Genomic DNA, 69,712 nt, shown 5'->3' with positions numbered 1-69,712 from the left:
TGTGTTAAACACTTGGGATTCAGATATTAATGTCTCCCCAAAGGGACTGAAGCTCATGAGAGAAAGAACACAAACATAGCATTTTAAGAAAATATGGAAGTTCCCCCACATGGGGTGTTGCGGCAACCCAGAGAATGGGAGTTTAGGTGCAGACATTGCTCCTAATGACAGGGGGAACCATAAGAGGACTTCTTCAGATCAGACTCATTTTCCTCCAATGTCCCAGAGAGAGGGATCCTGGAGCATGAATGGTGTAAGGCAATGGCCAGTCTAAGGAAAGGGATTTGCTGCATCCTGGGAGAAATCTCAGCACCCCCAACAGGACATTTGGGACAGGAATGCAGGTGAGAGGAGGTTTGCAATCACTTTCATTCAATAACTGATGAACACTCTCCTGAGAACTCCCTCAGTGCCAGACCCTGAGCTGGGCACCACGAACACAGAGATCAGTAAGACATGATCTCAGCTGTCACAGAACTCTCAGTCTAGTGACCAGCGATTCCTGAGAAGTATAGTGATGGTGGATTCATTGGAACCAGTGGCCCATGCTGCATGGAGATGACCGCAGTGGATGACCTGGTCTCTTTTCTGCTTTTTTTTTTTTTTTCAAACAGCTGAATGACCTGTCCTGGGCCAGTGACCCTGGACTTCAGCCAGATGTCAGCATCTCAAGGCACAACCAACAACTTGGCTCCATGTTGGGTCAAAACAGTTAACACAGCCAAGGTATTCAAGGTATCAGTAGATACTGACTATGTCCTGGCTAGCTGTGAAAAGAAAGAGGTGAGTTTAACAAGTATTCTAAAATTGTCCTTGACATAGTAATCACAGATGATCTATCTTCTGTCTGGCTTTATTTATATATATATATGTATATGGTGATGGAGTTTCACTCTTTTTGCCAGGCTGGAGTGCAATGGAATGATCTCGGCTCACTGTAACCTCTGCCTCCAGGTTCAAGTGATTCTCTTGCCTCAGCCTCCTGAGTAGCTGGGATTATAGGCGTGTGCCACCACGCCTGGCTAACTTTCTATATTTTCAGTAGAGACGGGCTTCCACCATGTTGGCCAGGCTGGTTTCGAACTCCTGACCTCAGGTAATCCACCCACCTCGGCCTCCCAAAGTGCTGGGATTACAGGTGTTAGCCACCACGCCCAGCCTCTGTCTGGTAATTTAAATGCTTTTCAGACTTCAAGAGTCACCTGTGTCCAAAATAAATTCTGTATCAGTTATAGTACTAGCATTTAGAAATTGTGTATTTTATTTTCTAGTTATAGATTAAATAACTAACGTGGAAAGGAGTAAAGCAGCTTCCATGAATGTAGTGAGAATGTAGGGGGGGTCAGGGACTAGAGTCCTGCCTTAGGATTCCTCGGCAGTTGCCAGTCACAATTTTTGTACTATTAGAAACAACAACAATAACAACAAAATGACAACCTGATTTGTTCCTCTGCTTACCCTATCCAGTTCTCTACACTATAACATCTCTGCTTATCGAGACAACTTGGATTCTCAATTTGTTGAGCTCAACAAATGCATCTGCTGAGCCCCTGTGGGTAAAGCATTATGCTAGTTACGGTGGGTGATACAGAGGAAGCCCAGAAGAGTCCTTAGTGACAAGAGCTTGAGATTTCTGCTCCCAGCTCAGCATGAGGTGCCTGGAGATGAGAAAATCAGTAGCCGACACCCACAGGTGTATTCTGGTGAAAGGGTCGATGAATTGAGTGTCACCAAGTCTCAGCCTGGATCCCCTCCCTTTGTTTCATTTCACAGATTACATGTTGACAGTGGGAAAATCAACAGAAAGACCATGAAGCTAGACTAGAAAAGACTTAGTAATGCTGCTGGGTGGGCCATGAATTTTTAAAAACACGTGAAGGGCCTTCTCAGAAGTGAAGTTTTAGGAAATATAAAATGCATAGCTGGGATACATTACAGTGTAATGATAGAAAAAATATTGTATATAGCAGCATCTAATAAGTTCTGGAGGAAAAAATATTTTTCACATTACTCCAATTATGGCCTTATATGTCAAAAAAACACAAAAACCAAAAAAACCCTAAGAGAACCACTAACATCCATTGGTTTTGCAGAAACAGGATACCCTTAGTGCACTTAAAGTTGGAAACATGGCTCTGCCTTTAGGGCCATGCAATGAAACAGACTGTGGTAGTTGACATAGGAGGAGCAGAGTGGAGTTTATAACAATGGCCACAAGACGGTGAAGAAAATGCTTTGGGATTTTTAAGCAGCAGACGAGGTGACTCAGAGGAATGTTAGACAATAGCACAAAAGCAACTTTAGCAAAGTTTTTCATTCAGTGGGCACTACATAGTTAGTCCACGCTCTGCATCCATTCTTTCACAGTCTGTCCCTTCATCGACTTGGGCCCACAATGACATTTCTGAGACAGGAGAGGGATCAACACAACAGCACGCACACACCTGAAATAAAGAATGAATTTCTAATTTTCAGATTTAAGTCTCTGACCTAACCAAAGAAGTGACTACCATAGATGTTAACTATTAATAACATAAATGATGCTCACAAATATGCAGATCTTATAATAACAAGGTAAAACAGCTTAAAAAGTAGATGGTAGAACTGTAGTCCAGGGACGCTAATAGAAGTGACCCATAATATTACATCATCTCCACTTCCAACAAAAATCAGGTAAAAGAAGGAAGGAGACTGGCAACCCAATGCACAGAACTATATATAATAGGCATACTATTTATTGGTTGGTTATAAAGGAATGGAAATAAATCTTTTTATATACTGACTCTTGGTTTATGTCACGGAGGCACAGCATGGAACAATAGACAACCAGACTGTCAGATAAATTCATTTGAATAACTGGACTTTTGTAAACCCTTAGACATTTGAGAAACCAAATTTAAAGCTGTTTGTGAGCCATGTTGCCTATCAAGGTGGAAATTCAGGAGAGATACATAATGACAAATAAATGCTTTTGTGTGTGTGTGTGTGTGACACAGTGATCCGATGCATTGGGAATGTGATCTTGTGAATCTCTCAGGTGAGCAAGCCTGACATGATTGGGCATAAAGGTCAGTAACTGAAGAGGTACCAAATGTGCTCCATGTGTCAGCTGTGACCTAAGGAACTGAAGGCTTTCACCCTCCCCTGAAGTAATGAAGCTGACACAGCAGGGGGCTGCAAATTCCACTGCAGATCAGGGTCTTGATGCTGACATACTGAACAGTGGACTCCCACTTGAGTTACAGAGTAGGAACTACTGTTTCCTATGGCTACTGAATATCCCACAAACTAACCGCCTCAGCTTGGCATTATTAATTATTTTAAAGCTCTCAGTGGTCTCATTTTATAGTAGATCACATCAGAAGTAAGACTAATAAGGATCAGGTACAAACTCATATTTGCTGGACATATCATTGCATATCATCCCAAAGTTTCTGGCACTACATAATGCTGGAGTAGATTCTTCAATATTACATTTTAAACTAAGGGAGAACGTTGGCTTCTAAATTTTACAACTATAGTATTGCAGCTAAACACAAGTGCAAGTGGCAGCCTTATCAACTGCATGAACAATCTTAAGGAAAACTTATTGGTGAACATACAGAACATTTCACATGCATTTGTCTGTAAAGTGCAAACTCTTCCCAACCTCAGAACTTGATATGGGTTAGGACTTTCCTCTCCCTTGGGCTGGTGATAAAGCTCCAATTGAAATGAGAAAGATTATTCATACCTGGTAAATATGCAAGTTTCCTAAGATATTGCCATTGGCCAATCAAACCTGAATCCGAAAAGCATTTGTTTCTAGCAGGATATAAGATCAATATGCAAAAATAAGTGGTATTTATGCAATTGCATGGCAGAATTTAAATGTAAAAGGAATACCATTTACGATAATGTCAAGTGTATAAAATCCATAAATATGAATATGACTGAAAATTAGAGCATATTTCACACAGAACATAGTGCAGGTCTAATAACTAGAAAAATATTGCTTGTTCATGTGTAAGAATATTGTTGAGATGTTCGTTTCCCCTAATTTGATCTATGAATTCAATGCAATCCAACTCAAAATTTCAGCATGCATCATTGGTAGAAAATGGTCAGCTGATTCTAAAATTAAGATGAACTGGCATAACCAAAATGCCTGTATAACGAAGAACAAAATTGGACTGCTAGCTCCAACTGATTTAAAGAACAATCATAGAGTTGTAATGGCCACAACAGAATGCTTTGGCATGTGATCAATTAAATAGATCAAAAGAAAATAGAGTCCAAATATAAACCAATACATATATTGAGAACAGATTTTTGAAAATATTGGAAAAGCAATGTATTTAAAAATGATGCATAATATTTCAACAAATGATTGAGAATTTTCTTTTTAAGCAATGGATGTGACATATTTGTAACCATATAAAAATAAACAAGTAGAAAAAACTGAATTCATGTGTCATTTCACATAGAAAAATTAGTGGTTACCAGAGGCTGTGAAGGAGATAGGGGAGAAGGAAGAAAAGATACTGGTTAATGCATATAAAATATAGTTAAATAGAAGGAATAAGTTCTAGTATTTGATAGTATATTAGGGAGACTATAATTCAAAATAAGTTACTGAATATTTTTAAATAACTAGAAGAGAAGAATTGGGATATTCCTAACATAAAGAAAAGATAAAGTTTTCAGGTGACAGATATACTACTCACACTGATTTGATCATTACAAATTGTATACATTTACCAAAATATCATGTGTATCCCCAAAATGTGAACAACTATTATACATCAATTAAAATAATGAAAAGTACATCTTAGATAAATTAACAATGATTCCAATCTGATCAGTTATCTTTTCTGACCACAATGGTATGAAACTAAAAATTAACTACACAAGGAAAACTGGAAAATTCAACAATACATGGAAATTAAACAACATGCCTCTGAACAACTGATTGATCAAAGAACAAATCAAAAGGGAAATTTGAAAATATATTGAGGCAAACAACAGTGAAAGCAAACATAACAAAATCTTTGGAACAGCAAAAATAGCTCTAAGAGTCAAGTTTACAACCATAAATGCATACATTAAAAAAGAAGAAAGACTTCAAATATACATTACACCATTACACCTCAAGAAACCAGGAAAAAACAACAACAAAACAAATTCAAAATTCACTAAAGAAAGGAAACAAAATCAATGCAGAAGTTAATCAACTGAAGAATAGAAATACTATAGAAAAATAAACCTGAGTTGTTGGTTTTTTGTTTTTTGTTTCCTTTTCCTTTTTCTTTTTCTTTCTCTTTCTCTTTCTCTTTCTCTTTCTCTTTCTCTTTCTCTTTTTAGGAGAGACAACGTCTTACTATTCTTCCCAGGCTGATTGGGAACTACTGGCCTCCAGTGATCCAATGTAGGCCTCTCACACCCAAGTTGTTTTTCTGGAAAAAGTAAAATTAACAAACACTTGGCTAAAATAACTAAGAAAAAAAATACAGAAGACTCAAATAAATAACATCTGAAATGAAAGTGGAGGCATTACAACAGAGGCCTCACAAGTAAAAAGGATCATAAGAAACTATTATTAACAGCTCTATACCGTCAAACTGGATAACCTAGAGTAAATGGATAAATTCTTAGAAACATACAACCTACTAGGATCGAATCAAGAAGAAACCGAAAGCCTGAACGACCAACAACAAATAAAAGGACTGAAGAACCTCCCAACAAAGAGAAGCCCAGGACCAAATGGCCTCACAGCTGAACTCTTCCAAACATTTAAAAAAGAACCGGGCGTGGTGACTCACGCTTGTAATCCCAGCACTTCGAAGGCCAAGGCAGACAGATTACCTGAGGTCAGGAGTTTGAGACCACCCTGGCCAACATGGTGAAACTCCATCTCTACTAAAAAAACTACAAAAATTAACTGGAGGGGGCGGTGCGTCTGTGTAATCCCAGCTACTTGGGAGGCTGAGGCAGGAGAATTGCATTGCAGTGAGCTGAGATGGCGCCACTGCACTCCAGCCTGGGCGACAGAGCGAGATTCGGTCTTGGAAAAAAAAAGAAAAAGAAAACCACTGCAAATCACAATGCATTTAGTCCACTTTCTGGGAGTGTGATTTCCTCTTCCTGTGGAAATAGCGATAATTTTTATGAGGGATGCTGCCCGGACCCCACTGGAGGAGCGGGTAAGATGAGGACTGTGCTTGGTGTTATCTCCCTACAGAACCACACACGCTGATCGGTGATACCTGTGGCCCCTAAGTGTCCGTGAGGGGACTGGTCCCTCTACAACATTGCTTATGGCTGCGGACACCCACCTATATGGCAACAAGATGTATATGTGTGGGTAGGTGGTAAAACCATTATAGGCAATGGAAATTCAAAATGTTCCAGCACCCTACAAAGTTCGCCTCATGTAGTATTTGATCTATTGCAGGGGGCCCCAAGCTCCTGGGGCTGTGGTCAGCTACCTGTCCTGGGCCTGTTAGGCACCAGGCCGCACAGCAGGATATAAGCGGCCAGCAAGTGAGCATTCCAGCCTGAGCCCCGCCTCCTGTCAGATCAACGGAGGCATTAGATTCTCATAGAAGCACAAACCCTATTGTGAACTGTGCATGAAAGGGATCTAGGTTGTGTGCTCCTTATGAGAATTTAATTAATGTCTGATGATCTGAGGTGGAACAGTTTCATTCAGAAATGATCCTTCCCTCTTTTCACATCCCCCACCCCTGGACCAAGGAAACATTGTCTTCCATGAAACCAGTCCCTGGGGCACAAAAGTTTGGAGACTGCTGGTCTGCAGTGTCCCAAAACCCTTTTCTATGGTTCCATCCCAAAACCTAGAGGCTCTGAGTCCTGCCTGTTCTTATACTCCTGTGTGTTGAGAAAAACAGCATTTTCTATGCTCTGAAGGCTCTCCAGAACATTCTTTCTAGGCTGCAGGATGGAGATTAATAATAACAGAATAATCGGCATGGCCTTGTTAGCCAATCCAAAGCCCTCTAGGCTGAAGTGGGGGATTTTCACTTCAGTGACATCCAGCCTGGGTACCTTCCATCTCAGCATCCCCAGGCACAGACAGGAAGTGACATCACCCATTTACATGATGTCTGTCTTTGTGGCCTGGGCCACTGGGTGGCTCACCTCAGAGGCAGGGACACCAGAGATGGCTGTTCTGGGCATGATTAACAAAGGGAAAAGTGAGAGCGTTCCTACTGAAGCCCCTTCTCCTTTCAGCTCACACCCAGGTGGCCTGTCCCCACAGACCTTGGAGCGGAGACTTGAGCCACCACCTGTCAGAGGTACAGGCTTCACAGGCACAGCTAGGGCTGAGAACCCTGGTGCCCAATTGTCTGCGACTGCAGCTGGATCAAGGGTTTGACTGTGGCTATGGCTTAGCCAGGCCGAGCGTTTCCTCCACCACCTGCAGCTTCACAGCCAACGCTGGTCCTGGGAAGCAATGGCCCTTCCAAGGTAGGGAAGGAAAGGGGACCACGAAGCTCTAATCCAGATGTTGGTGGTCATGGTGCTGTGAGGGGAGGAGGCAGTGGGGTCTCTTCATGCTCCCTCAGAGTCAAGTAGAAATCCACAATGTTGCAGCCCAGTGAGGTGAGCAAGAGCCTGGGGTTTAGGATCAAATCTGCTCTCAGGTCCTGGGTTTAACCCTTACTCATTATTCCCCTCGGCAAGTCATTTGTGGTGTTGGCATTTACATCTCAGTTCTGTCATCTGAGAGACCTGAAAAATAATATCTACATTCAATCATTGTTGATAGCATTAATTATGATAATTTCCAAATGGCTAATTCAATAAAAATTACTCAATCTATGAATACATGTTATCTAATTCTGTTACCTTTCTGGTAAATTAGCACTTAGGAAGTGACTTCACATGCAGTTTCATCTGAGGAGGAGTAACTGTTAGGATCTCTACTTTCTAGGGACCCCCTTCCTGTGTTTTCTTAGAAAGTCTCTTTTGCCAGTTTTCTTTCTCTCCGTCAGCGTCCCTTTTTAAGTCAATTTTCCCCTATCGAGCATTTTCAGTAACAACCTATTAGGCACATTCAGTAAAAGTGCAAATCCTGGGCCCATAAGTGAGTCTCCTGCTTCTTGCTATGTTTTCTCCCCTTGTTTTGAAATAAAAGAATAAAAGGGCAACCTTCTCATTGAAAGTGTATAAATCTGTCTCTTTTATGAAACTCCATTTAGTTCATCATCTCCACTCATGTCCACGGCCATGTACTCCATTTTCTTCTCACAGGGATCCACTTCTGCTCAGATTTCCTTAAAACCCTGGGTCGTGTTCATCCTACTCTCTGTCCCACTCAATATCTCCTCCTGGAGCCCCTGGGGCTGCCTGGTGCTCATCTGTCAAGTGATGCCCCCAGCTGAGGAATAAGGAGACCCACGTCCTCAGGAGGGAGGGTCACGTGATGTAACGAGCACCATCTGGATCCCTGGAGAGGACACACGGAAGACGCTCAGTGAGTGTCGGGGGATGCGTAGTCCCTGACACATGCCCTCATAACTTCGAGTATTTAAACTGATTTCTTCCCACTGATGTCTCTTTTGCTTCTTCATGGATTCCCACACCCCCAGTCAGGACTCACCCACCTGGCTCCAACACTCTTACCTGCTGGCTTCTCCAGGAGTCCAGAGCACTAACCAGGCTCCAGGCAAGAGGACAGAGTGAATGCCTTTTGTTTCATTCTCCTTTACCTGGTGACTTCTCCCTGCTAATAGGGCATTTGTTTTTCACCATGTCTTCCCTCTCTCATTCATCTTATTTTTCTAAATTTTTTTCCAATTTCAATGGACCAGATTATAATGGTAGTGACTATAATGTTAATTCAACATCTTCCACATCCCTATGTAATTTCTTCCAATAGATTTTTATATATATGTATTTATGTCATTTGTCATATACATTATGCATATTTGGCATATGTTTTTAATAAAATGTAGATATATGCATTATACCTATCTGTATGATCTTTTCATCAATATCCCATGTTTAGTGCATCCAATTCTCCTCTCTCACATGTTCATTTAATGTTGATTTTTAGAATCTCCTCCCTCCCAGAACACAGCCTGTATCCAGTGTGATTTCCTTGCCTTTGCCTTGTCTACCTGGAAGTTATTTGTGTTTATTAATCCTAAGTTTTTAAAATATGTTTGTCAGTTGGGATCACCTTTTCCTCCTGGCAATCTTATCATTAATGGGTGATGCATGAAAAATCAACAATACAGAAAATACCAAAATGTCTTTCTTGGTTTCCCTTTACCCCTTGGACTTTCTTGTTCAAGGCCACTTTCCTTCTCTGATGATCCTCTTGGGTGGAAGAGAAAGTCACAGTAAGATCATGGATAACAGTGAACGCTGTTGGGTGTGGTTTCATTTTCAGAGCTGGGTTTAGAGCCTTCCCTCGGAATGAAGAACCCTCCCCAGCTGGAAGGTGAGGATCTTGAAGACTCAGCTGACAACACACATGGGCATCAAGTCATTGGCCACATTCATGCTTCAAGTGTCCTAAAACCAAAGATGATCAAAAGAAAACTGCTGTTCAGCAAGTGGAGACTGGCATGCAGATTCCCTGGCCTGCAAGCTTAGGCTACGAAGGTAATCACATCTATGGCTGTTAGCTGCACTCGCTCCTTATTTCTGTCTATGATGACAGCTCCTTCCCTCACTGCTTTTCTCTTTCCTATCTGTTCTCTTCAGAAGCCGCTGTCACCTTTTTCTGGTCTTACCTCTGTGTCCCATGGGCTGCCACCCTGTCAGGCCCTTCTGGTCCCCATCGCCTGTTTGCTCTCTGAACTCTGCTCTGTTCCCACTACTTCTGTCCTGAGAGTCCCTTTCAAGGCCTCAGGAGAACCCAGCCTCCTTATCCCCCTCCAAGTGCATGGTGTGAGCTGTTAAACACAGGATTCTGTGCATGGAATCACACAGTTTGAATAATTTGCCTTTCCTTCCTCCATCCCAAACTCCATTGCCCCTTTCTGCCGGAAGCATTGCTTTAATACGCCACTTATACACAGAATTTTCTCTTGGGACAGTATTTGAGCAACCCAAAAAATCAAACTTTAACCCTCACCTTGTACATGGGAATGAGAAATGTTAAAACTGAACACTAAGAACCCCAAATCAGGGGAACCGAGTCTGCGAGCAAGCCGGGCAGTGGGCGCGAACAGGGCCTAGGGCGCCCGGGAGCCCAGTCAGGCGGCGGCGAGGAGCGGGCGCGCCCGGCGCGGGGAGCAGTCGGCGGCCGCTCGCTGCGGGGACATCCCAATGGATGAGCTCTCGCCGCCAGGCACACGGCGTAGGGGAGCCTCGCTGGCGGCGGCGGCGGCGGCTAGTGGGGCGAGGCTGGCCGCCAGTTCCCGGGGAAAGAGGCGAGGGCGTCTGAGCGAGGCCGATAGCGGCGGCCTTCTCTCACGCGCCCCCGCCCGCCGAACCAGCGCCTGCCTCCCGCGCCCGCCTCGCTTCTCCCGTCGGCCCAGGCCATCCGCTCCCGCCGCGCCCACTGCCCACCTGGTGGCCCCGGCCGTGGCCGCCGCCCCCGCGGCGGTTCCCGGAGCTCGTCCCGGATGCGCGCCCGGGCAGCTGGGCTCGGTGGCCACCGCTGCTACGGGGGAGCGAGGGCGGGAGGGTGTGTGTGCGCGATGTGAGCAGGGGGTCCCGGCAGGGCTGCAGTGGAGGCACGTTGGAAGAATGACTCTGGAGTCCATCAAGGCGTGCTGCCTGAGCGAGGAGGCCAAGGAAGCCCGGCGGATCAACGACCAGATCGAGCGGCAGCTCCGCAGGGACAAGCGGGTCGCCAGCCGGGAGCTCAAGCTGCTGCTGCTCAGGACAGGAGAGAGTGGCAAGAGTACATTTATCAAGCAGACGAGAATCATCCATGGGTCAGGATACTCTAATGAAGATAAAAGGGGCTTCACCAAGCTGGTTTATCAGAACATCTTCACGGCCACGCAGGCCATGATCAGAGCCATGGACACACTCAAGATCCAGTACAAGTATGAGCACGATAAGGCTCATGCACAATTAGTTCGAGAAGTTGATGTGGAGAAAGTGTCTGCTTTTGAGAATCCATATGTAGATGCGATAGTTTATGTAATTATCCTGGAATCCAGGAATGCTGTGATAGACGAGAATATCAATTATCTGACTCTACCAAATACTATCTCAATGACTTGGACGCGTAGCTGACCCTGCCTACCTGCCTACGCGAGAAGATGTGCTTAGAGTTCGAGTCCCCACCGCAGGGATCATCGAATAACCCTTTGATTTACAAAGTGTCATTTTCAGAATGGTTGATGTAGAGGACCCAAAGTCAGAGAGAAGATAATGGATATACTGCTTTGAGAATGTCACCTCTATCATGTTTCTAGTAGCGCTTAGTGAATATGATCGAGTTCTCGTGGAGTCAGACAATGACAACAGAATGGAGGAAAGGAAGGCTGTCTTTAGAACAATTACCACATATCCCTGGTTCCAGAACTCCTCGGTTATTCTGTTCTTAAACACGAAAGATCTTCTAGAGGAGGAAATCATGTATTCCCATCTAGTCGACTACTTCCCAGAATATGATGGACCCCAGAGAGATGCCCAGGCAGCCCTGGAATTCCTTCTGAAGATGTTCATGGACCTGAACCCAGACAGTGACAAAATTATCTACTCTCACTTCACATGCGCCACAGACACCGAGAATATCCGCTTTGTCTTTGCTGCCATCAAGGACACCATCCTCCAGTTGAACCTGAAGTAGTACAATCTGGTCTAATTGTGCCTCCTAGACACACGCCCTGCCCTTCCCTGGTGGGCTATTGAAGATATAGAAGGACTGTGTTTCTGTGGAAAACAATTTGCATAATACTAACTTATTGCTTTCCTGGACTCTGTGTGAGCATGTCCACAGAGTTTATGGTAAATATTATGATTTTTTTTAAAGTATTCAGAGGAAATACAGAGGATGCTGAAGTACAGTCCCAGCACATTTCCTCTCTATCTTTTTTTTTAGGCAAAACCTTGTGACTCAATGTATTTTAAATTCTCAGTCATGCACTCACAATGATAAGGCTTTCTCTCTCTCTCTCTCTCTTTCTCTCTTTTTCTTTTCTATAGAGCAAAACAAAGCTGATTTCCCTTTTTCCCCATCCCCCAATTCATACCTGCCTCCTGATTTATTCCCCAGGTTACAATGGGCTTTCTCCTAGATCCATTCTTGGTCAAGTTTTTCTCCCCACTGATACAGTCAGGACACATCGTTCGATTTAAGCCATCATCAGCTTAAGCTAAGTTTGTAGTTTTTGCTGAAGGATTATATGTATTAATACTATGGTTTTAAATGTGTTGCTTTGGATACACACATAGTTTCTTTTTTAATAGAGTATACTGTCTTGTCTCACTTTGGACTGGGACAATGGATGTCTGTCTAGCCGTTAAGTGTCATTTCTTTTAGATGTTTACATTCAGCCATAGCTTGATTGCTCAGAGAAGTGTGCAGAAGGCAGGATCAAAGACACACAGGAGTCCTTTCTTTTGAAATGCCATGTGCCATTGTCTTTCCTCCCTTCTTTGCTTCTCTTTCTTTTTTTCACCCTCTCTTTCAATTGCAGATGCCAAAAAAGATGCCAACAGACACTACATTACCCTAATGGCTGCTACCCAGAAACTTTTTATAGGTTGTTCTTAATATTTTTGTTGTTGTTGTTTAAGCTTTTCTTTTCTTTTTTTTCCTTGGTGTTTGTGCCACAATTTTAAAATGACTTTTATTATGGGTATGTGTTGCCAAAGCTGGCATGAATAAGAACTTAAAAAATAAAAGCTGGTATCTTAAAATTTAAGAGAGTAAGACTGTGGAGCCTAAAATGACTGGCTGAGAATGAACCAGAAATGCCAATTGCCAAACAGTTGGTAACTGTAAATTTGATTCTCATGGTCCATTCTTTTCTTTGTCCTTAAGATGACATGGTTAGTGTCCCTGTCCCATGTTCAGTGTCCAAACCGGCAATGTAAAAAGTATCCTGTGTGGTTTAACAGGAAATCTGTTTGTGTCTCTTTATTTGAAACCAGTTTTACTCTCAATGGTTCTTTAAATTCAATTAAGTCTGCCAGGAACATTGGTTGATAGTATTATTCTGACACCTTTAATTTCCAAAATCTGAAGTCCCTGCTAGTTTACTACCTTCAAGATCTTCTTGAACTGGTAACTGATTAGGTTGAACTTACGGAAGATTTGTGGACTTAACTCAAAGGTAACTTCTCGGTGTTCTATAGAACATGTATTTGTGTAACTGAACTTACTAGGAGAAATGTTTGGAATTCTATATGTGCAATTTTTCAACAAATGCAAAGAAATACAGCACATGTATTGACGAGCTTCTGTCAAGCAGCTTGAGTTGAAATTTGATTTAAGAAAATAAATCATGGTTGTTTAAAGCTGCTGGGACATTAGATTTAGGCCATGATAACTGGTCTCATTTTAACTATAGTGGTATTTGGCACTAGTCTAAACTTCCATATAAATCACTTTTTTGGGATAATAAAGGGGGAGGGAGAATATTAATGGCCTGTTAGATGAGTACCAAGCCACCAAACAGTAATGAAATGTTCTCATTCTTGATTCTCTCAGCCTCAAACAACACAGGTTACTTTTTTTTTTCCGTTGCTCAGAAAACACCTGTAATTTAACAAACTGTAGGTTTGCCTGTAGGTATAGTGCATTACAAATGTTCTAATCATTGTACATACATCTCTCTTGGTATTGCAGCATCCATACTGGCTTTGTAATCATTAATTTTTTGACAGATTGAATGTGCTGTATTGATATGTATCTATGTAATTATATTGTATGTCTATAGCTAATTCACATTTTGAATAATGTTATTTTATTTACTTTTTTAAGAGAGGAGAATGTGAATTTGTCAGTTTATTTCTGACTAGGGAAAATCATTTGCACATTCCTGAGTAGAGGTATACTGATTATAAGACCCAAAGGTAATTTCATAGCAAAATACATAAAATCAGTCGGAGCTTTTATACAAACATGGAAACCAACTTTGTAGAACTTTCGCCATTTGATCTAGAAATGGAATATGAGCTTTTATACAATTCATATTCTTATTTGGCAAATGCACAGTTTAGTATTACCTCTCTGATGGCCTTTACTAGAAAGGCAGTTTTAGAACTATTGTGATCCACTAAGGACGTGTTTCAACAGCTAGAGACCACTGCTTGCCTGAAAAGGAGTTCTTAAATTTGCTGCAGGAAAAAAAGAAAAAAATAAACAACAACATCTGAAGGCCTACAGTGTGTATAGAGAAAACCTCATCACAAGATCATAAGTGTCACAGTTTTAGGGAATCAAGATATTCTATTTAATAGAGCCATAGTAGATATAGTCAATTAAACCTGATCTCAAAGTTTGAAGAAGCTGAGCAAAACAGGGAAAGATTGTTATATTTGTCTTTATGAGATTGGGATGGAATTTGCTATGTAGAATTGAGGTTTGTGGCTTCACTGTTCCTATAGGGTGCATGACAAGATCCCTTCTCTTGAGAAAGGAAAAAATTGATCACCCTAGCAGCAGTAATGCATAGAAACCTAATTTTAGCCACACTAGTCAATCGAAACTAAAGGATTTTCTTTTTTGTTTCTTTGGGGTTTTATTGAAGGGGCTAGGGGTGGGATGGGATTCTTTTCAGTTTTGTATAAAAACAAAGTTTACTCACGCTTTAGATTATATTGTGATTGCAAGCGTTATAAGCGTTATAAGGAGTGCCACTGGCCTCCTATTGTTGATGCTTAAGTAATGGAGGCCTGTGGTGAGTTTTATGGTGACTTGGGCATGTCTTATTCAAAAACAAAAACATAAAACACAGAAACCTTTCTTCAGCACACCAAGGCAAGCAGCCATTTCATGACTCACTTAACACATTGCAGTGTACCAGTTTACAGATGATTTTTCCCTTTTTGCATGACATGGCAGTTCCAAACCCCAGATAATTCCTTATTTATAAATTGGAAGTTTCTACTATGCCTTACAGAGCTTAAATTCAGCAGTTTGTGCCTCATATCTGAAACAAAGGGAAACAACACACCCATTCAAAAGTAAATAAATGTAGAAGTTTTTGTTTTTAATATTTCCATATAAAGAGCTCTGTTGAATGTCATGAATAGACGGGAAAAAAAATCTTAGGAACCTGCATATGTTGTTTACTAGCAGATGACAACTACAAAAGGAATTTGAAGAACACGTGAAATTTGTTTTTTTGTTTTTTTTTTTTTTGATAGATTAACTAGCAGGCCTATTTTAAAAAGGTAATTCAGCTAAAGGGCAATTTACTTTTTTGTGCTTCACACTGTCTTGATTGTCAAAGTGTACGAACTGTAATTTTAAAATTTATACTGCCACATGATTGTAAATTTTAGTTGTCTTAAGTTAGGAATTGGTGAAAAGCTATGCTGGATTTGGGTCAAAATGACTTATTTGCAAAAATAAATAAATAAATGAATAAATAAATAATGGGAAGAAAGGGCTGTATAATGAAATACTGCAAGACTCACATATTGGTTGGAAATTTCCCTCAAATCACCTACCGATTACCCTTGATTTCCCTTTGTTTTAAGTTTCTCAAAATGAATGAAATGAAATATAGCAGAATGTTAACCCATACAAAAATAAAGTGTACCCAAATATTGTAATGTATATTACTGCTCTTCTTCAAATTAAATAAGGGTTTAAAACCACTTAATTAGTAATCAACATCTCAGTGGATACAAATAAGGTGTGTTTGGTATACATTAATATTTTCTTCCAAAGATATATCTCTGGTTAGAAACACACACAAAAATAAAACTAGTAATATTGAATGTTTATCTAGCTCTACATATTTCCAGCATATGTAGCATTAATAGATCTGTCCTGGTAACTGTGTCTTTGGGATTTCATTTTGGTTCCATCAAATTAGCAAAAGAAATGGCTTAGTTGTATATGATTAGCTAGACATTTTTGGAGCCAGACACCTGCTGTTTAGTAGATAACTTAGTACACAGTCTAAACTTGTCATTTGTTTTTCTCACAGAATAGCCATTTCCTGCTGTCTTCCGAACGATCACTATCCTTTCAATAACACTCTCACCTCTAGAATCATACGTTCAAAGTGTGAATACACACCTAGCACATAGTAGGTGCTCAAATATTAATTTCCTCCTTGCCTTCCTTATCTATCCTGTGTTCTCCATTTCCCCATATGATTCCAACCCAATAGCAAATGACATTTATATGTTATGAAAACATCTATTGGGTAAAATCAGATGTTGGATGAAGAAATTCTGACTTTTATATAAGCTTTTGGTAGACAGGAAAAACAGGAAGGTATTGGTCAGTAGAACATTTTTAAGTTCAGGAAAGAATGCTGGAATAATACTATGTAACTTTGTCCAGGTTAATTTGACTGAAACACATTTTTGGTGGATTTCTTTTCCTCAAAGAACTCTCTAAATGCAACTCCTTGCTGGATTCCTCACCCATCATCCTATTGGAAACCCTTACTAGACCTATGTATTTAGGGAGTTTTGTCAGAAAAAAATTTTTAACTTGTAGTATTTAAAAGAATATTTTCTGTTCCTAAAATGTCATTCAAATGCATGTAGTATCTATTGTTTGGCGATGGGAACTAGTTTTGTGAAAAACACCTGATGTTGTATAATAATGCACCAATGATCTTGCTGGTTAAAAATACAGTATTTTTGGCCATAATCTTCTACTATAGTATTATTCATTGTTGAGTTTTGCTTCTGTTGAAGTTGCCCAAGTCCCTCTCAGAATGTTTTGGATTTGCAGGAGTATTGAAATACATCCTGTTGGGAACAGGCCCCCCAAAATCTGGCCATAAACTGGCCCCAAAACTGGCCATAAACAAAATCTCTGCAGCACTGTGACATGTTCATGATGGCCATGACACCCACACTGGAAGACTGTGGGTTTACCAGAATGAGGGCAAGGAACACCTGGCCCACCCAGGGCGGAAAACTGCTTAAAAGCGTTCTTAAACCACAAACAATAGCATGAGCGATCTGTGCCTTAAGGACATGCTCCTGATGCAGATAACTAGCCAAACCCATCCCTTTATTTTGGCCCATCCCTTTATTTCCCATAAGGAATACTTTTAGTTAATCTATAATCTATAGAAGCAATGCTTATTACTGGCTTGCTATTAATAAATACGTGGGTAAATCTCTGTTCGAGGCTCTCAGCTCTGAAGACTGTGAGACCCCTGATTTCCCACTCCACATTCTATATTTCTGCATGTGTGTCTTTAATTCCTGTAGCGCCGCTAGGTTAGGGTATCCCTGACAGAGCTGGTTTTGGCAAGAGGTGCCCAATTTGGGGCTCGAATCCAGGTCAAAGGGTCACCGGAGCGATGGTTGGAGAATGTGGAAAACTAAGCTGGAGGACACCTGAGTACTGTTAAAGCAATCCCCGTGGTGAGTAAGAAGGGGAGTTCAGAAGCATCAGGGTAACAATGGGACAAGTGTGGGCTCTGGTTCATTCCACCTTGGAACCTTTTCACACTAATGATGAGGAGGAAGGAGAGTATAATGAAGTAACAGAAGAGGTTACCGTTCAGGTTTGTTTGCCAGCTAAAGCTAAAGCAGCAAAGGAGGGAGAGGTTGATCCCTACCCTTCTGCACCCCCTCATTATTATTTTGAAGAAAAAGAGTGGCCTGACCCTCCAGATCTTTCTTTTACAGAGGACAACGGGAGAAAAGCAGTTGCCCCAGTGACTGTTTGCAGTACCTCAAGCGACTGCTCTCAGTTCTATTCGGGCAGGAATTCAGCAAGCTAGAAGAGAGGGTGATTTAGCGGCTTGTCAGTTCCCTGTTAGAATATATTGCCCCAGATCAACAGGGAAATATTATAGCTACACTTGAGCCTTTTCCTTTTAAATTACTCAAAGAATTTAAACAAGTTATTAATCAGTACGGACCAGGTTCTCCTTTTGTAATGGGACTGCTAAAGAATATGGCTGTTTCCAGTCGGATGATTCCTACTGACTGGGATGCTCTTACTCGAGCTTGTCTAACTCCTGCTCAGTTTTTACAATTTAAAACTTGGTAGGTAGATGAAGCTTCCATTCAGGCTACTTGCAACGCCCAGGCCCAACCTCAAATTAATATAACTGCAGGCCAACTTTTGGGGGTTGGCGGCTGGGCTCGTTTAGAGGCACAAGTGGTCATGCAGGATGCTGCCATAGAACAGCTTAGAGGAGTGTGCATTAGAACTTGGGAAAAAATCACTTCAGGTGGAGAACAATACCCTTCCTTTAGTGCTGTAAAACAGGGACCAAAAGAACCATACGTGGACTTTATAGCTTGGTTACAGGAGTCTTTTAAAAAGGTGATTGCAGTTTCGGTTGCTCAAGAAATAGTGTTGCAGTTATTAGCTTTCGACAATGCTAATCCTGATTGCCAGGCTGCTCTGCAACCTATTAGAGGGAAAGCACATTTAGTTGGTTATATCAAGGCCTGTGATGGTACTGGAGGTAATCTGCATAAAGCTACTTTGTTGGCACAGGCAATGGCAGGACTGAGAGTAGATAAAGGAAATACTCCATTTCCTGGAGCTTGTTTTAACTGTGAGAAGCATGATCATACTAAAAAAGAATATAGAAAAAAATTAGCAAGTCAGGTCACCAGACAGGGGAAAAAAGAAAACTGCTGAGCCTGAAATAAGTCCAAATTGTAAAAAAGGAAAACATTGGACTAATCAGTGTCACTCTAAGTTTGATAAAGATGGGAACCTGATTTCGGGAAATGCCATGAGGGGCCTGTCACAGGCCCTATTCCAAACCGGGGCATTTCCGGCTCAGACCATTCCCTCACCCCTGTATAATGTCTGTCCCCTGCCACAGCTGGTAGTGCTGCAGTAGATTTATGTTGCCCCAAAGCTGTGAGCCTTCTGCCTGGGGAACCCCCACAAAAGGTCCCAACAGGAGTCTGTGGATCCTTGCCAGCAGGGAAGACAGGATTAATTATAGGAAGGTCTAGTTAAAATTTAAAAGGGGTACAAATACATACAGGAGTCATTGATTCGGATTACAATGGGTAAATCCAAATTGTTATATCTACTTCTGTTCCTGGAAAGCAGAGCTAGGAGAGTGCATAGCACAGCTCCTGGTTGTGTCGTATGTGGAAATGGGGAAAAGTGAAATTAAACAAACAGGAGGATTTGGAGCACAAATAAACAAGGCAAAGCAGCTTATTGGGTAAATCAAATTACTGATAAATGTCCTACCTGTGAAATAACTATTCAGGGAAAGAAATTTAAAGGTTTGGTAGATACAGGAGCAGACATTTCAATCATTTCTCTACAGCACTGGCAGTCCACGTGGCCAATTCAACCCACTCAATTTAACATAGTTGGAGTTGGTAAAGCCCCTGAAGTATATCAAAGTAGTTATATTTTGCATTGTGAAGGGCCCAATGGACAACCTGGGACTATTCAACCAATTATAACTTCTGTACCTATAAATTTATGGGGAAGAGATTTATTGCAACAATGGGGAGCACAAGTTCTAATTCCAGAACAATTATATAGCCCTCAGAATCAACATATGATGCACGAAATGAGTATGTCCCTAGTATGGGACTAGGAAAAAAATTGCAAGGTTTGAAAAAAGCACTTCAAATGGAAAGACAAAGTTCCCACCAGGGTTTAGGATATCATTTTTGATGGCAGCCATTGTTAAACCTCCAGAACCTATACCTTTAAAATGGTTAACAGATAAGCCAATTTGGTTGGAATTGAGTAAAAAGAGTAAAAAGAAACTGGAGGCTTTAGAGGACTTAAAATTGGCCTTTAATAGTCATAGATTTAAAAGACTGTTTCTTTACTATCCCCTTAGCTGAGCAAGACTATGAATGGTTTGCATTTACAATTCCTGCAGTAAACAACCTGCAGCCTGCTAAGCATTTTCATTGTTTCACAGATGGGTCTAGTAATGGTAAAGCTTCTTATTCTGGATCAAAAGGTAAAGTTTTCCAGAAGCTCTGTACTTTAGCTCAAAAAGTGGAGCTTGTACCTGTAATTGAGGTATTGACTGCTTTTGATATGTCTATTAATATAATTTCTGATTCATCATACATGGCTCATTCCACACAGTTAATTGAAAATACTTAGTTATAATTTCATATAGATGAACAGCTGATGACAAAAACAAAAAAGGGGGAGAAATAGGGATTATGGGACAGCCCATACACAACTGAATCTAGCATTATTAACTTTAAATTTTTTGAGCCTGCCCAAAGGCCAGATGTTACCAGCAGTTGAAAAGCATCTACAGAAACCAGCTGCAAAGACAGAAGCAGAACAACTGATTTGCTGGAGAGATCCAATAACAAAAAGTTGGGAAGTAGGTAAAATAATAACTTGGGGTACAGGTTATGCTTGTGTTTCTCCAGGACCGAATCGACAGACAATTTGGATACTATCAAGACACCTGAAACCTTATCATGAGCCAGATGCCAAGGAAGAGATTCCAGGAGGATCCCAAGGACCCCCTGGTTGCAGCCATGTTGAGGCTGATGCTGAGGAGGACCTCAGTTGTCACAAGCACCACCCATTGAACACAGCCACCTACCTGTGGACAGATCAAGAAGCTGTCACATATGGCAGAAGAAAACCTGAGGAAAGCGGGACAACCAGTCACAATGAGTAATTTAATGGTAGCAATGATGGCAGTGATCACCATTGCCGTGAGTATTCCTTCAACAAATGCTGACATGGAAAACAATTATACATATTGGGCATATTTATCAATCATGGCTGGCAATAATGCCTGGATATAATCACTCTATGACACTGTTACACATGTTTTCTGGTCTCAGTATTTACCATAATAAATCTGCTCCTATAATTGAGGCATACTGCCCTCAAAAACTTATTCATAAACAAAATTGAACCCAGTTAGAAAAAATGAACGTACTTGTTTAGGAAGATTGCATTGCAGAACAGGCAAAGGTGCTGCACAACAATTCCTATGGAATCATTATTAATTGGTCCCCTAAAGGGATGTTTAGCTTGAATTGCACCTCTCAGTCTGCATGCCACGGCCACACTATGTTCAGCTGGTCTGAACAAAACAGTCAAATGGTAGAAATGATAAGAAGTACAGCAAGAGTTCCTATTACTGGAAAACATGGCAGTATAGGGCACCTCAACCTCAAATGATATGACCCATTGTAGGAGCTAAACATCAGGATTTGTGAAAACTATTAATAACTCTTAATAAGATCAAAATTTGGGAAATAATAAAAAAGCATCTAGAAAGACACTCTACAAACTTGTCTTTGGATATTGCAAAATTAAAAGAACAAATATTTAAAGCATCCCAGGCACACCTGACCTTAATGCCAGGAACAGGAGTGCTTGAAGGAGCTGCAGACAGATTAGCAGCTAGTAATGCATTAAAATGGATAAAAACACTTGGAAACTCTGTGATTTCAATGATGGTTGTGCTTTTAATCTGTGTTGTTTGTTTTTCTATAGTCTGCAGATGCAGATCCCGAATCCTGCAAGAAGTAGCTCACCGTGACAAAGCTGTCTTTGCTTTTATAACTTTGCAAATCAAATAAGGGGGACACGTTGGGAACAGGTGCCCCAAAATCTGGCCATAAACTGGTCCCAAAACTGGCCATAAACAAAATCTCTGCAGCACTGTGACATGTTCATGATGGCCATGACACCCACACTGGAAGACTGTGGGTTTACCAGAATGAAGGCAAGGAACACCTAGCCCACCCAGGGTGGAAAACTGCTTAAAGGTGTTCTTAAACCACAAACAATAGCATGAGTGATCTGTGCCTTAAGGACATGCTCCTGCTGCAGATAACTAGCCAAACCCATCCCTTTATTTTGGCCCATCCCTTTATTTCCCATAAGGAATACTTTTAGTTAATCTATAATCTATAGAAGCAAGGCTTATCACTGGCTTGCTGTTAATAAATATGTGGGTAAATCTCTGTTCGAGGCTCTCAGCTCTGAAGGCTGTGAGACCCCTAATTTCCCACTTCACACCTCTATATTTCTGTGTGTGTGTCTTTAATTCCTCTAGCGCCACTGGGTTAGGGTCTCCCCAACTGAGCTGGTCTCTGCACATCTTTCCGTCAAAAACAAACAAACAAAAAACAGACAACAACAAAAAAATCAAAACTAAATTAGAACCTGGATCACAGATGAGAGTTCCCTGCCAGCCTGGAGTCAGCTGTGTCTTCAGCTCTAGATGGGCAACCTTATGTCAATGTGGATGAAGTTTCCATAGACTCAGTGTCTGTTCCTCATGGACTCACTTAGCTGACATTAACTGGAGAACATTTATGACATTTCAAAGGGACTTTAACCAAAGGTAGATGCAGATGGCAGGGCAGGACTTCGAACCTGCATAGACCATGAGGTACATTCTCCCCTCTGTCCTTTTTATTCACATATCTACTTCTACAAGCTCAGTTAGAGTCTAAAACACAACTCAAGTGACTCTTGAGGACAGAGAAATAAGAAAGCATTTAATGAATTAACTTTGAGAAAAGTGAGTCCAGGGGCCAGCTTTATGTCTACACGAGATGACAGACAATAATCTATCTGCAGGACAGACTTTGCCTCAGGCCAGCCCAAGTGAGAGATTTAACTGAAATTGTCAGAAGAAAGAATAAAATCCATAGAGCCACAGAGAATGAAGGCAATCATGAGAGAAATGAGGATAGGAAAGAGCATGAAGGGAAATCAGGTTGGTTCATTCATTGTCGCTAAATCTGCTACCATGTAATAAGCACCTGGTGAGATTTCAATAAAGATGAATGCCTTGAACTGACATCTTGAGATTCTCACTTAAATGGTCTGGGGTGTGATTTGAGCATCAGTACCTTTAAAAACACTTCCATGATATTCTAACACACAACTGAAGATGACAGGGACCACCGGTTTACTCTGACCTCAGGTTTTCAACATGGAGATGACCACATGTGTGGCTACTCCACATAAAAGGCTGAATATCCATCAGACATTGATGGGATCTGTATTCACCTCTCAACAGTAGTATTTGTAGAACATAGAAAACATTAAAAAGAAAAACAAGAAAATAGATGGATTAGACCTATAGTCTCTACTTAAAGCACACTTGCTTAATTTTGAATACAAGTAAAATAAGAAATAGTCATTATATTGAAACCCAGTATACAGAAAACAATACCTCATATGTTACACATATTCAAATTTAGTATTTTCTTTTCAATTTTATTTTATTGTACTTTGTTTTTTATTTTATTTTTTTTAGTTGAATATCAAAATATTTCCTTTTTATTTCTGCCTCATAAATTTATAATTTTAACAACTTTGATCATTAACTAGTATAGTAATACAAAAAAAATGAGGAAAAAGATGTTAGTATTATTCATTTCCATGAAGTGCAGATTTAATTTTCTATTATTTGCCTTAGTAAACATCGTCTTATTTCAGGTCCTCCCCTGCCCTCACTCAAAAAGGGAGGGTGTTTAATTTTTATTTAACAAATATGTAATACCAAGAAAAAAATGAAAGATCCAATACTGTTTTTTGCAAACATGTTTCCAGGTAAGATTTCCAAGGACATCAGTACTGACTGAAAATAATTCCTTACAATCAACATGAACGACACACTAACAAGCAAGTAATTGAGGCCTCCATGCTGATTCGGCAATTTTAAGGTCTCAAGTTGTGAAAAAGGTATATAAATGAATATAAACAGTTGGCCTGACATGTGGCCAAATTACTTTCACCAAAGTTGTTGGAAGCCATTCTCTGGTTTTGGCTCCTGTAGGAAGTTAATCTCATATTCCCTTAGCAATAATATAAGGTCACTGTTCCAGTCCCACACACTGTTATATTCAATGGGCTTCTTAGTTTACCACATAAGGACTGGCACCTTTTTCAAAAGAATATTGCTAACAGGGTCAAATGAGTGTTAATGGCTGAACGTTTGCCAAATGCTTACATCTGCGATAGTATAAATATGGACTACTAAAGTTGTCTACTCAAGTATAAAATATGTGCAAAACTCTCATAGGCAAAATGTTCAAAAGCCGGGAAAAACCTTTTTTTGTTGTTTGTTTTTTTAACTTTTACAAGAAAGTGCAACTGCAGGCTCTCTTGAATGATCTTCTAGACAGTTCCACAGAAAACTTACCAGTTGGGCTCAGAAAGTAAAGTTTCTCAGGAGGAATTAAAGTTCTTCCTAGAATACAAAGCAACGTTTCAGGCAGCTTTCTGAAAGTAAACCATTAGCTTATGACTACACAGTGAGACAAACTGGAACGTGTAATAATGAAAGCTTTCGCATTTGTCATGATGTGCTTTTTTTCTCTTACCCCAGGACCTCTAGCTGTTTTGTAATGTTATATAAAGTAGTTACAGCACTTTGTCCAACACTGAGAGCAGGCAGGAAACTAATCAGCTGGAAGAGAATCAGAAGTGTGTTCATGTGTTTCATTGTTTTTCAGGTCAAATCTCAATACCTGCAAATAAATCATTAAAAATATATAACAGTTTCTCTGTTATTTTCAGGACTTTATGTAGTTAATGGATAATCAGAGTGAAAGAGGGCTTTCTATCAGTCATCAGTGATACATTCTGTCACACAGTCAGATTTTCAGCATTTGTTCGGCTGCTGCTAGATGATAAAGGAAGTTTTCTGTTGCTGGCGGAAATCATTTTTGCTTTAGCGCCTCCAAATTAAGGACTCTCTTTTCTCCATCAGCCGAAACTTCTGAAAACAGTGGTAGGTTGGTACAGATTTCTCTTGTTTTTAGAGCAATATCCTGTATGACCTGGCTGTCTGATTTCTCTGGATCTTCTGCAGACTGAACAATTAGCTGACCCATTTCTTTGTGCAGTTTGGCCATTGCCATGGCCTCTTTTGCAAGGGGAGCAATGGTAATCTCACTCTTTGCCAGATTCACAAACACATCATAGAGGTCTGGTCTGTTGCTCTCCTCCAAGTTTACAAATCCAGCAATGTAACCTGTGCACATCTGCAGGGCTTCCAGCTCATCAGCGTTGAGGTGCACATAAGAGTGAAGGATGGTCCAGTCCTGTCGGTGCCACACCAGGGCAGGCAGAGTCCTGGTAAACTCCTGGACTGCTTCTATTTTGGGGTGATACACCACAATTCTTTTCTTTAGCATCAGTGCTGTGTGTAAGATAATAGTTTCCATTCCAAACTGAGATACAATGTCTCTGATGGAGCCAGCCAGGTAGGCCTTTCGGACATCAAAATCCTTACTAAGGAAAGAGCCATTTTCTTCACTCTGGCACATCCCCTTTGTGAGAACTGCAATATAACTCTCCATCATTTTAACTGGGCTCCCATGTTTCGAGTACATTCTACACAATATCCTAGTGAAGGCAGCATACTTCACTGAGTTAAAATCTTTGGTGGTCAGAACAACAGAAAAATGAGTCATCTTTTTCAAAATGGAAGACTCTGGAAGTTCAATTGTTGTGATATAAAACCATTTCTTCCGTAATGACCAAAGACAAAGGGATGGAGAAGTCTGTTTTCATCTGTAAGGCAGCATTTTCTCAGCAGCAGGTTCCTTAATGTGGCTGTCGTGGAAGGATAACACCACATCCACAGAATTTCTCCATTTGTGTCCTTTTGGATCAGCCCGACTCTAAGCATTAGCTCAGTGTCCACCACCTCCGCGCAGCCATCTTCCACCACCGCGGTGCGCAGCTCTGGCTGCCACCTGCAGGACCCACCTCGCACCGGAGTCCCGCCCCGCCCGCCGTAGGACCCGCCCCCATAACAGGCCATTTTATTTTAAGACAGAGTCTCACTCTGTCACCCAGGCTGGAGTGCAGTGGCACAGTCTCGGCTCACTGCAACCTCCATCAAGCAGCTTCAACAATTCTCATGCCTCAGCCTCCTGAATGGCTGGGATTACAGGTGCATGCCACCACACTTAGCTAATTTTTGTATTTTTTAGTAGAGGCACAGTTTTACCATGTTGGCAAGGCTGGTCTCGAACTTCTGGCCTCAAGTGATCCATCCACCTCGGCCTACCAAAGAGCTGGGATTCAGGCATGAGCCATTATGCCCAGCCTTCTTTTCAATTTTAAAATAAATTCTGCAGTTTACATTTTCATACACTGATTCCACAGCCCATTAATGGATTCAGCACTGCAATGTAAAAATTCTGCTTTGCTCAATTCTTTTCATTCAGCCAAATCCTCAAAGATAACGCATAGGTCTTACTTCACTAGAGAGAATATAATAAGTGAAAACTGAAACTCAGCTGGGCATGGTGGCTCATGCCTCTAATTCCAACATTTTGGGAGGCCAAGGAGGGTGGATCACCTGAGGTCAGAAGTTCGAGACCAGCCTGGCCAATATGGTGAAACCCCATCTCTACTAAAAATACAAAAATTAGCCAGGTATGATGGCATGCGCCTGTAGTCACAGCTACTTGGGAGACTGAGGCAAGAGAATTGCTTGAACCTGGAAGGCAGAGGTCGCAGTGAGCTGAGATCGCGCCACTACAGTCTGGGTGACAGAGCAAGACTCTCTCTCAAAATAATAATAATAATAGTAGTGGTAGTAGTAGTAAAACTGAGGAAGAGATGATATATGAATACTTTTTTATGCTACCCTTGATGCTGGCATAAAATACTAAAAAGAAATCTTTCCCAACAAACCACTTTGGGAAAAATATAACAGGGAGAGGAGAATGTAGTAAAACACAAACTAATCCTTTTCACTTTCTACTTCAGAGTTTTGTCAATCAGATATTGAGAATATTTCTAGAAATGCATTAAGGTGTAACCAGGTGTGGAATCAACTTCTGGGAATTAGGGATAATGGTTACAATCACCACCCTTCCTTTGTAATTCAATTTGACTCTTTCTTTTTCCTTTTTCTCTGATCATTTTTGGAAGAACACATAATATTTCTTTTGTCTTTTTCTCATTTTTTATTTTAACCAACAAAACAAGCAGCAGTGACATCATATTTCTTTGTCAAAGCTCATTCCTATCCTAGCCAAGGTGACCCAGTAACCTCTAGTGGCTGTTGAGAACTCCAATTTGGAGAATTTACTCTCCCTTCTCTCCAACTTATTGAAAGGACCTTCCGCGTGTGTTCTAGTTTCAGGGTTGTCAATAGCAAGTCGTGCGGCTTTAGTTAAGTCAGCCCCGTGGCATCACTTCTCCTCTGTTGTAAAAGGCAGAACTGGACGTGGATGTGGTCTGAGGTCCTTCCTGTATCTCACATCCAGGGTTCTTCCCATGGCCCTGCCCACCCTTCCCTAAGAGACTGGGACGTGGAGTTGTAAGGGGGTGGGTTTCTCTGCAAAAGGTCCTTTCCTTCTGCAGCCCTCTGTTTCTGAGCTTTCATGGTTGATGCTGAGAACATCCTCACTGAGAGGTGTGAAAAGCCATCACTGTGCACCAGACAGAGGGAATCAGGAGGAAAGGGGCTGATGTCACCGGTTGCTAGTTGGGCAGAGCTAGGGTCCCTATATCCTTCATCTCATGCTGACTGGAAGTTCAGGGGCGTTTACTTTTCACTTGTGGATGGCACTTGCCTCTTCACCCAGCCTGAGGCTCAACCTTCAGCTCATCCTTCTAGCAGAAACTCAGTTTGACCCTGGACTATCACCACTTAGCAGTCCCTCTAACTCTGGCCATCAGCAGGACCTGACAAAGATGCCCATTTGATTTTTTTCTTCTCTGTCTCCTACAGATACTAAATGCTGCTGTAACAATGAAAAGAAAGAGCATATGTCACACAAAACATTTTCATTTGATGAAAAAAAACTAAAAGAGCAGAGCAATTGAAAGCTCAACACAACACGGGAGGGATCCGTGGCTGAGGATTGTATTTCAGAACCGCTGACTGCTCTTGACAATTGTTAACCCACTAGGCTCCTTTGGTTAGAGAAGCCACAGTCCTTCAGCCTCCACTTAATATCAATACTTAGGAAGACCAAAGCCAGATGGACAAACAGCATTGAGAGGCTTTAGCCCTACTCCTCTCAGCTTCCATCCTGTAGAGAACAGGAGTCAGGAGCCTCTGGCAGGAGACAGCATGTCACACGGGACTCTGCCGGTGCAGAATATGAACAATGCCATGTTCTTGCTAAAAATGCTTAGCTTGAGTTTCATAGGAGGTAATCACCAGACAGACAACTGCAGAATGTAGAACACTGAGCAGGACAACTGACCTCTCTCCTTCACACAGTCCATGTCACCACGAATCACACAATAAAAAGGAGAAAGCACATTTTGGGTTCAAAAAAAGTAAAAAAGATAATGTAGCTACATTTCTTTAGTTATTTTGAACCCAAAGTATCTTCCCATCTTTTTGTTGTTGTCATCGATGATGGTGACATGGACTTGTTCGTAGAGGACAGGTTAGCTGTCTGGCTCAATGTTCTACATTCTGAAGTTGTCCAAAAACGTCCTCATGATTAAATTCAGCCTAGTCGTTTTGCCAGGAGCACTGCAGAGTCACTACTGAGAGTTTCCTACCTCAGCCCATGTGTAGGCAGAGAAGGTCCAGTTTGCCCATCACCATTATCATGATACTAGGACTGGTCACTTGGTTAAGGAGGAATCTAGGAGATCTGTCCCTTTTAGAGATACCTTATTTTTAATGAAGTAATTGGGAAAGTGGTTTTTAAAACTATAAATGTCCTGTATTCTAATGATCATCCTCTAAATATTTTATCATTCACTAATCATCCCTGCCTGTGTCAATTATTATATTCATATCTCTACACTGGAAATTTTCTATTTCAGTTTTTACTATATCCTTGTTTTTGCTAGTTTCTGTTGTTGAAAAAAAAACATTTCCTGCCTGGGTTTTAATTTTTGTCCAAAGTTAACTTTAATCTATACAATTAAAATTTTTTGTCTATCACTTTGGACTGGTAGATTGTTTTTTATATTCGATGTTATAATCTTTTATTATGTTGATTGGTTTTGGCAGGTAATTATGTGATTTAATAAAAACATTTTTATTTGCGTGTTTATTTTCTAAACCTTCCCACATTGTAGGCTATGTTTATCATATGTAACATATTGTATTTACTACATTTCTTTGTTCTAGTTATTTGTATTCTTTGATTGTGTGTGTGTCTGTGTGTGCCTTTGGCATTTAGGAAGGGTTGTATAGGTCATGCTTAATATTGCACTAAAATGCTTTGATAGTTTTTTCCCCTTCGAACTATACACACTTCTAATATTTGATTTATACATTTTAAATTATAATTTTCAACATCAAATATTTCCATATGACAGTCAATTACATGATTTGTTTTCTTTTCCCTATCTTCTTTACCTGCCACTTCTCATAATAGAAGATAGATAGAGGTGAAGATGAAGAGAGAGGAGAGAGAAAGAGAGAGAGAGGGGAGAGAGAGAGAGAGACAGAGAGAGAGAGAGAGATTGAGATTGATTTTAAGGAATTTGCTCACATAATTGTGGATGCTTGGTGAGATCAAGTCTGATGAGGTAGACGAGCAGGCTGGAGACTTAGGGGAGAGAGTTGCAGTTCAAGTCTAAAGGGAATCTGCTGGCAGAATTCCTCCTTGTTAGGGGGAGGTGAGGTTTTATACTATTAAGGCCTTCACCTGACTAGATGAGGCCAACGCACACTATGGAGTGTCATCTGCTTTACTCAAAGTCCGCTGATTTCAATGTCTCATTTCATCAAAAAAACAAAAACAAAAACAAAAACAAACAAAAACACCTCCACAGAAACATCAGAATAATATCTGACCAAATATCTGGGCACCATGGCCCAGCCAAATTTACACATACAATTAAGCATCACAACATATAATATTGAAAGTGTAAAAAATTAAAGACCAAAGAACATCTTGAGAGAAGCTAGAGAAAGAAAACACCTTACCTTAGGGAACAAGGATGAGCATTACATTAGACTACTCTTCATAAACCATGCAAGCAAGAACAGCATGCAGCTGACATATTTAGTGTTGGAGGAAAAAGAACCCTGTTAACCTAGAATTGTGTAGAATTGCGATTCAAATGTGAAGGAGAAATAACGACCTCTTTGACAATAATTCAGGGAATTTGTCACCAGTAATTTTGTCTTCCATGAAAGGTTAAAAGAAGTTCTTCAAAAAGAAAAAAAAAAAAAAACCACAAGGGCTAGAGACATATCTACACGAAGGAAGGAAGTTAGAGAAGGAATAAGCGAAGATAAAATAAAATATTTTATTATGTTTATTCTTAATTCATATAACCATCCGTCAAAATAAAAACAGCAATAATAGATTGGATGATTATACGTTATGAATACATCAAATGAATGATAGCAATGTTTTAAAGGGTGGTAAGAAGGAATTAGGAATTTTGTTTTTAAGGTACCTGCATGACCCATGAAACATCATAGCATTACTTTAAGTTGACTTAGATTATTTGTAAATATATATGGCAAGCAATAGGGTGAAAACAAAAACATCATTTTTCTTTTAAGAAATAGAATTTGAAATGAAAGAAAGAAAGAAAGAAAGAGATCAGATAAGATAGGCAATTAGAGAAAGAAAGAAAGAAGAAAAGAAAGAAAGAGAAAGAAGGAAGGAAAAAAGGAAAGAAAGGAAGAAAGGGAGAAAGAAAACTAGGGTGTCTACATTAATTCAATGAGATCAGTAGCCGACTTCAGAGGTGAATGGAACAAGTACATGGGGATTAAAAGACAGAGTCATTACATAATGGAGAAATGAGGTCCAACTATCTCCAAGAAGACATGACAATCCTTAATTGATATGCGCCAAGACAACAGAGCTATCTACGTAGTGAAGAGATGGCAGAAAGCTGATAGCATACTTCAAGGTAACCAAATAGACAGACTTCGAGCTATTACAGCTGGGAATGCTGTCAGCATCACGCTAATGTAACCCTAGCACTCCATGCAGGCAGGAAATCAATAAAGATATAGTGAAACTGGACACCACCATCAGTCACCTGGATCCAGCTGACTTTTTAGATTACTTCATCCATGAAGAGCAGAATACATATTCTTTTTAGGGTCACATGGAATGTTCAGCAAGATCCACCACATTCTGGCCCATAATACACACTTCAACACGTTTAATGGGATAGAAATGCAGTGAGCTAAGATATGCCGCATCCTACTTACAACATTATGGGCAACTGAAGTAGTGAAACTCAGATAACGAAATAGCTGGAAAATCCCAAAATTAGAGATCAGACCACACCCTTCTAATAACATATGGGTCAAGAAAAGGTCTCAGGGAAAATTACATATTTTGAGCTAAATGAAAACAAACATACAACTTATAAAAAATCTCTGGGTGCAGGAAAATTGGTGCTTAGAAAGAAATTCATAGTATTCAATGCATATTGTAGCAAAGAGAAAAGATCAATAATCTGAACTTATAGTTTATGAAACTCAAAAAACAAGAACAAAGTAAATCCAAAGTGAGTGGAATGCAAGAAACAATAAAAATTAGAAGAGAAACCAAGGAAATTGAAAACCAGAAATCAATAGAGAAAAATCAACAAACCAAAACGTAGTTCTTTAAATTAATCAATAAAATTGATAAACATCTAGCTGGTGAACCAAGAAACAATGAGAGAAGATAAAAGTTACATATAACAAAAAGAAGGTCCTCACTACTGATCTCATGGCTATTAAAAGGATAACAGATGAAGATTATCAACAATTCTCTGCTCACAAATTTGATAACCTGATGAATTGGACCAAGTCCTTGAAAGACACAGTCTACCAAAACTCACACAAGGAGAAGTAGATAACCTAAATAGATCTCTATTAATGAAACTGAAGCAACTATTAACAACCTTCCAGAACAAAGCACCAGATCTAGATGGTTTCACCACCAAACATCTAATGAATAAATGATACCAATTATCTCTAGAAAATGGAAGCCGAGGGAACACGGCTTACCTCTGGTCTAGGAGGCACTTTATTCTAGTAGCAAAACAAGACAAACGGTTTTGAACCAGGATATTGAACTAGCCTGCATAGCTGAGCAGCTCCTGAGACTCAGTCAGCCCTGGAAGAACCGGAGAAGCAAGAAGGAAACATGGCTCACGGGACCTGTGAAAAATGGTAAACCTCACTTAGAGACCAAGGCGGTTTTGGACTGACCTGTGTGGAAGGTTGATGTTCACAGGTAGGAGAGAGAACAACATAGAGAAAAGTGTTTTCGGTTCTGCTTTTACTTCTGACTCCATTGCTATGGGCCAACTGAGGCTCTTACCCCTTCAGGAGAGAGATTTGTCAGCGGCTCTTTTTTTTTCTTTTTTTTTCTTTTGAGACGGAGTCTCGCTCTCTGGCCAGGCTGGAGTGCAGTGGCGCAATCTCGGCTCACTGCAACCTCCACCTCCCGGGTTCCAGCGATTCTCCTGCCTCAGCCTCCCGAGTAGCTGGGACTACAGGCGCCCGCCACCACGCCCAGCTAATTTTTTGTATTTTTAGTAGAGACAGGGTTTCAGCATGTTGGCCAGGATGGTCTGGATCTCCTGACCTTGCGATCCCCCGCCTCAGCCTCCCAAAGTGCTGGGATTACAGGCGTGATCCACCGTGCCCGACTCTTAATCCGCCAGTGTGGCAGCTGCGATGTGACACCTGGACCCATATAAGCTTCCCTGAGGAAAAGAGTAGGTGAAAACAGGGGAGGACAAACGAGATGATCCTGGGGCTTTCCTTTTCCAGGTTTCCTCTGCAAACCTGCAGAGGTAATGATTGTCATGGCCTCCCCAGCACGCTGCTTAAAGAGATGCATTAAATTAAAAAGAATCCCCTAGACAGAAGATTTGCCTAGTGGTGTATAAAACAAACAGGGGTAATCTTAATGAGTTTTGGGGACGTGCTGCTCTCCACTTGGGGCCCATCCTTCATTTTGTCAAGACCAACAAAGACTGGGGCCTTCCTCGACAGGAAGGTCCGAGGCCCCTCTCCGCAGCTCCCTCAGCTGCATGCGGGTTCCTCCCCGCACGCCTCCCCTGTCCCCGGACCCCCGTCCCCCCTCCCCACTTCCCCACTGCATATGTCCGACCCCACAACTTCTCTCCTGGAAGCTCAAGGAATCCTGGAAACTCAAGGAATGTCATTTTTGAGCTGCACTCCACCGCGAGACGTGGTCTGACCAAAGTCCAGTCAGTGAAATCAGTGTCCAGGTGACCCTGTATTTCAGGGATCTGCCAGAAAAGACAATAAAAGTCCCGCCGGTTTTAGGGACAAATATGCAAAAACTCAGAGACCAACCAGACACACTGGCTACTTCAAAGACAGTCTCTGGAAAGTCCCTGCTTAGAGAAATTCCACTCCGGAAGGAACCCGAAAGCTATACAGTAGTTACCTTTTCCTTCTCTTTATTATCGCGGCTGTGACCTACCTGAGGTATAGACAGTTATGGTAAATAAACGTAAAAACCACACTGTGCAGAAACGATAAGCTGCATTGACCGGAATCGAACCATGGTCTCCTGCGTGGGAGGCAAGAGTCTACCCACTGAACCACCGATTCATATAAATGGACTCACACAGGAGTGTCAGACAGGTACATTGCAATAAATTTGTTTTAGATGTTCAAAGAGATATTGTATAGGCATCTTTTGCTAAACATAGTGTTTAGAGGGATTTACTCGTGTTACTGTGTTTTTTCAAACTTTGCCTGGATTTTTGTTGCTGTTTGCTTGTTTTTGTTTCCTGTGCATGAGGTCGTTTTATGACTATATAACAGTAGATATTAAATTTTTCTGTTGATGAGGACTTGTATTGTACCCAGTTTTTCCTTAGTATAAAAATAAGGTTGCTATAAGCATTTCTTGTAGAAGCCTTATTGGATGTATGTGTTCATTTCTCATGGGTGATGAATGAAAGTAAATTTGCTTCCTTATAGGGTAGGCTTAACTCTGTAAGAAACTGCCAAATATTAGAAAAGGTGTTGTGCTAAATTGCAGTCCAACCAACATCACACAACAATATCATACACACTCTGAATGAGGAAGAAGGAGAGGCAACAACTTTCAAAATCAGGTTTTCTATGTTTCCCTTCATTTTCTTGCAAATCTTTAATGCATTTTTGAAGTGGCTATGGGGACACCAAGTGTCATCATTGGCGTATTCAAGTCTTGCCACAGAGCCATGGAGAGATACCCCAGGGAAGCCCAGCCAAGTGTCAGGCTTATAAACACCAGGCAGGAATAGATGCCTATGAAATGAGAAGGGTCAGGTGATCCCTCCCTCTCCTGCCATGTCTGTGCATCTCTTTGCAGCTGCCTTGTCACTAAAAACAATTGCTCCCACTTATTTTGTCAAAGATAAAGCCAGACATTAAAGCAGAGAAAACAGATTTTATCCAGTAACCACTGACAGTAGAGAAAAGGTTGGAGCTTGGCTCCCATTTATGCAGAGGTGATGGCATTATAGAGGGAGAGGGAGGAGAGGGAGAGGGCAGGGGGAAGGGTACCTGTGAAACATTACAAAAGGTTGCTCAGTGTAAACTTCTGCCTCATCAGGCCAGCTGTGTCTGCCAGCTGGCAATATTAGAAGATGGGATTCTAACCTCCCACAGAGACTGGAAGACAGAGGCTCAGTCCTTTTTGAGGACTACAGTTCAAAGGAATGGCTTTCAGATCCTAGGGAAAGACACACTGGAGTCCCTAGGAGATACACACACATCTCAAAGGGATGGAGGAAGGATTCCCTTCTTGCTAAGTGTTACAAGAAAGGGAGATTCTCAACCTACCATCATCAGCAGGTATTGGCTAGAACTAATAGCCATTCTCCTGGCAGCCTTGAGCTTTCTGGGGTAGGCATTTTAATGGAAGCCTAGGGCCATCCTTGGGACAAAGCCTTATGTTCCTAGATGCCATGACAGAGTCTGGTCATCTCTTAGCCCAGAGGTTTAAGCTGAGTCATTGTGTGCTGAGTTTGGTTGTTCTCACTTTCCATTCCCCCATTCGATGGCCTGGATTTTACTGGACTCTGTTAGATGGATAAAGCCATTTTCAGTGGTTTTCAGGCAGCCCAGACATAGTTATGGAGACCTGAATGAAAATAAGAAAACCCATGAGATCCATATTCAAGGAGATGGACACAAATATTTCTAGGCTTTGTCAAAATGGAAAGTGGCTTACGGAGTCAGGATGAAATTCAAACTTATATTAGCAAAGTATAGAGCTTATTGATATATTTTAAAATGAAAGCCATGACAAAATGACAATCCACAAGTGACAATGGTAGGTAGGGATTTGGGAGAGACTCCATAATATCAAAATTAACCTCATTTTGTGGGGAAAAGAAAGAGAGATCAGACTGTTACTGTGTCTATATAGAAAGAAGTAGACATAAGAGACTGCATTTCGTTCTGTATTTGAGATGCTGTTAATCTGTGACCCTACCCCTAACCTTGTCCTTGCAAGAGACATGTGCTGTGGTGGCTCAAGGTTTAACGGATTTGCGGCTGTGCAGGGTGTGCTTTGTTAAACAAGTGCCTGAAGGCAGTATGCTTGTGAAAAGTCATCACCATTCTCTTAATCTCAAGCACCCAGGGACACATACACGGCCAAAGGTCGCAGGGACCTCTGCCTAGGAAAGCTAGGTATTGTCCAAGGTTTCTCCCCATGTGATAGTCTGAAATATGGCCTCGTGGGAAGGGAAAGACCTGATCATCCCCCAGCCTGACACCTGTAAAAGGTCTGTGCTGAGGAGGACTAGTATAAGAGGAAAGAAGGCCTTTTGGCAGTTGAGATAGAGAAAAGCATCTGTCTCCTGCCTGTGCCTGGGCAATGGAACATCTTGGTGTAAAACCCGATTGTATGTTCTGTTTACTGAGAAAGGAGAAAACCACCTTAGCGCGAAAGGTGGGACTTGCTAGCGCAATGCTGCTCTTTATGCACTAAAAAGGTTTATGGAGATGTTTACATATGCATATCAAGGCACAGCACTTTTCCTTAAACTTATGTCACAGAGATCTTTATTCACATGTCTTACTGCTGACCTTCTCCCTACATGATCCTATTATCCTGCCACTTCCCTTTTTCTAAGATGGTAAAGATAATGATCAATAAATACTGAGGGAACTCAGAGACTGGTGCAGGCGTGGGTCCTCTGCCGGTCCCCTGGGCCCACTTTTTCTTTCTCTACACTTTGTCTCTGTGTCTCATTTCTTCGCTCAAGTCTCTCGTTCCACCTAACGAGAAACGCCCACGGGTGTGGAGGCGCAGGTCATCCCTTCACATTTTAAGTGAAACTTCTACATGTTGCTACAGTAAGGGAACGGAAGCCAACATTATGCTGGAATATATTAATTGTCATGGGATAAACAGGCAGGACATGATGCTACATTTATTAGTCACTTCTATTGATAATATTTGTGAAGGTTAATTTTTGTGTCAATTTGACTGGGCCATGGGGTGCCCAGATATTTGGTTAAACATTTTTTTCTCAGTGTGTCTCTGAGGATGTTTCTGGACGAGAGTGACATTTGAATTGGTAAACTGAGTAAAGCAGATTGCTCTCCCCAGTGTGAGTGGGCCTCATCCAACCCACAGAAGGCTTGAATAGAATGAAAGGCTAGAAAGAAGTCTTTCTGCTTCATTGTCTTTGAGCCGGGACATCAGTGTTCTGCTTTATGCCTTGGACTTGGTCGTGAACTATATTCGACTCTCCTGGTTCTACTCAGGAGTAGACCTTGGACTTCTCTGCTTTCATAATCATATGAACCCAATGCACATCTCTCTCTCTCTCTCTCTCTCTGTGTGTGTGTGTGTGTGTGTGTGTGTGTGTGTGTATCCTGCTCATTTTCTTTCTCTGGAGAACTCAGACTAATGTAGTAATATGTGCCACTTGCCAGTCTTTGTCTCTATGCTTTTAAAAGGTATAAAATAAATAAATAAAACAAAACCCTGGAGGGTTCTCAAAGAAGAACAGCAAAGGAAATGAATTCTGGCAGATTTTGCACTGAGGACATTCAGGTGTGAGGAAAACATGAAAACTACTATGCTAGGGAAAGCAAATGCTGTTGAGAATATCTCAAAAACACACATTACACGTCAATAGGTAGGGTTGACCTTCAGGTTAGAAACATTTTCCTTTAAGTGAACTTTTTGTGCAACTTAAGATGAATCTAGGACTTTCACGATGGATGTATCTGTGTGTGTGTGTGTGTATACATATGCACATATACATATATATAGTGTGTGTGTATGTATGTGTATATATATATTATATATAGAGAGAGAGAGTGTGTGTGTCTTGCTATCTTCTCCAGCCTGGTCTCCAGAGCTGGACCTCAATCGATCCTCCCCCGACCCCCTCCCAAAGTGCTCAGATTACAGGCGTGAGTCATTTCCCCTAGCCCATTTTCATATTTTTAATTTAGTTCAACCATTGTGTAAGACAGTGTGGCGATTCATCAAGGATCTAGAACCAGAAATACCATTTGACCCAGCAATCCTATTACTGGATATATACTCAAAGGATTATAAATCATTCTACTATAAAGACACATGCACACGTATGTTTATTGCAGCACTATTCACAGTAGCAAAGGCTTGGAACAAACCCACATGCCCATCGATGGTAGATTGGATAAAGAAAACGTGTCACTCATACACCATGGAATACTATGCAGCCATAAAAAAGAAGGAGTTCATGTCCTTTGCAGGGACATGGATGAAATTGGAAACCATCATTCTCAGCAAATTAACACAGGAACAGAAAACCAAACACCACATGTTCTCACTCATAAATGGGAGTTGAAAATGAGAACACATGGAAACAGGGAGGGGAACATCACACACCAGGACCTCTCAGGGCTAGAGGGCAAGGAGAAGGATTGCATTATGAGAAATACCTAATGTAGACGACGGGTTGATGGGTGCAGCAAACCACCATGGCACATGTATACCTATGTAACAAACCTGCACGTTCTGCACATGTATCCCAGAATTTAAAGTATAATATAATTTTTTTAAAAAAATTTAAATACACATTTCAAAAATTATATAACAAGTACAGGACACCTCCTTTATGCCAGTTTTACAAAAACAGAAAAGATGATGTATCAATGACAAGGCATCAAAGGGCAATATCCTAAAGTAGTGAGAGGAAAAATACTTATTCTGGAATTCTATCCCACAATGAAAAATCTTTCAAAAATGTGACTGGAATAAGGACACTCAAAGATATACAAAAAAATGAGGCCAAGCGTGGTGGCTCATGCCTGTAATCTCAGCACTTTGGGAAGCTGAGGCAGGTGGATCACTTGAGGACAGGGAGTTGGGAGGCCAGCCTGGCCAACATGGCAAAACCCTGTCTCTACTAAAAATACAAAAATTAGCCAGGCGTGGTGGCACATGCCTGTGATCCCAGCTACTCAGGAGGCTGAGGCATGAGAATCACTTGTGCCCAGGAGATGGAGGTTGGAGTGAGCCAAGATCATGCCACTGTACTCCAGCCTGTGTAACAGAGCGAGACTCCATCTCAACAAAATACAAATAAAAATAAAGACATACAAATAAATGAAAGCATTGACCAACCCACACTACAAGAAATGTTAAAGGAGTACTCCAGGCCTAAGGATAAGGATATCAGACAGAAATCTGAACCTACACAAAGAAATGGAGATGACTAAAAATCGCTATGTATGTACTCAGATGTTGGGGTTTATAACATGTCTAAAATCAAATGACATGACAACACTAGCATAAAGGCCAGAAGGGGAGGTATAATGTCACTCGATGGCAGACTGATAAAGATGTATTCTAGGAACCCTAAAGCCATCACTGACTTAACAAAAGAAAGAATTACAGCTAATAAGCCAAAAAAGGAAGAAAATGGAATGATATAAAAAACCATGTAATCACTACGCTGGAACAACTGCTCTCCATGCCTCTACCCTATAGAGATACACCAGTGGCCAATGAGAAATGTACAAGAATGACGACTGCAGCATTGTTTGTAATCATAAAGTAATGGAACCAACATAATTTCAAAGATACATGAAAAGAGTTTTATTTATTTAACAAACACAAACAATTGAACAAACAAACAATGGAAGCAAGTCCTTCTGTTAAAAGGAACACAGAGGGTCATGATGATGCTACTCCTCCAAGGATTTCACGGTTCCCAGATGCCTAGTTTTTCTGTCTCGTTCTTCTGGAAGATCTTATTCTTGGGGGAGGTACACGTTCTCGCGTTTGGGGCTCTTTCAGGTTCATCTCCATTTTCCCTTCAATTTCTCCCCATTCTGTCACAATAAAAAAACAATTCTCACCTCCAGAAGATCCCGCCTGTGCCTCCGCACGAGCCTTTCAGGAGGTCTGGATGTCTGGTCCACCGCTCCCCAGCTTCTTTCCCTGCTTTTGCTTTTGCCTTCCCCAGCTCTCGCCCTCCCGCCCCACCACCTACCACCGCCCGACCACCGCCCAGCTGAGCCCCCGCGGTTCCACCGCGCAGAAGGTACACTGGAGGCTCTGCCCGTTGCCCGCCCCGGGGGATGCCGAGAAATCAACCTGAATAAACGCCTTGTACAAAGAACTTTCTAATGGAAAAATCTCTTATGATTTCCATTCTCAAGGCTCTTCAAAGGACTAAACGATAAAGGCGACGATGGATTCATTCAACAAGTCCTAATCGTGTGCCCTGGTGAGCGCCAGACCCTGCTCCCCGCGAGGGGATCCACGAGCCACCCTCACCACCATCCCTGCCCTGGTGGAGCCCCCGTGCGGGACACAAGATCCAAAGATGGCAGCGGCAGCTCCGCAGCGGCCCCGAAAGCGACTGGGCCGGATGGGCACAGGCTCCCTCACTGGGCGAAGGCGGCGCAAAGAACCGGAAGAGCCATCCTGGGAGCCCACTGGGCGTTCAGCTTACCTTAGGCCCCCTGGCGGCTCCGGCCCGGGCCGCGGACCAGGGCGTTTCCGGGGGCTTCTGAAGCGGGCGAGGGGCAGGGCGGGCGAAGGCCATTCGGCTGTCCTTCTGGCTCCAGAATCTCCCAACGCGCAGGTGTCCAACGTGACCAGCGCGACTCACTGCTCTAATCGCTCCGGTTTTCCAAGGCCTTGGTCGGTAGTCCTGCCAGGCGGGCCCTGAGGCTGGAAGGGATGGGGGAGTATGGTGAGTGCGCCCTGCCTATAGCGCCCAGTGGAATCACTAGTACCTGTCTCTGCGGCGCAATCTGTTAGCACGTTCGGCTATTAACCGAACGGTGGGTAGTTCAAGCCCACCCAGGGACTGCGTGCTCTAGCTTTTAAAGAGCTCATGTATTATCATCACTAGAGAATCTCCCCCTATTCTTCCCATAGTCCTAAGTCCGAAAGGTTGGTTCCAAGCCAGCCAGGGATATGCCCATTTCAGGAAGGGTTTTCTCTTCTCAGGATTCTAGTCACAGTTAAGAGGGATTCCTGTGAAGGGCCACCCCACTCAGAGATACAATTCTGACAGAACGTCTCCTGAAATGTCAGGTTGTCTTGTGCCTGTGTGCAAGAATCAGAGACCAAACAAGTCACTTCTGGTGCGATAAAATCCTCATGCTGCCCCTTATAGGTTTGGATGGGTTATAGAGGAACCTCATTCTTTTCATTTTTAATAGGAGGCCTAGAGAGGTGTCCTATCCCCAGGATGGGCCTGGATTTAGTGATTGTTCTATCAATAATGTGACCAGTGGAATCATTCATCATCATAATAATCCTCTCCATTATTTTTGAAAACAGTATTTTTCCCTCAGTTTGTGCATGATTTACTTACCCCTTTTCAAAATATGTTTGAAATGAGGTTGGCTTCATGATTTTAAGATTACAAAGAATCCTGAAATCATCATTCTTGTATATATATCTTTGACCTCTGATATTTCTATAGTGTAGAGAACTGAATGTGCCACTGCTATATTATAGGCTTTTTAATTTTTAGTTTTGGTTTTTGTGACAGGGTCTCATTCTGTCTCTCAGGCTGGAGCACAGTGACCCAATCACGTCTTATTGCAGCCTCGTCTTCTCAGGCTCAAGCGATCCTCCCATTTCTCAGCCTTCCCAGTAGCTGGGACTACAGGTGCGGACCATCACGCCCTGATAAATTTTTTATGTTCTGTAGACAGGGGGTTTCACCATGTCGCACAGGCTGGTCTCCAAACTCCTGGGCTCCAGTAGCTCCGAGGACTCCCAAAGTGCTAGGATTTACAGGCATAAGCCACTGCAATGGGCCTTATATAATGCCTCTAACTTTAGCACATTGAGCACATTTATCTTCTGTGGGAAAGGCACCAAATCATATTCCAATTTATTTCTCAACACTAATACTGTCCCTTTCTTCATTTACTTGCTGGCACAACAAACTGTCCACACGCCCCCCCCAACTTTATTTTAGACTAGGTCTCACTCTGTCACCCAGGATGGAGTGCAGTGGTGTGATCTCAGCTTGCTGCAACCTCCATCCCCTGGGCTCTAGTGATCCTCCCACCTCAGCCTCCAGAGTAACTCTTTTTTTCTTTTTCTTTTTCTTTTTTTTTTAGAGATAGGGTCTTGCTATGTTGCCCAGGCTGGTATCCAACTCCTGAGCTCAAGTGATCCTCCTATCTCAGTATCCCGAAGTTCTGTGCGAGATTACCAGCATGCCACCGTGGTCAGCCCTGTTTCTTTTTAAAATGTATTTATTTTGAGACAGGGCCTCACTCTGTCACCCAGGCTGGAGTGCAGTGGCAAGATGACAGCTCACTGTAGCCTCAGCCTTCCTGGGCTTAGGTGATCCTCCCACCTCAGTCTCCTGAGTAGCTGGGACTACCAGCATACACCAACATGCCTGGCTAATTTTTGTATTTTTTTGTAGAGATGGTGTTTCATCACATTGACCAGGCTGCTCTCCAACTGAGCTCAAGCAATACTCCTGCCTCAGCCTCCTAAAGTGCTGGTATTACAGTCATGAGTCACTGTGCCCGGCTTGTCATTGTTTCCTGTGGTGACCAAGTCACATAGGTCCAGAGAAGACAGGTCACAGTGACCTCTTTGATAGCTTTCTGCCAAGTCGCTTATCTGAAGAAAGCAAAATCACAATGGTCCCAGGCATTTTTTTTTCTCCTCCTCTTTCCTCTTTTCTTTATAAATCTTGATTTTACTTTTATTTGCTGAAAACAATCTAATGCCAGTTCTTCCTTCTATAGTAATGGAGAATGAGCATGCAGATAAGTGTCTCTATATTATTCCTCGACTGATTTCTTTCAGAGGCTATGTCCATAAAAATTAGCCCATCTGAGACCCATCATTGGAGCCAACAGAATCCTGCACCTAACAGGCCCCTGGTGCAGACCTGGATCCTTAGAGCTATTGGCTCTTGTTTCCTCAGTTCTTCTGTTTTCATGAGCAGAAACTGAGCTCTTTTGCTTTTAAATACTAAGTATGGTCATTGGACAAGTCCTTTCTCTCTCTCTTTCTCTCTCTCTCTCTCTCCCCGTCTCTCGTTTGCATCGTTATTTTCTTCCATCAATGGCATCAGTGTAAGTTTCTGGTAAATGTTATGGAATGAATTTCTCGGGACAATCTCTGTTGGGTGGTGTTTGACAAGGATCCAGTCCCTGTTTGGTGATACCTGACAGCTAATCTAGTCTGTGAGTCTTTTTTGATGGTTTATTCATTGTCCTGAGGATAATGGTATTTCCTGATATTTGAGACTGCAGCAAATGGGAAGTTGCTCACATCTCGTCTTTCCAATGTTTGGTAAAAATTTTATGGGCCCAATAGCTGTCAATATCTGTAAGAGTGGCATCTCTATTATAAAGATGATCTTACTACTCAATGCCCCTCACCCCCAACTGAATTTCATTCCATAGGAGCTCTTGGCCTTAACAAATTACTAACCCTGAAGGAGATCTTAACACGGGAAGAAAACTGAATCTGCAGCATGTAAGGAACAGCTTTCTTTGATTTGTATATTCGGGTTTCTAACTAGCTGAAAAATTCAAATATATGCCCTTTAAGGATTAAGTTTAAATCACACCACAGAAAGGAGAAAAAAGAGAGACATGATCAAAAGTAAGCAATGGAATCAGCAATTCGAGCACTTCTCACAACTATACAAATCAAATTTAACAACCTCTAGAACAGTAAGGAAGTTCAGCCCTTAATGAAAATGAACGAAAAGAAATTATTCACCAGACTCAAAAGGGTATCACAGAGTTACTCAGATTTTCAGCAGTGGGGGTTTTCCAAGGATCTAATGAAGTTCATTTTTCAGTTTGTTTCCCTCACTGATAAGCATTGTTAATAGACACCATTGCCTCTGGTTTCACCTTAAATGATGTTACATAACCAAATTATTTGCTTTCGAATGCCCGCTAGTTTGGTGGAAGGAATTTTTGTAATGTATAAATATATTTTCTTGTGAAACTAATTGGCATACTCTTTCAGTGGAGTGAATAAATTCTCTAAAACTTTAAAGAAATTACTTCTGATTATCTTAAGCACAGTAATAATTACGTATATAAAATTAAAATAAGAAAATTAGGCCGGGTGCGGTGGCTCAAGCCTGTAATCCCAGCACTTTGGGAGGCCGAGACGGGTGGATCATGAGGTCAAGAGATCGAGACTATCCTGGCTAACATGGTGAAGCCCCGTCTCTACTAAAAATACAAAAAATTAGGCAGGTGTGGTGGCGGGCTTCTGTAGTCCCAGCTACTCGGGAGGCTGAGGCAGGAGAATGGCGTGAACCCAGGAGGCGGAGCTTGCAGTGAGCCGAGATCGCGCCACTGCACCCCAGCCTGGGCGACAGAGCCAGACTCCGTCTCAAAAGAAAAAAAAAAGAAAATTAAGCGGAGTGTGGTGGCTCACACCTGTATTCTCAGCACTTTAGGCAGCTGAGGAGGGAAAATCACTTGAGGCCTGGAGTTCCATACCAGCCTGAGCAACATAGTGAGACTCCTGTCTCTACAAATTTTTAAAAATTAGCTAATTAGGCCAAGCACAGTGGCTCACGCCTGTAATCCCAGCACTTTGGATCACCTGAGGTCAGGGATTCAAAACCAGCCCGGCCAACATGGTGAAACTCCGTCTCTACTAAAAATACAAAATTAGCTGAGTCTGGTGGTGCATGCCTGTAATCCCAGCTACTTGGGAGGCTGAGGCAGGAGAATCACTTGAAGCTGGGAGGTGGAGGTTGCAGTTAGCCAAGATCGCATCAATGCACTTTAGCCTGGGCAACAAGAGCGAAATTCAGGCTTAATAATAATGATAATAATAATAACGCAGGGATGTAAAGGTCCCTTTCCAAAACTAACCCCTGAGGAGCTAAGGGATATGTGTACACAAGTAACCATGTTCTGTTCAGGTGACCTGACCAAGGAGAAAGAAGGTTCAAAATCCCCTTGGGCCCTCACTGCCGCCCAGATGTCTGGGAGTGTCAGCCATCTCTTAACCTCAATCCCCTGCTTCTTTCTCCTTTCCCTAATATACAAGAAGCCAGAAATTTTTATTAACTTGAGATGTTTCTTTAGGACATTAGTTCACCATCTTCGTGGTTTGCTAGCTTTCTGAAATAAAGTCACCTTCCCTGCCCCAATACCTTGTGTCTCCTGATTTCTTGGCTGCCATGCAGCAAGCAGGGTGAGCTTTGGACTCAGTTACTAATTCAGTAGGTAATATCTTTAAAAGGAGATAATTCTAGAAACTAGGAGACTGAATTATTCCACTTACAATTTCTTCATAAATATATTTAGATGTCATCTAATACATGATGCCATCATCCTCTATTAAATGTCAGCTCAATGTATAATTTCAAGATCTATAGTTAATTTTAAAATCCACAACTAATATTAATGATTATATAGAGTTAATAATGGAGTTAATAAATTTTGATAATAATAATAGAGATAATAAATAATAAATAATTTTGATTGCTTTAAGATTAGTTTATAGATAATAATAAATACTTTTGATTGCCTTAAGATTCTCTCTCTATATTACTTTGCTTGGAGAATGGTGTTGCTTATTGGGTTCACAACATATATGTGTGTGTGTGTGTATATATATATATATGAATTTCTTTTTCTTTTTCTGAGACATAGTCTCACTCTGTCACCAAGGCTGGAGTGCAGTGGTGCAATGATGCTCACTGAAACTTCAGCCTCCAGAGTGCAGATGATCCTCCTGCCTCAGCCTTCCAAGTAGCTGGGACTACAGGTGCCCCCTACCACACCTGGCTAATTTTTATATTTTTAGTAGAGATGGGGTTTCACCATGTTGGGCAAGCTGATCTCAAACTCCTGACCTCAAGTGATCCTCCCACCTCGGCCTTCCAAAGTGCTGGAATTACAGGCATGAGCCACCTCACATGGCCCTACATATTGAATTTTTTAATGTGGTATACCTCAATAAACTTGACTTAAAAAAAAAATACATTCCCGGATTTTGGCACAATGGAAGCACTACAGTCTCCTACTCATTTCTGGCAAGAGTATAAATAAGTTCAAACACTTTGGAAAATTGTTTGGCAGTATACTCTAATGGTAAAACACACATACATATATGCTATAACCCAGCAATTCGACTTTTCTACCCCATAGACTTGTACTTTCCAATACGATAGCCACAAACCACGGGCAGCTGTTGAACACTTGAAATCTTGCTAGTGTCACATGGGGTAATGACAATATTTTTAACATATTTAGTTGAATACATATTATTAAAAAGTCACCTCTTTTTACTTTTTAAAATATGTCTACTAATAAATTTAAAAGTACAAATATGCCTGGCATTATATTTCTATTGGAATTTCTATTTCTAGAGAAAGATGTGAGTACACTTTACCAAAAGACATGTAAAAAGTTCATATTTATTCAAAATATTCCTAAATTATAAAGAATTCAAATGTCTGAGGAAAGAAAAGAACTTTTTATGTGAGGAAAGTGAGTGCTTTCAAATTAAGAAGCCCAGAGTTAGGCATTAAAATGAGACAGCAACCACGTCCTGCTTCCCGGTTTTGAAGCTGTGTATTCATCTATTGAAACTGCTTGTTATCGCCACACGTAGCTATAAAGTAACCTAAACATGGTGTACTGGACACCATCTCTCACTCCCTATAGCTGAACAATGTATAGTTAATCACTAATCAATGTTATTTCTGTAAACCTCAGGGAGTTCCTGACAAGCAATTCTGTACCAGCCTCCCCCGGTCCCCCTTTCTGGTCTTTAGAAACCCAGTTGTAACGAAGGACAAATGGATCCCACATCCAAGATTGCTTGGGTCTGAGTCTTCTGGGCAAATGTCCTCACATTGGCTCAAGCAAACTCTTTAAATCATATTTTGTGTTTAAGCCCCTTCCTTCTAGGTCAACGTTTTTGGCCCTGGGAGCAGGATTCAGAGCGACTCATCTCTGACCATCTGACCGTCCTCTCCAAGGCCTCCAGGGTGGCTAAATAGTAGTAAGAATTTTATTGGTGAGATCAGTTTGCAGTCCAGGAACAGACAGTCTCTGGTGGGTATCTTTGAAGAGGTGCTTTCTCTTCAGAGAGAGAGAGGGCAGGTTGGTTTTTGTGCCTCACAGGGCATATATCACACAATAGAGTCATATATACTCAGTAGGTTTGGGGGAAAGGCCATACATACTTCTGAGGGGTATTGAGCTCATGTGCAATGGGTACATATATGTAACATACACCCCATCTTCACATTGGGAAGGGATTTTAGCATTAAAATGAGGTGGAAATTGGCTCTTTATGTCAAAAGGTGAACTACTGGACACGAAGTCGGTTTGTGTGCAGTCCCTGTAACATGGCTGAAACTGGCTTGATATCTGCAGTAGCTTATCAGGAAAGAATGGAAGGCCACTCCTCTGTCCCATCGGAGGTCTAGTGATCTGGGTTGTAAATCCAGTTGAGAATTGCTGGGAAGATTTTGACAATTTGCCTGCTAGCTCCTATTGTTAAGGAGTTTAGCAAGAGTGTAGTTTTTCTTGTAGCCATAGAAATTTAGGAAGTTGCTATACCAGTCCAGCCCTGAATCCTTGACCTGTAGGTAACTTTTGTTTCCTTAACCTTAGAAGCTCTCTTAGTCTACAATGGCACATCTATTTTCGTCTCTCAGATCATACTGCATTCCTCCTGGACTGGGTGCCTGGCCAGCTCTGAAGTCCTTGAGCTCTGACTGAGAGAAACAGATGGGCAGTAAGTGGTGAATCCTCCTGAAATCTGGACCTTCCCACTCTTTAGTTGAAGGCCTGGAGTTTGCTTGAGTTGTCCTTTCCAGCCTTCCCTTTCTACAATGGAGGTTTTCTGTCTACCCTGTGGGTAAGAGACTTGAGTTTCAGGAGGAAAAACTGCCCTTTCCACCTCTGCCTCAGGTCAGAAAGTTTGGGTCACAGTCAGGCAAAGCGCTGTGTGGAAAGCTTCTGCGTTTTCTGTCTCTGTCTCACATCAGGAAGGTCTGCGTCAAGGTATTGGCAGGTAGACATCGGTGGTTTTGTTTTCTGTAGCTTGCTTTTATGAAAGTTCAAACTTAGCTTTTCATTTGTGACTAATTCTTGTTAGTTCTTTTTTTTTTTTTCTTTTAAGATGGAGTTTTGCTCTTGTTACCCAGGGTGGGGTGCAATGGCATGATCTCGGCTCACCGCAACCTCCACTTCCCAGGTCCAGGCGATCCTCCTGCCTCAGCCTCCAGAGTAGCTAGGACAACAAACATGTGCCACCATGCCCAATTAATTTTGTATTTTTAGTAGATACCGGTTTTCTCCATGTTGATCAGGCTGGTCTTGAACTCCTGACCTCAGGTGATCTGCCCACCTCAGCCTGAGATTACAGGTATGAGCCACTGCGCCCGGCCTGTTAGTCCTTGGCTGAAAAATTCATGGAGGTGTGTTCTCCAGCCCTGAAGAAAAGAAGTGATCTGCTTCCGCTGACCCATTCAGGTGCTCCAAGTGACCAGGAATGCTGCAGAGGTGTCACGATCACTACTCACCATGTGAAGGCGGCCTCATAGAGCATTTCCCTTCAGAAGAATGTCTTTATGAACCCCCTTTCCTGCTCTTCTGGGAGGGTATATGTGGGATGGGTCCCCCAGAGCACATGAACTCTGTGGCCACCTGGTGTTTAGAAACAGTGGGAACCACTGAGACAGCGATACACAACTCCAGTGTTATCTGTAGGAGGGACTTCATAAGCACCGCACCGTGACCCAAATCACATTGCAGGCCTTGGTCATCTTTGTAAAGCTCCTGAATTATGGGAAATCAAGCTTCAAAATCTGAGCACACTTTGAACAAACAAACGCCTTTAGAACCACCAGCTGGGTTTCTGTATAACACTTATGAAGCATCCACTTGTAAATATCCGAGAAACCCAACCCACCTAACCAGAAAAACTCATAAGTCGAATGGAGAAAATGGGGATCTTTTGAAATGTCTAAAATAATTTATTAGGGCACACAATTGGAAAAATTTGGTGTTAGAACCAGGCAAATTAAATGGGAGACTTACTTCCAATGATACCTAGAACTTTCTAAAAGAACTTCTCAGAAAATTGCCTCCATTGAGGATGTAAATTGGGGCTATCTGACGCTTTTTCTGCATTCAGAAATATTGAGGAGGCTTTATCTCTTTCGCCTCCAACTGCTCCTTCTCCTCCCCCTGCACCTGCAGAGTCTTTCTTACCTGAGTCCTCCTGTCCTGCCTTGCCTCTTCTTCCATCACCATCACCTGAGGAAAGTCCCCAGCACTCTGGCCTCTTCCCTGAAACTTCTGTTCTGACAGCTGCTTTCAAGGTAAAACCCACAGGAAGAGGGGAGCCTACCATTGTGTATACCGCTTCACCGAAATGTGAATTAAGAATATCATAAAAGACTTCCCTTTTCTAAATTGAAATACATTTTCCTCTTCTCTTTCTAAAGCAGGCTCTGCTTTAGATTTACATGTAGATTGGAGGAGAATTCAGCAATGCACTTAAAAGGCAAAACAAATCTGTCATCGATATTTTAAATGGTTGAAAAATAATTTATGTATGTATGTATGCATGTATGTATTTATTGAGACAGGGTTTCACTCTGTCACCCATGCTGGAGTGCAGTGGCTCCATCATGGCCCACCACAGTCTCAAACGCCTGGGCTGTAGCAGTCCTCCCACTTGAGCCTACAAGTAGATGAGACTACAGGTGCATGCCACCGCATCCGGCTAATTCTTTGACTGTTTATAGAGAGGAGGACTCACTGTGGTTTCCAGGCTGGTCTTGATCTCCTGGGCTCAATCAATCCTCCCGCGTCAGCGTAACATTTACACTGACCACAGAGTTGCATTTGGAGAAGGTGATGATTTGGGAATGCTTTAGAAGCAACATAGATTTCTTATTTCACTAGGTCCACCCAACAAAAATTACCAGTAAGTCTCTTACCTCTTAGAAGCAATTTGAAAACCCAAATATTTGGCCATCATCAAAATTACTGGTCATTCAAAATTAGATGCTCCGGAGAGCAAGGACAACTCTTTTGCTGATGCGGCAGCTAAGAATGCGGCTCTGAAGGTGACATCGGACACAGAACTTCTCTAAATGACCCTGCTGACTTATGGCTCATTGAAAACCTTATTAGAAGAAGCACATGTGGGATCTCCGAAGCAGGAGATAGATCTCCGGAAAGATAAAGGGAACAAGTTTTTTTTTTGTTTTTTGTTTTTTGTTTTTTCAGAAACAGCATATGATATGGGCCCAATGATACAACGATCCACCCCTTAGGATTCAATTACCCTTTTTAAAGTAGTTCATAAGCTGACTTGTTGGAATTCAGACAAAATGATAGCATGGGGAAAGCAGTGTATGGAAAGCCATCGTCTACCATTGCACAAAGGGTTTATTCTTGTGGTACTGTCTGTTCTGTCCCAAACATAATCCTGGAAGATCCCTTCATGGGTCACAGGGACATTGTATCTTTAGCACCCTTTGAGACATGGCAGTTAGACTTTATCCAGCTGTCTCCATCTCAGGGTCACAGATACCTTCTGGTGGTAATTTGTATGTGCTCTCACTGGGGTAAAGCATTTCCATGCCGATGAGCCACAGCCCAAGCAGCAGGCAGGCTGTGATGAGAAAAAATCATTCCTCATGGGGAGTGCCATCTGATCTCCATAGCAACCGAGGAACACACTGTATCAGGCAGGTAGTTGGATCCATGTGTAACATTTGGCCTACGTCCCAACATTTCCATTGTGCCTGTCACCCGTAATTCTCTAAACTGGTGCAACTCAAAAATGGTACAATAAACACTCAATTGGCAAAGCTAACAGAAGCTTTTACTTTCCCTAGCCAGAGATCACCCACTGTTTCTGGAAAACTTCCACTCTCTCCCTTTGAAATAATAACAGGAAGACCCATGCAGTGGTTAGATGAAGGGGCTTATGAACCGGCACTTCTTAAAGGTAGCATTCTCCGTCATTGCTAAGGTCTCACAAAACTTCTTACCAAGAGCTCCAAATTAATAAAGGATGCCTTTCATAATGAGCTGCTGGGAGATGAAAATATCAAAAATTATGCATATAAACTGGAGATGTTGCTTACTGGAAACAACATCAAGTAAATATTCCCTCCAAGTCCACTGGAAGGCACCAAGTAGGTATTATTAATATTAATTTTTTTTTTTTGAGATGGGGTCTCACTCTGTTGCCCGGGCCAGAATGCAGTGGAGCAATTATGACTCACTGTAGCCTTTAACTCCTGACATCAAGCCATCTTCGTGCCTCAGTCTCCCAAGTAGCTGGGACCAGAAGTGTGGGCCATGGCACCTGGCTCACAGCAGGTATTATTGCCCAATCTCTGTGGCAGTAAACATAAGGGCATTGACACACAGATTCATGTTTCTCATATCCCTACCAGAGTGGACATCTGTCAGTGGAGGTTTTCACTTAAAGGTGACCTGCAATATTCCTGACCAAGATGGCAAGTAGCTGACATCTGTTGCAGTCCACTTTTGCCAAACATACCAGCTGTATAACCAGTTATTCACAATTCCAGTGCTTACTGCAACTGAAAGAGTTGGTCTCTTTTTCTATTGACTGGAATACATATGCCGTTAAGGCTCCTTTAAGTTGTAGGGGTTCTCTCTTGGTAGTTTTGGTAAAATCACCTTATATGTATATTATCTTAAGATATGGCACACTAGTTCTATTGCATGTATGTGTATATACATATACATGCATGCATGTACATATATAGCAAAATGCCTATGGTCAGATTTCTGTTTTACTCTCCCTAATTAATTTGATTACAGCAGGGAAGGATAATTCTCTGATCAGAATCTCACAAACCATTGCCACTGTGGGAAATTTGACAAGGTGCTGAGTTTGCCACCTTAAACCACCAACCATTTTTGACCATAATGATCCATTGGTACATCTTGTGCTAAATTTCACCAGTATTCCTCCTTATTGCACTGACAATGCAAATCAGGGTCACATCAGGCAAAACCTGTTTTTCGAATCTGTCTGACTCATCCTAACCTTCCAGCCCCATGTCTCAGTTTAACCCATCATAATTGTACCGTCAAAATAACTGCCTGTAATCCCAGCACTTTGGGAGGCCGAGGCAGGAGGATCACTTGAGTCCAGGAGTTTGAGACTAGCTTCCTGGGCAAAATGATGAAACCCTGTCTCTACAAAATATACAAAAATTAGCTGGGCATGGTGGTGCCCACCTTTAGTCCCAGCTACTTAGGAGCATGAAGTGAGAGGATGACTTGAGCCCAGGGGTTCGAGCCTGCAGTGAATCCTGATGACACCACTGCACTCCAGACTGGGCAACAGAGTGAGACCCTGTCTCAGAAAGTAAATAAATAAGCTGGGTGTGGTGGTGTGTGCCTGTAACTCCAGCACTTGGGAGGCTGAGGTAAGATGATTCATGGAGCCCTGAAGGTCAAGAGATCAAGACTGTACTGGGCTGTGATCTTGCCACAGCACTCCAGCCTGGGCAACAGTGAGACCCCGGCTGAAAAAAAACAAAAATCAAAAACAAAACCAAACAAACAAAAAATTGTTGCCTCACTCTGAAATGACAATGGTGAACACCATGATGCTATTGGAAAGTTAAGAGAAAAACACTCCCTCCTGCTATCAGGATGCAACCTGCCCTCTTGCTCTAACATGTCTGACCATGGTTGAAATGCCAAAAGCTGATGTACCCAAATTATACTACACTTACCTGTTCTGCACCAGCATTTATTTTGTCTCTGGAGGAGATCACCATCCATGGCCCTTAAATATCTAAAGGCATGGAATGATGAAGTGCAATGTCTTTTAGGATATTTGGTCACCCCTATATATAGCTCTGAAGAAACTCAACATTGGATGAATGGCGAAACCGAGGCGGGTGGATCACCTGTGGTCACGGGTTCCAGATCAGCCTGGCCAACATTGTGAAACCCCATCTCTACTGAAAATACAAAAATTATCTGGGTATGGTGGTGTTCACATGTACTCCCAGCTACTCAGGAGGCTGAGGTAGGAGAATCACTTGAACCCAGGAGGCAGATGTTGCAGTGAGCCAAGGTCATGCCGCTGTACTTCGGCCTAGGAGACAGAGAGAGGCTCCATCTCAAAAAAACGACCAACCAACCAACAAAACAAACAAACAAAAAAATTGGAAGAGTATCCTCAAACTTTTCACTAGGCATGCCCACCACTCTATTTTATTAATAGATGGAGATCCTGTTGGGGGAAAATTTGCTAATTACCTGCCTGGACATTAATAAAGTAGCTCCATACATTTTTGGGAGAACACTCTTTTGCTTTGATGGGATGTTGCTTCCCATGGTTAGAAATCCTTCTTTAGCCTCAGGTAATATTGCTGATAAAAACTGGGCATGGTGGCTCTGGCCTATAATCCTAGTGATTCAGAGGCTGAGGTGGAAGGATCATTGAAACCCAGGAGTTCCAGCCTGCGGTGAGCTATGATGGCGACACTGCACTCCAGCCTGGGCAACAGAGCCACTCTGTCTCTCTGAAAGAAAAATAAAGAGTTCAGGTTTGGTGGCCTATGCTTGTAATCCCAGCACTTTGAGAGGCTCAGGTGGGAGGATTGTTTGAGCTCAGGAATTTGGGCCATCCTGAGCAAGATAGCGAGACCCTATCTCTTAACAAACAAACAAAACAAACAAACAAACACAAACCAAAATTAGCCAGGCATAGTGGTGCATGTCTGTAGTCCCAGCTACTTGGGAGGCTGAAGTGGGAGGATTGCTTGAGTGAGGGAGGTTGAGACTGCCGTGAGCCGAGACTGCACCACTGCAATCTAGCCTGGGCAACATAGCAAGACCGTGTCTTAAAAAAAAAAAAAAAAGAAAGAAAAATAAAAGAAAGAAAGAAATATTGCTGATGAAATTGTAGCCTCTTTCACAGCTCTACAAAAAGCTATTTATTCACTGGCTAAGGTTGTACTAGATAATTGCATCACTTTAGATGATATATATTTTCAAAGACACTATTAGCCTTATTTAAAAATGGGTAGAACGTGGGCTCGGTGGCTCATGCCTGTAATCCCAGCACTTTGGGAGGCTGAGGTGGTTGGATCACCTGAGGTCAGGAGTTTGAGACCAGCCTGGCCAACACGGTGAAACCCAGTCTCTACTAAAAATACAAAAATTAGCTGGGTACAGTGACGTGTACCTGCAGTCTTAGCAACTTGAGAGGCTGTGACAGGAGAATCGCTTGAACTCAGGAGGCAGAGGTTGCAGTGAGCCAAGATCGTGCCACTGCACTCCAGCCTGGGAGACAGAGAGTCTGTCTCAAACAAAACAAAACAAAAACAACGGGTAGATACAGCAGCACTTACAAGAGTTCATAAAAGGAATTGTACATTGTCAGGTGATAGTGTGGAGACAGCAGCCGCCTGCCCACCTGGTTGTGATCTCTGCACAACGCTTGCCCACAACCTCCTCTTCCACTTAGTACAACACAGCCCAGAACACACAAGGGGAGAGCCGCAGCCTACCTCAGATGGTAGATTTAGCCGAGCAGGGAGGTGGATGTGTGCTGGTTACAACGTCTTGTTGCCATATACATAAATAAATACTTCCCATGAAGTAGAACGTCATCTAGAAAAAATTAGAAGTCATTTGGCTACAAGAAATCATGAAAGAAGAACTGGGATGTGATGTTTTCCCCAATGTTTTTAGTTGGCTCCCTAATGGAATAGATTCCCTTACTGTTCTGGCATACAGATTCTCTTTGTGATTCTCATTCTTGTGTGCATTATATGTGTTCTATTCAAATTGTTAATGTTATATATTTCCTGTTTTACTTCTGAGAAAAGTGATTTTATGGTATCTGAAGACTAGAGATGATTCAACAAGTGATAGCTGTAGACTTAACTGAGGTCTCTCTCTCATTTCCTCCCCCGCCCTCAGTGTGGGAAAGACCATCTGGGAATGAGCCTTCCTGGCAGAGAGGGACACCTTGGCTGAGCTTTTGATCATCAGTGCTTTCAAGAAGAAAGATTTTTAAAAGAATTTTTATCTGAGGAATGTGAGCCACTTCACATGATCAGAGAGACATTAAATCAAGACAGCAACCACTTTCTGATTCCTTCCTTTTGAGCTACGTATTCATCTGTTGGAACTGCTTGCTATCACCCCAGGTAGCTGTAAATTAATCTAATAATGCCACACCAAACACTATATTCCACGCCGTATAACAACGGATAGCCAAGCTCTCATCAATGCCATTTCTGAAAATCAATGAGAATTCTGGACAGGCACCTTTCTATCAGTCCATCGTGCGTCCCCCCTTTTGACCTTTAAAAACCTGCTTGTGACAAAGGCCAAAGGGAGCTCAGATCCAAGGTTCCTTGGCAGTGAGTCTTCCAGGCAGCTGCCTTCATGTTGGCTCAAGTAACCTCTAAATTATATTTTGTGCTTCAGCCTCTTTCTTTTAGGTCAACATGTTCAGCAACAGTAGAATAAATAAGTTGGCCTATATTCATACAAAGGAATACACACAGAAACAAATAACCACATGAATAACATGAACAATTCATAGATGTAAGACTGAGTGACAGAAGTCAAACCTATGCCTCTGCTCCTGAGACCGACTTTGCAAAAATTATAACTAGGACAATTATCACAGTGAAAGAGATCCGACCTAACTGATTCCATCTTGCTTCCAACGTCCAAGCTGTCCTTGTTCATTCCTGGGCACAGGCCAAAATAACTTTGAGAGGAACTTAGTTTATGGTTTAGCTGTGAAACAAAGATGATAACAGCCCTTTCCCAAAACAAACCCCCTTCCTGCCTGGGGACTAGACTGCCTTTGCAGGACTAACAAATTAGCCACGATATTAGAAATGATGGTTTAGGAGTCATGCAGCCTCCAGGTTACAAGATTCTAAACCTCCCCAAATTGTTCCTGGGGATCAAATCACTATTGTAAAACATAAGATCAGTGTGTGAGATATTTTGCAGACCTCGCACTCAATGCATCAGCTGGCACCACCCAGATGGATAAACCAGCTCATCTGACCTTGTGGCCCCCACCCAGGAACTGACCCAGCTCAAGAAGATGCTTTAGCTCCCTCTGAGTTCATCTCCGACCTGACCAATCAGACTCCCAACTCACTGGCCCCCACCCACCAAATTATCCTTAAAAACTCTGGTCCCAGAATGCTCAGGAAGACTGACTTGAGTAATAATAAAACTGGTCTCCCACACAGCCAGCTCTGGGTAAGTAACTTTCTTTATTGCAATTCCCCTGTCTTAATAAATTGGTTCTGTCTAGGCAGCAGGCAACGTGAACCCATTGGGCAGTTATACTCCCCCAAAACCCACTACACACTTTATGATTCGATTTATATGAAAGTAAAGGACAGGAAAAACTGGTCTGATAGATTTGGAGTCTATGGAGTATTGTCCAAGTTTGGGGTTGTATTCTACAGATTGAAAGTAATCAGTCAAGCACCTCAAATAAAATTGCCCCTCAATTTTTTTTTCCTCCAAATTTGGACCACTTTGTTTCTGTCTTTGCAGAGCATAAAGCGCTAACACGAGGTAAGTGCTAAGGTCTAGAGAAGGCTGTGGAAGAGATGACAAACTCCAGCACCATGCCTGAGTGTCCAGTGTGCTCTGCTGGCAGCATATCTGTACATTGCTGTATTTGAAAACACCCTGCAAGATTCATGAAATTGGACCACCGTCTTTATAACAGTGCTAGTGGTAAAACAAGTAAGGATGGCTGGTTTGCAGTCATCTGAGCAGCCTCTCTGGTTTCATAGATATGGTTTCCCTCTGATATTGAACGACTTCCAATTCCAAGTGGAATGCTAATCACAAGGATAACGACGTGAAGAGAACCAGTTTCCTGTGTAATCCTACATGTTTTAGTCTGCGCATTACAAGTCATCGTTTGAAGAACGGTGGACAGGCTCCAGCTGTCTGCCAAAGAGGTCCTCGGCAACACAGGCTAAGAACTGGCTTCTGGGCGGGCGTGATGGCTCAGGCCTGTAATCCCAGCACTTTGGAGGCCGAGGCGGGCGGATCACCTGAGGTCAGGAGTTCGAGATCATCCTGGCCAACATGGTGAAACCCCGTCTCTACTAAAAACACAAAAATTAGCAGGGCTTAGTGGCATGCGCCTGTAATCCCAGCAATGCAGAAGCCTGAGGCAGGAGAATCGCTTCAACTCGGGAGGCGGAGGTTGCAGGGAGTACAGATCATGCGACTGCATTCCAGCCTGGGCGACAGAGCGAGACTCCGGCTCAAAACAAAAACCAAAAAACTACAACAGAAACACCCACTTCTTTGGAAAGATCAGGCGCGGAGAACGGAGGGAAAGGAAGGAGAGGCAGACGTCACTGCCCCCGCAGGCTCTGGCAGCAAGTTGTTCGACTGAGTGGCGGAAGATGGGGCAGAAAAGCAGAGTAGGACGGGAAAGACACTGTTGGTGACATCACGGAGAGAGCGACTTCTATGTAGATGAGGCAGCGCAGGGGCTGCCGCTTCGCCACCGGCTGCTACGCCACGAAGGAGTTTCCTTGCTGTGGGAGCGAGTCCAGGACCGCTGGTCGGACCTGAGAGTCCCAGCTGTGTGTCAGGGCTAGGAGGGCTCGAGGGTGCGCGGGGCAAGTGACCGTGTGTGTAAAGGGTGAGGCGTGTGGGGCTGTGGCAGGGCGGAGGTATGTAAACTCATACTTACCTGGCAGAGAAAATAAGCTTCTGAGGGTGGTTTTGCCAGAACGAGGCTATTCCATTACACTCTCCACGTACTGATCCTTGTGTTTTCTCCAAATGTGTGGAATTCGACTGCATAGCTTGTGGTAGTGGGGGACTGCGTTAGTGTTTTCCGCTGAAATCTTGTAGTGCAAAAAGTGAGCAGAGAAAGTACCGTGTTACTGTCCGCTCCGGCCCTGTCGTGAGCTTGTTTAACACATATATTGCTTCATTGTCTCCAGTCTCTTGAGTTCTCACGCTCTGTGAAAACTCGTGTTTCTTAGTAGCCCCCAGAGTCACCCTTCACACAGCCTCTGCTTCTAACTGCATCCCCACGCGAGTTTGTAGGGATTTCTGTGCTAGCGGGGAATGTGCCCTCACCCTCAGAGCCAGGAAACCCCAGGCAGTCGTAGCTCGTCTCTGGGATGAAAGCAGGCCTTTGGTGCTGTTCCTTTTGTGATGAAGGTAGTGTCCCTGTTCGGCTAGCAGACTACTACCACGCTTGTTTTCTGTAGGGGAACGTGGAGGCCCTCCCGAGCCCAGCGGTGCCTTTGGCCAAGGTTCACCGAGGCCTGCAGATCGGAACCGCAGTCTTACCTGTAGGCAGAAAGGGCTGCAATCTACCCCAGTTACCCGAACTACCCAGCAATAAAATGGGACACGTTACGGAAACATGAGATGGCATGGATAATCTCAAAAACATTATGCCGAGTAATAAAGAGAGCATCCTGTGAGGCGCCATCAAGGTGAATTTCTAGAACAGATGAAACTAACCTGAATAGTGACAGAAACTACATCATTGATTGCTGGGGTCGCGGGGGAGGCGGGACTGACTGCAAAGGGCACAAGAGGACCTTTTAGAGTAATAGACACGTCATCGAACTTGAAATGGATGCGTTGTACCATAGTCAGCTCACACCTTAATCAACTTGGTTGTAAAAAGGAATAAGAAAACCACTCCAAATCTTAATGTCTTCTACTCAATTTAGTGTATGTTTACCCTTAGAGGATTCCTTTAGAAAAATGTCTCTCTAACTGTGATTGGGAGTTGAGGAATTCCTTCATTTGTGTTTCCGTCTCTTTGTCTGCAGTTAAGTTGATGCATTATTAAATGGAATATTGGTAAAATAAAAATAGAGTCTAAGCTCAATTTTATAAAAGCAAACATATATATGCTTATATTTATTTAAATATATGATTATATTTAATATGTATTTTTTATATTTTTAAATATATACTTTTTATTATTTTGCAATTTTTTTCAGGTATATATATCCTTCTTTATTATTTTTTCTTATTTTTTATTTCGTGGGCCTGGGGGAGACAGTCTAGCTAAAATATACATTCTTCTCTCTGTAGATATACCACAATACCATGACTCCAGTGTTGCCCGAATGTTATGAGAAGTTATTTTTGAACTTTAGGTGATCAAGAATTTTACATATGTTTACATTTTCTCTACTGTTAGTACAGTCTATGCTTAGCATGTATAAATTTTTTTTTAAAAGACAATAGCTTAAAAATGATTTGGAAGAAAAATATATAGATATGTTAACAGTAGTTAATTCCAAAAGGTGTGAATATGGATGACCAGTTATCTTCCTCTTTACGAATTTTTATATATTTAAATGAAAAATCCTCAATGACCTGGAAGTAAAAGAACAGATTAGATGTGGAAGGGGTGTGGGGCAGGTGAGAGGAAAATGTAAAGTAAAAGACAAACCCAGCTCTGGTGGGAATCATGTTTAAGTTGAAGGTTTCTGGGGAGAAGTTGTTGGGACAAGAAGGACATGAAGAAGGCAGGAGAATCACAAAAATATTTAGTACAGTGTATTGCCTGTCTTATCGTTCCTCCTCCCTTTGTGTTTCTTCAAAAGAAATACACAGATTTCTTTTCAAGCATGCTTACCATTTGTGTTTCTCTTTTATTAGTGTAACTGCCCAGTAGGTTTATCTTGCCTGTTGCCCAGATAAACCAATGGAGCTGAGAACAGCAGGTTTTCTACAACAGAGAAAGAATTTAATAAATGCAGACACAGCTGAAGGACTAGGACAGGAGTTTATTATTACTCAAATCTGCCTCCCCCCAAATTCAGAGACTAGGGTTTTTTTGTTTTGTTTTTTGTTTGTTTTTGTTTTTTGTTTTTTTAAGGATAGTTTGGCAGGCAGGGGGCTAGGGAATGGGCAAAGCTGATTGGTTGGGTTGGGGATGGAAATCACAGGGTGTAAGAGCTTGTTTACTTGCACGGAGTCAGTCCCTGGATGGGGGCCACCAGACCAGATGAGCCAGTTTACTGGTCTGAGTGGCACCAGCTAGTCCATCATAAGGCAGGGTCTGAAAAATATCTTAAACACCAATCTTAGGTTTGACCCTAATAATGTCATATAAAGGCACAGTTGGGGAGCTTAGGAATCACGTGGCTTCTGGCTGCATGGCTCCTGAGCCATAATTTCCAATCTCGTGCCTAATTTGTTAGCTTTGCTAAGGAGTTCTGATCCCCAAGATAGGAAGGGGTTTGTCTCAGGAAGGGGCAATCATCTTTGCTTCAGACTTAGACTTGGAATTAAACTCCTTTCACAGCCTGGCCTATGCCCAGGAATGGACAAGGGCAGCTCAGAGGTTAGAAGCAAGATGCGGTCAGTCAGGTCAGATTTCTTTCACAGTCACAGTTTTCCTATGCCAGGTTTTTCTCACTGTCATAATTTTTGCAAGGGTAGTTTTGTTAGGAGCAGTAAAAACGCAGTGGTTCTGAGAATGTCCTCTGGAGCCAGGCTGCCTTCACTTCAAATTCCTGCTTTCAAATCCTCCTTTGCTGGCTGAGTGACCCTGGGCAGGTCACTTAACGTCTTCGTGCATCTCAGTTTTCTCATATGGAAGGTGAAAGTCATGGTGTGACCTCGGCCTGAGGTAAGGAATAAATGAGTAAACATACGCACTCATCAGCTGCGCATGACATGTGGCACTTTGTGATTCAGGCACAGTTGATGATGTGCATATGTTACTCATGTGCATGTTAGCTCTTGTATTTTGCCTGCAACACTGCACAAAGAGCAGATGTGACGAAAACCATTTGTACTGAAGTTACAGCAGTGATACTTTCCATTGGCCGTGCACCCTCCCAGGGAGATTGCAGCAAACCTCTCACCAACAATAATCTCCTGGGCTGAGAGATCCCAGGAAGGCCCCTTAATCTCCAGCAGGTTTGACCCTCAAGGAGCTTCAGGGAATGAGCTAGAGAAGTATTTCTATCTGGGAGGAGATGGGAGTTTATTAGCTTATCTGTTCAGCTCATCCAAAGGGGAATAATGATTCAACTTCTTGCTTCAAATCTGCCCCAATAAAATTTTTATAGTTTTACAGTGGAAGACATTTATACATGTAGGGGAGGAAATAGGACTTTTCCTCACCCAGCCTAGCTTCACTGCTGAGACCCTTACAGCAAAACACAGACCAACAAGAGAAGAGCATGTGTATTTATTGAATGTAAGTTTTACATGACAGGAGCGCCTTCCAAAGGAAATGAGGGCCCATGGAAACAGCTAAACCTCAGGGTTTTTGTTTGTTTGTTTTAACTGTAGGTTTATTGAAGAATGGATGGTCATGGAGAAGTATGATAAGACAATAAAACTATGATCTAACAGTAACAAACTGGGGAAAACGTAGCCAGGCCTCTGTGTTCAGGCTCCTCTGTGTCCCTGGGTCTTCAGACTCCAGAATGTACCTTTCCTCTGGGTACAGAAAGGGCACCTCTCACATAAGGGTCTTATAATTGACTTCAGGGAAGAAGGGCAGGGGGAGGGTGACAGTGACCTTCCTGCTTCTATTGTTTATTCAAATTAATTAAACATAAAATATTCAATACCCCAAGATGTTATATTTTGGAGTAGCATGTCGTGAACCCCATCATGCACATGCAACAAAACCCAGAATCTTTGAAGAGTGATGACTACAAAATATTTAAATTCAAAATATGATGGCCAAGTGGGGTGGCTGACAGCTATAATCCCAGCAGGGAAGAGCAGGAAGGCCCAGGCAGGCGGATCACTTGAGTCCAGGCATTCAAGAGCTGCTTGGTCAATATGGCAAAACCCTGTCTCTACTGAAAATGCAAAAATGAGCCCAGCACGTGGTGCACACCTGTTGTTCCAACTACTTTTAGCTGGTGGGCTGAGGATCAACTGAAACCATATCATATTTACAAATAATTTTTTTCCCTGTAAGGCTAGTCAAGTGAAGCAGTGGAAGTGGAGAAGGGACAAAGAAACCTGTAACTGGTTGTGATCAATAATTTGTAAACAGGAATGAATTTTTATGCACTATACACTGTTGTCAAATTTACATATGCTGCAAAGCTGGAGGTGAACAGCAGTGCCCTGGTCCCTTCCTACACTTATCTCTAGGGATAACAATTTTTAATGCATGCAGCCAAACTCTACATAAATACTGTTAGCCTTTGTCCCATTTTCCATCCCAGGCCCTACAGTCCAGCCTGCAAGGGGAAACGGAGTTTGTGTGTTTCCTTACCTGCCAGTCCACTCCAAGGACCAAGAAGGCGTCCTCTCCCACCCCCTCATCCTCCAAACGGAGACCCTCAAAGACTGTGGTGTTTTTCAGTCCTTCATAAATGCCCTCAGCCCCAAAATATAAAAATCAGAGGGATGGTCCTGAGTGCCTGGAGCGACATCTTAGTTCATTCCCAAGACCCATCAGGAGACTTATCCCAAGTGCTCTGAAGAGCAGGAGAAAACGTTTTTTAACTGTGGTAGCGTCCTAAGGCAAGACTTTGGGGCAGGGTCCTGGCAGGACGAGGGGGAGCCCCACCGTCAGAGACTCGCCCCTCAGAGCTGCTCAGGTTCCTCTTTCCCGTGGCCCTGAGGGAGCTCGGCCGGGGCGACCGAGGATCAGAACCCACGCTCCCAGCCCGCGCGCTGGAAGAGGCCGCCGCGCGGATTTTTCTTTCCGGCTGAGATCCTGGGACGAAAGAATAGATCTCCTGGAGTCAGGTTCCAAAGCTTAGTGAAACAGCGACTTCTAGGGCCCGCAATGGAAACGTAGGAGCTAGAAATTCGGCATAAAAATCTAAATATGAAGAACAGAATAAATTAACATTCAGAATCAGATGGGCCATCTGAATAAAACAGTGCTACTCCCAAGTTAGGTTTCGAACCATAGACCCTAAACTGAGACACAATCGTCAATGACTGAGCTAACCCCATCAACATTTCTCACGCCACTGTTTACTTTCCAAAATGACAATGGGTGCCATTACGAGATTTCCCGGGCGAAAGGAATCTCGGGGTCTAGGATTGAGGGGCGGCAGCCTTTTTGGTGGAGGCGACCTCTCACCCCGAGGCCCAGGTCGCGCTGAGAGGGGGTGAGGACTTGCTGGGTCGCTGGGTCCCTGGCGTGGGGATCCGAGCCTCCGATTGCTGTTTGCCAGGAGGCTGGCCCAGGAAGGGGACCCTGCAGGCTCGGTCATCCCGACTGGATGATTCGGCAGTGTCGCTGTGGTCGGGGCCACTGCGAGAACCCGGTTTCTGGGACCCGGAACACCGAAGAGGGAGAGGAAGAGGGAACGAAGAGCACGGGCGACATCGCGAGGCTCAGACAGAGGTAGCAGAAGAGACACGGAGGCCTGCAGCGCAGAGCTTCTGAACGTCAGCAGAATCCCCATTCCATTTAGGGAGTAAAAGACAGCACTATCATCCTAATTAACCAGTAAGGTTCCACCGAGACTCGAACTCGGATCACTGGATTCAGAGTCCAGAGTGCTCACCATTACACCATGGAACCACGCAATACAAACTTGCTGCAGTAGTCTGAATTCCTAATAAGTAGCAATAGTTCCCACCTACCCGTGTCAAGACATTTCTTTTGATCCCACAAGCAACACTTGAGGAAGGTGGACCTGCAAGAAGAGCCACCCCTCTTGCTTCCTCTCTGCCCTCTCCTTTGATCGACTTCTATCATTTCATTTGCATCTCGGAAAATGAGGCAAAATCCACTTGGGTTTAGGGCCAGAGAAGAGCCCTTGAAGCCTCGGTCATAGAGTTACCTGTGCCGAGGTGAAATTCCTTCCTTCCTTCCCTCCCTTCCTCTCTCTCTTTCTCTTTCCTCTTTCTCCCTTTCTCCCTTTCTTCCTTTCTCTCTCTCTCTCTCTCTCTCTTTCTTTCCTTAAAGCCTCGGTCGCAGTTTCCTGTGCCGAGATGAAATTTCTCTTTCTTTTCTTTTCTTTTTTCTTTTCCTTTCTTTCTTTTCTCTTTCTTTCTTTCTCTTTCTTTCTTTCTTTCTTTCTCTCTCTCTCTCTCTCTCTCTCTCTCTCTCTCTTTCTTTCTTTCTTTCTTTCTTTCCGTTGAGACAAAGTCTCCTGTTGCTCAGGCTGGAATGCAGTGCAGTGGCAGTGGCAGTGGGCGATCTCCGCTCACTGCAAACTCCGTCTTGTCGGGTTCAGCAGATTGTAATCCCCAGTATCTGGCATTATAAGCAATGGCCACCATGCCAGGCTAAATTTTGTATATTTAGTAGAGATGAGGTTTCGCCATGTTGGCCAGGCTGCTGTCGACCTCTTGACCTCAAGTGATTCGCCAGCCTTGGCCTCCTGAAGTGCTGGGATTACAGGTGTGAGCCACCGTGCCCAGCCCAGAGATGAAATAGCTGTAAAATTTCTGTTATTTTCTTTATGCTTTTCCTTCTTTTCTGTTTGCCCAAGGAGGCTAGATGATTGTCAAAACAGGACATGGTACTTCCTGGGCACATTGCCCCCTTCCTCCCTGTAGTATATAATAGAAGACAGCAATCCAGTGAGATTGGGAAGCACAGAATCCTTTATTTTTTTCTTCATATACTTATATGTTTGCTTGGTTGGTTGGTTTTAACAAAATTTTCTCGCCAGAAATGGAGATTTGTTGGATTTAAAATAAAAGCAATCAGCCATGTTGTACATCTCTATAAAACACTCAAACCAGGCCATACTCTCCTACTATGACTCAAAATCAGCCATATACTGTCGAGGTCAGGAGACAGGGCCCTGATATTTAAGCACAGTGTGTTTTCTCAAAATTGGCCAAGTTGATGCCATTCCAATTTCTCAATATATCATGACCCATTAATTGCAGTCTTTAAAAGCGCACATGTATTGTTACTGAAAGCCCAGGAGTTCAGCCGAGGCCCTGCTTCTCAGTTCACAGAAAGCCAATCATTGAGACATCGAGTATTGCTGAGGAAAAAGGCTTTAATTGGGTGCTGCAGCTGAGGAGATGGGAGATCAGTCTCGAATCAATCTCCCTGGTCAACTAAAGTGAGGGGTCTATGTAGCAGGGAATAAACATAATTGTGGGTGGGAAAAGAGGAACTAGGGAGGGGTGAGGAAGCATTCATGATGAGTGAGGGGACTGACATCTCATTGTCTGGAGGCTGTGATCTGCTGAGTTTCAGGTCTATGATGCTTTTTGAGAGCCCTGAGGGTCCTTTCCTGAGGAAGGAACTCAGATAAAACAAATGTAAATTTCAAGTTTTAAGACCAGAAGGGTCAATTTCTATGTCTGTCCAAAAACACTGTCTGTGGGACTATTGGGTCAATTTCAGTCCCCACTTTCTATTTGTCAGTTCCTCAATCATGGGGAATTTGGTCCTCGATCTTTCTGGCTGCGTCATGTGGAGAAGGGGCATCCTGGGCAGCTCCACACCATGGGTGAATGCATGGCCACCCAGGAATCAAACGTTTATCTAATACTGTAGTTTCTCCTGAAACACAATCTTCCTCTCTCCAGTCCCCCATTTCCACTAAAGACAAAACACAGTAGGACCAACGTACCTGCCAAAGAAGCTTCAGTCCCCTATACTTGGCCTGATTACCCACACAAAGTGCAGCAAGAATCATTGTTCATATAGGCTTTCCTAAATGGGCTTTGCTGGAACATTTCACAATGCCATTTCAGGCAAAACCCTGGGAAAATTATCAATTCCTCCACCTGTGTCCCATTATAAAAGAAAACAGAATCTTATTGAACTTCTGCAAACAAACACATTGTCACAAGTTAAGAATATTCAATTTACAAATTCTGCAGAAATTCAGCAGAGAGAGAAAAATATGCCTCAAATTCTGTTTAGAAGACTATTCTACTCAATTGTTGCAGGCTATAAATAGCTCAAAAGGAAACAAGTTCTCCAGACTCTGAAGAATCAACAATGTTTGCAACAAAGGCCATAAAAACTTATTTCAGTCCTCTATTAGTTCAATCCATGCAATCAACTCCTGCTCTGTGTCCTATTCGGCTAGCAATCTCTATGAACACATCAGCCTGTCTATTAGTGCCCTGGAAATTTTCTCTTTAGTTCAATGGCACAATCTCCAAAGTTACCAGAAACCTCCATCCGAGAGTCCTTTTTATGGACTTCCCCCAAAGAAGCAAGGCCTGGACTGTAACTGATTTTAAGTCACTTTTTGAGAAGAATCAAAGCAAAACAACAATTGTGGATGACAAAAGCCTTAAGACAGCCATAGTTACAGACACAGTTGACAAGTGAATTCTGTTGTTTCTGTGGCATACAACAATTTAACATAATAATCATAATTATTACTGACAGCACATCTGAACTCTAGGAATCTCATACAATCCTGGAACACACATTAACAACACATCTGTGTCAACAGAACCCAAAGGAAGTGAAACACCACCTCAGATTTGACATAATTCAAATTATGCATAATTGTGCATAATTCTAGCATAACAAATAGGCCTAAGAAGCTTAATATATCTCTCTTGAGCTTCAAGAACCTAAAATATCCAAAAAGTTAATTTGAGGTCCAAAGGGCTGAATTTAGAAACTTTACTCTTAGAAAGTTTGCCAGATATCAAAGTTTTGAGACACTTGATACCACAAAATAGGATCACAGGTCACCTTAGAATAGTCAATCATTTCGACAAAATGATAAAACAAAAATGTTCACCTTTTGCTAGAAAGGAGGCTGAGTTTTCTGAACAGTAAGTGCTAATGAAGACAACATGAGGCCATGTGTATCTGTCTCTCCCCTTCCTTCTTTTGCCCTGCAGTTTACTTTGAAAGTAAACAAAAATATTTTATCTATTATTAATACTACACAAACATTTTGATCAAAAGAGAAAACCAAATTTTACCTTTGTGTGGTGTATTAACATGTTAAAGCTAATTTTAATAAAACCTTATACACAAATTTAACTTTAATCAGTTTGACCATGAGGTAAGGGTTCCAAAAACCTTTCATAACCTTTCATACTTTTCAACTTAAGAGTAGATAAATGCTCTAGAAAACCCTGCTATTTCGATATATGGGCCCAGATGCTGGCCTTGCATCAGTGTGCTCCCGAGTGTAATGTCTAATTTACAGAAAATCTGAATTTGAGAGGCCAGGGTGGGCAGATCACTTCAACTTAGGAGTTTGAGACTAGCCTGGGCAATATGGTGAAACATTGTGTCTACCAAAAATACAAAAAAAAAAAAAAAAAAAAAGAAGGAAAAGAAAGAAAGTCTCTGAATTAAACTTATCCCTCAAACTCCGGCCTTACAATTCTCATGTGCCCACCTCTTCTGTCTAGAGGAAGAGGGTGCATGAGGTGGAAAAGGGGACATGTGGGATTGTTGGGCCTAGAGGATTGAATGGTTTCAATTTCTGGTTCCGTTTCTCATGAAAGCAGTTCATTTTAATTGTCACCTTCCCCAGGGTCTGAAGATGAGGCCTTCATTGGTGTCAATATTCAAGATTTAGCAGGAGAAATTGCCTTTTTCAGACCCAGGAGTCAAAGCCCTGTAAGCTAACAGCACAAGGATTAGTTAATAGGACATTTGTACTGCAGAAAGTTCTATTTCCCTCTCATGTCACCAATAAAAACACTGTGATTTGGTGTCCAGTGGTTACTGCCTGCAGCACTTCAAACCACTGTATTAAAGTGGTTAGGATACTCCTTGCATGTAACTAGTTGCCAGCATTCTAATGACAGAACTGTGATAGAAAGCATCAAAAAGGTGACAGAACCTATGCCAAACTTTTTAAAGTAAGACAATTAAATTTTTTCTCCATCATTGAACAAAATGCTAAATGCAAATACCAGTTTTGGAACTTCAGTATGAGGATAAATAATCTCCTTTTATTTAAATACTATACAACAAAACAAGAACAAAGTGAGAATAAACACACAGTCATTTTTTTTCCCACTATTTTATTTATTTATTTTGAGACAGAATCTCCCTCTGTCACCCAGGTTGGGGTACACTGGCAGGATCTCAGCTCACTGCAACCTCAAGCTTCGAGTCCTGGGTTCAAGGGATTCTCCTGCCTCAGCCTCCCGAGTAACTGGAATTACAGGTGGGCACCACCATGCCCAGCTGATTTTTGTGTTTTTAGTAAAGACGGGGTTTTGCCGTGTTGGCCAGGCTTCTGGGCTTGAACTTCTGGCCTTCAGTGATCCGCCCGACTTGACTTCCCAAAGTGCTAAAATTATAGGAATGAGCCACCACACCCAGCCTTCTTTTCAGCTATTTTAAAAGAGCATAATCACATATTTCCAAGATTGGTTTCTAGATATGGTACTGATTACTGATTAGGTTGCTTTTACCATTAAAATCTTCAAACCAGTGCAACAATTGTACATGTCTTGTTTTCAAGTACACACATGAAGGCCCAACAGTGATACCAGGCTTGGGATCAAAAATCACTAGAAATTCTCACATCTTGTTTTTATTACCACTTAATCCAAGTGAATGTCACTTAATTTTAATAGTGGTAAACACAACTTAAGGAGGCTGAGAGAAATCCCAATCAATATAATATCCTTAAGGACAAGGCCAATCTTTCTGGACGTGGAAACTTTGTACCCACATCACAGGTTTTCCTCATTAAAGGAAAGGGTCTGCAACCAACTCAATTGATTGATTGAAGCCAACTCATATTACTGATTGCATTGAATGTGTACCAAACCTCAGGCCATGGATGCCTGAGTCCTAGTGTTCCTGTGACATCCCCTTGGGGTATTGGAACTCTACCTTTCAATGATGGGAAGTCTTGGGCAAGAGCACATCTCCTCCCCTTGTCCAGTATAGACAGCTTTTGTGTCTAACTCTACCGCAGCAGCTGGCCTATACCTGGGGCCAAGGGTTGGAGTGGTTCCTTGCTCCAGCATCAGTGGTAGATGCCTTTTGTTTCATGTGAGAGAAGCAACCAGGTATTGTACCTGTACTCTGGTGGTGGCTGATAATGACCTATATGCCTACATCACTGTGGCAAACTCAAGAAATTTGCTTTCCCTGCCACGCGTGTCTTGTCAGCACTTAGGATGTGAGAGGAAAGACCCAGCAAATGGGCAAAAAACATGCTACGTATCTGGGACTCTCAGAGATTCTAAGCTGTCACAATAGTTCACACTTGGCCTTTAAGAAACGATGAAAACTTCAGAGATTATCTCCAACCAACATTTATGGCTGCCATCTTTCCCTTCCATTATCTGTCAAAGATGATGAACCGCTTCATGTGTTTGTCCTTCTATAGGGGGTGTCTCATGCTTTGGACTTCAGTTGCTTTGCAACTTCACTCTTTGGTGAGATCAAAACACATGATTTCACAGACCATACAGCTTTTTCTTGTCATTAGAGTGGGAATAACTGTCTCTTACAGATTTCTACATCTTAAACTACTGTTGAATCACAAGTCTGATTTAAAAAATCTTTATATTCTCCTCTATTTCTGGATTAATTTCCCTTCAGGATACTACACAAATTCTGTTAGCTGATCACTTCTTTTGAGGCTCTGAGGTAGACATAGTGAACACCTTGACGATCCCTACAAATGAGCCTATTCATTAGGTGCTCAAGAGAAACCTGGGCCCAGACTAGTAGGAGACACACAACTGTCACCCACAGCTCTAGTTGAATTTTTATCATGAGGCTCTTTCTCCTCAATCAGTATACTAGTCTTAGAACAAGATTGAGTTTGGGTAATCTTAACTTTGGGTCTATCTTAAAACAGGCTTCCTGAGCAGCTACTAAGATTTGCTGGGACTACAATTTCTGGTCAAATGTGAGCCAACAGAGTAAAGACAACACTCTTGACCCAGGAGAAGGCAACAGTACATGGATACACCACATTTTTCATCAACCTCAGAACAGTTATCTCAATGAATATTTAAATTAGTGATTGAAATACTTGTTTCCCCAAGCATGTGATGCTGAAAATTGGAAAAGTTGCCTTGGTTGTCTAAATGATTATGTGCTCAGATTGAATTTGAGGGGGTACACAGGTGCGGCCTCCAGTGGAAAAGATTCTGAGAACTGGATGTGGGTAGAGGATGCAATTATGGAACTTGGTATCTTTCCCACCTTCTTTTCTTTCTTCCCATTTCGACTGGTCTTGTAATGCTAGGCCCAGGCATCAATACACATACAACTAAAAAAGGCAATATTAGTGCAAAAGACACAGTGTCTATACAATGAAATTAGATGGTACCTATTGCTGAAGTTACTTTAATTTCACATTGTGTAG

At 42.2% G+C, this 69,712-nt stretch overlaps 1 long non-coding RNA gene, 2 other non-coding genes and 2 pseudogenes across 4 annotated transcripts; 2 read left to right on the top strand and 3 right to left on the bottom strand.

The window, feature by feature from the left end:
- The first annotated feature begins 10,663 nt into the window (after positions 1 to 10,663).
- On the top strand, positions 10,664 to 11,779 carry LOC101019693 (annotated as a pseudogene).
- Positions 11,780 to 23,657: 11,878 nt separating this feature from the next.
- On the bottom strand, positions 23,658 to 25,656 carry LOC101023215 (annotated as a pseudogene). Its single transcript, XR_159768.5, has one exon. The product of XR_159768.5 is annotated as a DENN domain-containing protein 10 pseudogene (transcript).
- A 13,383-nt stretch (positions 25,657 to 39,039) lies between these two features.
- Positions 39,040 to 39,871, bottom strand: LOC108581321. The gene is made up of 2 exons (XR_001893352.3): positions 39,565 to 39,871; positions 39,040 to 39,299 (listed from the first exon to the last, which is right to left on the bottom strand). It is a non-coding gene; the product is annotated as an uncharacterized LOC108581321 (long non-coding RNA).
- A 17,307-nt stretch (positions 39,872 to 57,178) lies between these two features.
- Positions 57,179 to 57,339, top strand: LOC116271846. Its single transcript, XR_004180601.1, has one exon. It is a non-coding gene; the product is annotated as a U1 spliceosomal RNA (small nuclear RNA).
- Positions 57,340 to 62,922: 5,583 nt separating this feature from the next.
- On the bottom strand, positions 62,923 to 62,994 carry TRNAQ-CUG. Its single transcript has one exon. It is a non-coding gene; the product is annotated as a tRNA-Gln (tRNA).
- Positions 62,995 to 69,712: the final 6,718 nt, after the last annotated feature.

Source organism: Papio anubis, chromosome 1, assembly GCF_008728515.1.
Source record: "Papio anubis isolate 15944 chromosome 1, Panubis1.0, whole genome shotgun sequence".
Lineage (NCBI taxonomy): Eukaryota > Metazoa > Chordata > Mammalia > Primates > Cercopithecidae > Papio > Papio anubis.
Note: the sequence above shows the minus strand (reverse complement) of the source record. Positions and strands in the feature narration are given on the sequence as shown.